This window comes from Colossoma macropomum, unplaced genomic scaffold, assembly GCF_904425465.1.
Source record: "Colossoma macropomum unplaced genomic scaffold, Colossoma_macropomum, whole genome shotgun sequence".
Classification (NCBI taxonomy): Eukaryota; Metazoa; Chordata; class Actinopteri; order Characiformes; family Serrasalmidae; genus Colossoma; species Colossoma macropomum.
This window is the reverse complement of record NW_023494794.1, coordinates 9,259,220-9,321,469: the sequence shown is the minus strand read 5'-3', so window position 1 is coordinate 9,321,469 and position 62,250 is coordinate 9,259,220. Positions and strand designations below refer to the sequence as shown.

At 40.3% G+C, this 62,250-nt stretch overlaps 3 protein-coding genes across 3 annotated transcripts; 1 reads left to right on the top strand and 2 right to left on the bottom strand.

Moving 5' to 3' along the window:
- Positions 1 to 444: 444 nt before the first annotated feature.
- tmprss13b (transmembrane serine protease 13b) lies at positions 445 to 22,520 on the bottom strand. Its single transcript, XM_036580947.1, has 13 exons — positions 22,326 to 22,520; positions 18,937 to 19,126; positions 15,756 to 15,872; positions 15,497 to 15,613; positions 14,207 to 14,333; positions 11,912 to 12,007; positions 11,224 to 11,267; positions 10,968 to 11,130; positions 8,801 to 8,979; positions 6,815 to 6,913; positions 4,524 to 4,666; positions 1,439 to 1,594; positions 445 to 524 (listed from the first exon to the last, which is right to left on the bottom strand). Exons 1-13 carry the CDS (start codon positions 22,350 to 22,352, stop codon positions 510 to 512), a joined length of 1,473 nt encoding a protein of 490 aa, XP_036436840.1. The 5' UTR covers positions 22,353 to 22,520; the 3' UTR covers positions 445 to 509.
- A 4,156-nt stretch (positions 22,521 to 26,676) lies between these two features.
- Positions 26,677 to 37,653, top strand: tmprss4b (transmembrane serine protease 4b). The gene is made up of 11 exons (XM_036580946.1): positions 26,677 to 26,811; positions 27,949 to 28,101; positions 29,057 to 29,183; positions 30,895 to 31,017; positions 31,123 to 31,166; positions 31,981 to 32,143; positions 33,008 to 33,174; positions 33,456 to 33,551; positions 36,356 to 36,498; positions 37,165 to 37,314; positions 37,516 to 37,653. The coding sequence occupies exons 1-11, from the start codon at positions 26,685 to 26,687 to the stop codon at positions 37,525 to 37,527; spliced, it is 1,305 nt and encodes a 434-aa protein (XP_036436839.1). The 5' UTR covers positions 26,677 to 26,684; the 3' UTR covers positions 37,528 to 37,653.
- Positions 37,654 to 46,526: 8,873 nt separating this feature from the next.
- Positions 46,527 to 59,651, bottom strand: scn4bb (sodium channel, voltage-gated, type IV, beta b). The gene is made up of 6 exons (XM_036580107.1): positions 59,404 to 59,651; positions 57,266 to 57,705; positions 49,980 to 50,143; positions 49,399 to 49,621; positions 48,417 to 48,546; positions 46,527 to 46,763 (listed from the first exon to the last, which is right to left on the bottom strand). Exons 2-6 carry the CDS (start codon positions 57,336 to 57,338, stop codon positions 46,667 to 46,669), a joined length of 687 nt encoding a protein of 228 aa, XP_036436000.1. The 5' UTR covers positions 57,339 to 57,705; positions 59,404 to 59,651; the 3' UTR covers positions 46,527 to 46,666.
- Between the last annotated feature and the right edge of the window lie 2,599 nt (positions 59,652 to 62,250).

Sequence of the window (62,250 nt, the reverse complement as noted above, 5' to 3'; positions counted from 1 at the left end):
GGACAATGTTGACCACTGTGAGAGGACACTCTGAGTGACTTCGTTCACATCTGAACGACTCAATTCTGCAGAAATGTTGAGAAATCAGTGGAAATGCCTTATAACTTGAGACTACTTGTCTTAATAGCGCCTTGTTTAACCTGATGGACAAAAACATTTGAGAAGAAGCATAAATTAACACAAACAAATGTGTCTGAAGAGAATATCAGCCATTTGAAAGGTGGTAAACCATTTACTATTGGCAGAGCAAAACAAACAAATAAATAAATCCAAATACATACATAGACATGTTTATTGCATTTAAGTAACAGTGAGAATTAGTGCATCTGTGCAAGTGAACTGCACACGTACACAGACTTCATTTTATTCTTGGCATAAGGAAAATGAACTGACACCGGCCAGTAAAATGGAAACTCATATCATAAAAACGGTGACTGTGTTATTCTGTGTTACTGTCAGGGGCAGTGCCTTCCTCGAACATGTCGTAAAGTGCGTTTAGTGCCGTGTGGTCAGGGCCTCTCTTGCTATTAAAGAGAGAGAGAGAAAGAGAGAGAAAACAAAAGTGAAAGAAGGCAGTTAGTAATAAATGAAACTTTATACAGTAAAAGCTATGTTGTTATGGTCCTGTGCAAAAGCCAGAGACCACCATTCATTTGATTAATTTCCAGTAAAAACAGCCATCAAGTACGAGTTATTCATTATTCAGGAGATATTTATGAGGACATTTGATATAAGATAATCCATTTGCACTAAGAGGGGGAAAGTCAAAGGAAAATATGTGAACAGGGGCTTCCAAAACTGCCCCCATCAGATAAGCAGCACTTAAAGCTTTCATCTCTGAGAGAGAGGAGAAAATCAAGCTGCTTCAGATCTGAAAACATCCACAGGTGTTTCTGTCCATCCTTCCACTGTGAGAAGACGACTCAGCGCTGTGGGTCTGAAAGGATGTGTAGCTGTTCAAGAAGAACCTCACTGAGAAAAGGAGACGGACACATCAAACAAAGAAGCTGAACAATGGACTGACCACCCCAGGGTCCAGACCTCAACACCATTGAATGTGTTTGATTATTTGGATGGTGAGAAGCAGAAAATACTAAACCAACTTCTAAGACTGAACTTTGGAGCTGTGGAAGAATATCCCTGCGGATTTGATTGAGAAACTGAAAGTGAGTCTCCTGAAACGAGTGGACGCCGTAATAAAGAGTGACACACTGAAAAAATGTGACATTATGTTTAGTTGTTGAGTATTTTCTGTTAAATACAATTTTCTGTTTTTTTTCCTGACACTGAAAATGAATTATTTCTACTTAATGGCTAGTTTGACTGGAAGTTAAATAAAGGGTGGTCTCTGATGTAAGAAAGTGAGGGAGTGTGTTTGAGTGTTTGTGCGTTTCATCGTTGCTGAGTTTGTACACAGGTGTGTGTGGTGTGTGTCTACCTCCATCTTGCTGTGTATCCATGTTAGCAGGCTGTGTACGTTGCTGTAAACGCCAGGACTGTTCTTTCGGCCACATCCCACACCCCAGCTGGTCACTCCAGTGAGATACCAGCGCCCATCTGTCTCTTGACACACCAGTGGACCACCACTGTCCCCCTGCAGAACGAGAGAGAGTGTTTATTAAACTGATTCTCATAAAAAGTACAGAAAAAAATCCAGGGCTGATCGATTTGGGCAAAATATCTAATTGCGATTTTTCAGACCAATATTGTCCGCGATTTATTTTCTACAAAGTCGGTCCAGGCCTGATATTTTGGCCAAGAATACCAGAAAACCCACATTTTCTGGCTTGAAGCTTGAACGCTGAAAGTAGTTTACCAGACTGCTGGTTAGTTGTGCGTCCTCTGATCCTGTTTCCTGGCTGTAGATGAGGATGAGGGGAATGTTTTTACTCTGAAAGGTCTCAGAGTCAAGACTAGCTGTTCTGAGGTTATAAGCAATCATTGAAAGCATGCTTTTCACTGAACCGCTGAGCTCCAAAGCACAGCAGCATTTATTAGTGGTTTGAAATTAAACTTAACATAAAATAAGGAGAAGCAGGGGAGCTGTGGGTGGATAAAGCGGAGAGTTTTCTTAACACACTTTTTGCATTTATTCTCTCCTGCTCTTGTTCTCTCTCAACCCTGGACTCTGCACCCCCCCCCCAAACATTACAGCCTCGAACCCAACAATAGTTCACTATTATTGAACATATTTCGGTTCAGTCTGTTCTGGTTGTATTTATCACTGCTTAAAATGAGCTGCTTCTACCCCTGACTGGACGCGTTATCCACCTGGAAGTATAGCCAACGTTCATGTTTACAAACGTTCTGATTTGGTCTATGGAAACTTACTGAGTCAGAACTGTAGAAGCCAGCAGTCCAACCTGTCTACAAACTACCTCCTCGAAAGTTATTAGACAAAAACGGTTATGAATGTGCTCCTGATGTCTGAAAAACTGTTTTACAATAGTTTTGAGGTACAATTTTGGCCTCAAACTTATTTGTAAGGTTTTTAAAAACAACTTAAAATCAATTTATAACAGTTTTTTTTTATATTTACTATTTTACTTTTATCAGCATTACATATAAAAACTCATTTAGGTTCACTGTTGGTTTTGGATAGCAAATAAAATGGCAATATTTATGTTGCAGACATTGCAATCTCTGGTTCCTATCACCAGGGAACAGAGAACGGAACCAGAGTCCACTGTGAGTCAGTAAGTTCTCCACAATGAATCATTTCACATCAAACCACTGTGAATGATTTAACCACCGAATTATGCAGAAATTGTGATAATTCAGTGGAATTCCACTTTAACAATACGGTTGGAGGCAAGTGTTTGATTATTTAGGCATGCAGACTGTATGATGCTAATTGGATGCTAACAATGCCTCCGTTACTTGTTAGCTCTATAAATCTTCTCACTCCATTGCGAAAACTGCACATCAGACATGCTCAGCTGACAGACTACATTTGGTGTAAAGGAGGAAAATTGTGTGAATTTGATGCTTCAGCTGAACCTCAAATTCAACAAGCTTAAACAGTGTATCTGTGCAATAGAACGTAAATACAGTAACTGAATACTGTCGTGTCAATAAAGCTACTTTAGCTGGAGAATAATCAAGATGTCACCAGTGCAAACAGATGTCATGGTATAGTGTGTTACTCCCAGATGTGGTCTGCAGATGTCAGAGTGCAATTCACTTTATGATCCACAAGATGGCAGAAACTGTACAGATGTGTGAGCAGCTTTTTCGCCCAATGCTGTTAACATATGTGCCTTTCTTAGAAGGTCATAGTTTCAAGACAACAAATAACACGAACGTGATGTAAGCTAAAAATATCTGGCCAAGAGTGGCTATATGATCAGAAACTGACCAATAACGAAGGACAAGAGTAGCGGTGCACAACTCTGATCCTGGAGGGCCCGTGTCCAGCACAGTTTAGTAGTTCCCCCATTCAGACACCTGAGAATTAATGATGAGTTGAATCAGGTGTGTTTAAGCCGGTAATTCATCAAACTGTGCTGGACATTTTGTGCTGGACGAGTTGTGCACCCCTGGACTAGGGGGTGGCTAACACAAACAGTGCTTCAACAGATAGACTACAGTCTCTAAGACCCCGTCTACCCCTGAATTTACACTTGGTAATCCAATGCGTCTCTGGTTAGTCTGCTATGTGGCATGTAATATGCAAATCAGCTTATATGCAACAACCAATCGGCTGTGATATTCTTTGTTTTTTTGTTCTATTTCAAAGGCGGTTTTTGTATCGAAAATCAAAATTTTTCTTGCCGTTAATGATGTCCAGCGGCACAGTGGGCAGCACTCACAGCAAGAAGGGCCTGGGTTCTATTCCAGGCTGAGTGACCAGGGTCCTTTCTGCGTGGAGTTTGCATGTTCTCCCCGTGTTGTTTCCTCCCACAGTCCAAAGACATGCAGTCAGGCCAGTTGGAGATGTTAAATTGCCCCTAGGTGTGAGTGAATGTATATGTCTGTCTGTGTACTCTGTGATGGACTGGTGACCTGTCCAGGGTGTTTCCTGCCTTCCATCCAATGAGTGCTGGGATAGGCTCCAGCTCCCCCGTGACCCAGAAGGATAAGCGGCTCAGAAAATGCGTGTGTATGTGTATGATTATTTCCTTACACAGCAATGTTTACTAAAAGATGGATGCTACGTATAATTAACCTTATGTATTAGTCGTTATGATAAAACAACATATTGTAGCAGGACAGTGAATAATGAGGAGATGAAGTAAAGACCAGCTAAACTTTATTTTACGCAGCTCAGGACGCTACTGAATTAAACTCAGAGGGGAAATTCGCGTCAGGAGCTGAACTGAAGGGGCAGCGATGCCTCTGTTTTGTGGTCGCGGTCCAGTGAGCGAGGTCTTCCCCATACGTAGAACAGAGGGGGGAGGAGTCACAGTATTGGGAGGGGTTTTGGTTCTTAAATGTAGCTTGGAGAGACTTTTACACTTGTATAACGTGGCTAAAATATATAACGTATAATATATAACTTGTATAACGTGGCAATGTGTTACCTGGCAGGAGTCACTCCCCCCGTTTAGATCTCCCGCACACAGCATGTTCTGCGTGATCCGCCCGTTATAGACCTCAGCACTGTTACACACTGACGAGTCGATTATATCCACTGCCACCTCCATCAGCTTACTGGAGCCAAAGCCTGGACGCACCCAAACACACACAAATACACACACACGCACACTGAAATCTCCAGCAGGCGTCAGAGGCACGGCTCACACCTGATATTAACAGAATGTGGCAAGGGCACAATACACATTTACTACTGTCAATGTGTTCTCAGACAAAAAAGTGTCCCGCAAGTCCTTGTTTGTTGACATGTACAAACTGTTTAGTAGGGCTGGCCTGAACAGCATCTCACAGGCTTCGAATAGACATTGCCATTTCCAAACATTCTCATAATCACCCTTAAAAAACAATATTCACCTTTTAAGTTTATTTACACACACACACACACACACACACACCGACTGGCCACTCATTAAGTACACCTTCTTGTTTCTACACTCATTGTCCATTTTATCAGCTCCACTTAGGAGCACTTTGTAGTTCTACAGTTACAGACTGTAGTCCATCTGTTTCTCTGCATACTTTGTTAGCCCCCTTTTACCCTGTTCTTCAGTGGTCAGGACCTCCATGGACCCTCACACAGCAAGTACTATTTGGGTGGTGGATCATTCTCAGCACTGCAGTAACACTAATGTGGTGGTGGTGTGTTAGTGTGTGTTGTGCTGGTCTGAGTGGATCAGACACAGCAGTGCTGCTGGAGTTTTTAAACACCTCAGTGTCACTGCTGGACTGAGAACAGCCCACCAACCAAAAATATCCAGCCAACAGCGTCCTGTGGGCAGCGTCCTGTGACCACTGATGAAGGACTAGAGGATGACCAACACAAACTGTGCAGCAGCAGATGAGCTATCGTCTCTGACTTTACATCTACAAGGTGGACTGACAAGGTAGGAGTGTCTAATAGAGTGGACAGTGAGTGGACACAGTGTTTAAAAACCCCAGCAGATTGTAATTGTAGAACTACAAAGTGCACTTAAATGGCAAGTGGAGCTGATAAAAAGGACAATAAGTGTAGAAACAAGGAGGTGGTTTTAACCTCTTATTCTCCAGGGTATATTTTGGTTGTTCCATCTGAATTTATATGACCAAATCGTAAGGCAACTTATTCAGTAACTGCATGAAATAAATGTACATGTTTATTTTATTTATGTAAAAGTTCCCCTCAAATTAACAGGACGTGTTTTTTACTATATGCTTACAATTTACTGCTGAAAGATAAAAATCTTAGATGCTCTTTGTATTATTTTATAAAAATTATTATCACTGAAGAGCAGATCACTGAAGAGACGCCGTCTGTTTATAGTTTATAGCCCAGATTTGTGGAAAAATGGGTCGACTTTCAGTAGACAAAAAATGTGAGTTCAGCTTCTTTTATTATAAGGGTTTAAAATGACATCACCCATCTGACTGGAAAGAAGACAGTTACAGCCTCATATGACACCCACCTTTTGATTGTAGCTTATGAAATATGACAGTCATGAAGAATATGACGAAGTGCGTTTTGGAACCACCGGTGGTCTCAAGGAGTTGAAGAAGTGGATATGGATCATTCTACCGCATTGGTACAGAGTTCAAAACACACTTTGGACTTTTAATTGACTTGGAATTTAGACTAAAATCCTTTTGTATTAAGTGACTCTATTCCTTAATCATGTTTATTATGTTATGAATATGTTTACTACCGAAACTTTACGAAATGTTTTAGTAGTGACTGTTTCTTTGGTGACAATTTTAGCTCATTTTGAGTATAACTCAAAAGCACTAGCCAGTACATGAGTCGCAAACACAGCTGAGAACAGCTGCACACACATAAAATCAGAATATTTTTTAATTAAAACACAAAAACGCCCACTTAATTGTAGAAAATGTGTTTTGGTAGTGACAATTCTTAATGTTCCACACTGATTTTCAGACTTTGGGACACATTTACTTAAACAATGGGATCTAACTGCTCACTATGTGGCCATGAGGGACAGGGACGCAGCCTCACTTCCTGATCTAAAATGAAGGGACACGCCTACAGACTGAAATTGTGTTTCGGTACTGAAATGAAAACATAGGACAGCATTTTTTAGCACATTTTTACCGCATAAAAATCTAAAACTTCACCTTAAAAAGTTTTTAAAAATGTATTGTTTTCACAAGTGTAAATTTAGGGGTTAGTGTTTGCGACAGACGCCTCCCGATAGAAAGTACCCTATAAATGTTGATTTTGACACACCTGCTCCTTCATACGTGGCACCAAAGCCTGACGTCCAGCATTGTGTATCTGCAGAGACGGTCTGGTCAAATGCAGGAAGACACACAGGCTGGACTGTACCTACAACAGCATTGCACACACAGTGAGCATTTTCCTACACATATAAATCACAACCAAAGTTGTTTGTATTATGAGACCATAATCAATGAACAGCAATAACAAATGGACATTAATTTGGGTAACACTTTACTGTAGGACAGTAAGGCTACATGGCACCTACATAAGTCCCTTATGACAACTGACACAGATCTACACTATATTGCCAAAAGTATTCACTCACCCATCCAAATCATTGAATTCAGGTGTTCCAATCACTTCCATGGCCACAGGTTTATAAAACCAAGAACCCAGGCCTGCAGACTGCTTCTACAAACATTAGTGAAAGAATGGGTCACTTTCCAGCGTGGTACCATGATAGGATGCCACCTGTGCAACAAGTCCAGTCATGAAATTTCCTCACTACTAAATATTCCACAGTCAACTATCAGTGGTATTATAACAACGTGGAAGCAATTGGGAACGACAGCAACTCAGCCACGAAGTGGTCGGCCACGTAAAATGACAGCGTGGGGTCAGCAGATGCTGAGGCGCATAGTGCGCAGAGGTCACCAACTTTCTGCAGTCAATCGCTACAGACCTCCAAACTTCATGAGGCCTTCAGATTAGCTCAAGAACAGCGTAGAGAGCTTCATGGAATGCGTTTCCATGGCTGAGCAGCTGCATGTCGAATGCAGTGGTGTAAAGCGCCACCACTGGACTCTAGAGCAGTGGAGACGTGTTCTCTGGAGTGACCAATCACACTTCTCCATCTGGAAATCCGATGGACGAGTCTGGGTTTGGTGGTTGCCAGGAGAACGGTACTTGTCTGACTGCATTGTGCCAAGTGTAAAGTTTGGTGGAGGGGGATTATGGTGTGGGGTTGTTCTTCAGGAGTTGGGCTCGGCCCCTGAGTTCCAGTGAAAGGAACTCTTAATGCTTCTGCAGACCAAGAGAGTTTGGACAATTTCATGCTCCAAACTTTGTGGGAACAGTTTGGGGACGGCCCCTTCCTGTTCCAACATGACTGCGCACCAGCGCACAAAGCAAGATCCATAAAGACATGGATGAGCGAGTTTGATGCAGAAGAACTTGACTGGCCTGCACAGAGTCCTGACCTCAACCCGATAGAACACCTTTGGGATGAATTAGAGCGGAGACTGTGAGCCAGGCCTTCTCATCCAACATCAGTGTCTGACCTCACAAATGCGCTTCTGGAAGAATTGTCAAAAATTCCCATAAACACACTCCTAAACCTTGTGGACAGCCTTCCCAGAAGAGTTGAAGCTGTTATAGCTGCAAAGTGTGGGCCGACATCTTATTAAACCCTATGGATTAAGAATGGGATGTCATGCGTGTGAAGGCAGATGAGCGAATACTTTTGGCAATATTGTGTACATAAACATTTATAAGCACTGATTCCAACAGGTGTCATTTGTCATAAAGGTTGGATTTGCCAGCTTTGTTGTCAAGTTGACAGAACATCTATGTTGTCACACTTTCTAGGGTGAAATGATATAAACTATATAGCTCAGTGTATGTCACACATAGCTTGCTATGCATTTTCAGCATTACGTGACACTGTAGCTTAGTGATATAAATGTCAGTCGTAATAACTTCCGATATCATTTCACCCAAAAAGTGTCATGACAACCCAGTGTCTGAAAGAATTTGTATCACCTGCACAGGTGTTATATCAGCTCGACATCAAAGTTGACAAGAGCAGCGTTTATGACAGACAATGCTGGAACAAGCCTTTTTATATGAGTTGTCATGGTGATCCTATGTAGGCATCATGTAACCTTATAAACATGCCCTACAGAAAAGCTTTACCTCTATGTGTAACGTGTGTAATGGTTAATTCCAGTGGTGTTTAAGCGTGTAAGGGTGTTTGTGTGTGAGTGGACTGACTGGACAGGTTGGCGGGCTGGCTGAGTTTGAGGATGGCGATGTCGTAGTCGTTGGTTTGGGAGTTGTACAGTTCATGCAGTGTGATCTGCTCTACGGAGTACGGCAGGGGCAGCAGGTACTGAGACACCACACCCAAATACACTTGCCAGTTACTAGGCAATTGCCTAGAGGCGGAGTCTCTGAAGAGGCAATAGAATAACAGTGAACATCCGTCTATTTAACCGTCCATTCAACCATGTATAGATCCATTCTTTCAGTCTTGAGACCTGCTAATAAAATTCATTAATGATAATCAAATGAGGTCCTTTATTTTTTAATTAACCATAAGATCAGGGCTACATCACGCCATTCAACTGCTGTAATGAGCTCAGTCTAATCGATGCTCTATACCCTGTGGCTCACCTGTCTTTTCATCTGTCCACTCATCCATCCATCCATCCATCCATCTACTCTCTATACCTTAACATCATCTATTTTCCAACTGTTTATTCATCCTGCCTTATCCATCTACTCATTCATATATCCACCCATTCATCCCTCTATCCATCCACTCATCAATCCACTCCCTATAGCACACTTGTGCATTCATTCATTCATTCATTCATTCATTCATCAGTCCAGTCATCCATCCATCTAGTCATCCCTTTATCCATCCAATCATCCATCCATTCATCAACTCATTATTTCTTCCTTCCATAGATCCATCCATCCATCCATCTACTCTCTATACCTTATCCATCCATTCATGCCGTCATCTATTTTCCAACGGTCTATTCATTTGTGAGTTCACTCTCTGTGCCTTATCCATCTACTCATTCATCTATCCACCCTATTCATCCCTCTATCCATCCACTCATCAATCCACCCCTATAGCTCACCTGTGCATTTATTAATTCATCAGTCCAGTCATCCATCCATCTAGTCATCCTTTTATCCGTCCAATCATCCATCCCTTTATCAACTCATTATTTCTTCCATCCATCCCTCCATCCATCCTCTATCTATCCACAGATCCATCTATCCATTCATCAGTTCACACTTTTGTCCATCAACTCATCCATCCATCCATCTACTCTCTATACCTTATCCATCCACTCATGCACTCATCTATTTTCCAACGTCTATTCATTTGTGAGTTCACTCTCTGTGCCTTATGCATCTACTCATTCATCTATCCACCCTATTCATCCCTCTATCAACACCTATAGCTCAACTGTCCTTCATTCATTCATTCATTCATTCATTCATTCATTCATTCATCAGTCCAATCATCCATCCATCTAGTCATCTCTTTATCCATCCAATCATCCATCCATTTATCAACTCATTATTTCTTCCATCCATCCATCCAGCAATTCATACTTTTGTCCATCCATCCATCTACTCTATATACCTTATACATCTATCCATGCACTCATCTATTTTCCAACTGTCTACTCATTTATCAGTTCACTCTCTGTGCCTTATCCATCCACTCATTCATCTATCCACCCACTCATCTGTCCACCTGACAGGGCAAGTGAGCTCTATAGCTTACCTGTTTATTCATTCATTGATTCATCCATCCATCTAGTCATCCCTTTATCCATCCATCCATCCATCCATCCATCCACTGTTGTGCCTCATCCATCCTCCACCTGCCCATCCACCTATCTGTCCACTCATCTGTTCATTGTTTTCTCCCTTCATCCATAAAATCATTCATCTGTCCAGTCATCCATCCATCTATCTATCCAACCATCCAACAATACATCCCTCTATCCACAGCTGATCCATATATCCATCTTGTTTATTAAGCCGTTCATCCATTCAGACTTCTACCAGTCGATCCATCCATCCATCTGTCTACCCTTTGTGGCTTATCAATCCTCCACCTGTCCATCTATCAATCCCTCACCCATGCAACTCTCCATGCAACTCTGTCCATCTGTTTATCTGTCTGTTTACTCATTCATCTATCCATGCATCTATCTACTGATATCCATCACTTCATTTTATCAATCTATTATTGTGTCCATTCATTAATCTTCCCATCCAAATATCCGTTATCTGTGCATCCATTCATTCATCCATCAGTTCATTCCTCTGTCCAACCACTCATCCTAATACATCCAACTCACTCGTCCATTTCACACATCCAGCCATCCTCTCTTTGTGTGGCTCATACTTGGGGAAACAGTGTGCAGCGGTCAGTATGAAGTCCTGGGCCACCAGAGAGCCTCCGCAGGTGTGAGATCCCAAGAAGTGCAGGCTGGCCTGCCACGGCCACTGACCCAGTCCTGCCACGTTACCCCCTACGATCCTGGAGGAGGTGTGTGGATACCCACAGTCTGAAGCAAGAAGAAGACGGAAAAGACACTTTAGCAAAGCAGTGTTTTTAAGTGCTGCACACACACGGAGGCTGGTGCAGGTGAAGAACTCACCAGTGCACAGGAGAGATGCTGTCCGCTGACCTGGACACGACGAACTGCAAATACACAAACACTATTAAACTGTTAGCCAAAGTTACAGCAGAATGATTTAAACCAGTGGTCTGCCAGTATTTATACGCAGGCATTAGCTAATCATTCCTGATGAAACTGGTTAAAAAATATATATATATTTGTTCAATTACATTTTTTATAAAAATTAAATAAGCATCATTTATTATTTCAAATAAAAATATGGAACCCAAAACTTTTGGCATCACACTGTGACGTCACTTTATGTACTAGTAGCTAGAAATCAGTCACTAAGTTAATGTGGTCTGTTATTGTTGCTAGTTTTAAATATTCTAACAGACAATATTATTATTCATATAAAAATATGCCCACTAACATAACTGAGTCTAATTTGGCTCCTTGAAAAAAATCAGAGTTTAAAATTTTGATACATGGTGACTTTATATAGTTTCCTGCAGAACAATATTAGTATCACATTCACTGTTTAAAGCTCCAACCAGGACCTTCAGGAACAGCGTCACTGCAGCTGCAGGGTCTCTCAGTGAGCTAACAGAGAGTATCACTACAGTTTAAAGAGGTAAAAAGGTAAAAAACTGGTTTGCCAGTTTCACCACTGCCTTATTCGTACTGGTTTGTACTGGTTTCAGCTTTTTATGTGAAAGATTCTTACGTGACTTTAAGTCTTCCCTGTATGTTGTCTGCGGACTGACCGCTCACAGACAGGAACCAAGATGAGGTTGAGGACAAGGATCCATACTGATAACTCCTGTACAACACAAACATCCAGATTAGAGTCACTGCGCTGTTTTTGGAAAACACACTGCTTTCACGGTTAGTCATCTTAAAGGAATACTCTAGTGTTTATTGTTGGAATAAAAGGTTATTTAAGGCTTATTTACTAAGCAAATAGTTCCGGTCCTAAAGTCCATGGTATGGACACCTATGAGTGCCTCACAACAACTGAATTGTACATCACTGCGCCACGACATGAAAAAACCCTTGTGCTGTTAATGGAATAATCTATGACTCTCTTGCTGCTCGCATGGACCACCGAGTGAATGTTCTTAACTAGAACCAGGCTGGTCAGCTAGCTAACAGGCTAAAAGAGCCAACAGCCCAAACAACTCCATCATTAATCTCACAGATTTGAATTAAAGTCCTTCCAGTATGATTAACTGTAAAACGGCAGTATAAAAGTCTGAAAAATATCACTTACACACTTCAAATGTTTCATTTATTATTAAGTAGTGTCAAACCCAGGCTGAGTCCCAAACGGCTCCGTACTCCCTAAACAGTGTGCTAACTATGAAAGTTGTGAAATTCTAGCCTCTACAGCCAAACAGTGCATCATGTATCGAGGTATTTTGCACTGTTGGGCTGCAGGATCCAGTATTCAAACCCCTACATCGTGCACTATGTAGGGAGCAGGGAGCCATTTAAGATTCAGCCCCAGCGTGAGAAGAGGGACGCTGCTGGATTGGTGCTACATAAGACTCGCGGTGGTGATTTGGTGACCAAAAAGCGCTTATAAAGTGAAAGTCTTTGCATTAAACAGTGCTGTGACATCATATGTTCAGAAAATTCACCAAATGACTGCAATATCATTCAATGGTCCATGGTTGCTTGTCAACGAAACCGTACTCTAAAGGAACGACATTTCTTGGCGGAATACTTGTTTATGTAGACTATTATCAATAATAACCTAAATTTTTTTAGGTTATTATTGATGAAAAGTGAAAAGTTGTGTATTGTGTCACATTTATTGTTCTGAAAACCATCACATCTGTATTAATGCTGTCTTTCACATCAAAATCATTAATCAGAGCCAGGTTGATTTTGTTGATTTTGTTGTAGAATGTCATGATGACAGCCCAGTAAAATTGCACCAAGGTGGTGGAGCACAAAATCTTATACGATAAGCAACACAGTGACTATACAAATGCAAAGGTTAAAGAAAATGTACGGCCTTCTATGGCTGAAAGATTGGAGAATAACAACGCAGCAATTATAGCCATGGTGCAAAATACAGGGGTTCCTGGGGGGTGTCCAGGACCTCCTAATTAACCTCTTGGACCCCCTGAACGCCTTAAAATCTAAATTTTATGGAGTCGCTGAAAATAAACTTACAATGACGTTATGCTGTTCATTAGGATAAAATAGACGCCCAGATACAAAATCTTCTGGGTCACAGGTGGTGCTGGAGCCTATCCCAGCGCTCATCGGGCAGAAGGCAGAAAATACCCTGGACAGATCGCCAGTCCATCACAGGGTACAAATTCAGGGAAAGGTCATTGTTTAACTTGCTTAAACCACAAAATGGCAACATAGGCCTATTCTTGGTGGTCTTAACTAAGCAGAGGTGCACCACTGGTCTGCCTCGGGGGGGCGCTGTACTCAGTTGGTTCTTCATAGTCTAAGAAGTGTGGTCAGGATGCCTCTGAAAAACTTTGCAATATGAATCTGAAACTTGCCCAATTTTCCAAAGGATTGGTGGAAATTATTACTCGTTCCTCAGACTGAAAAGGGTAGAACTGAATCTTAATTAATGTGTGGAAGAGCATATTAGCAAACTAGAAACTGCTGAACAAAACTTTTTTGGCCACTGAAGCTTCTATTAGCGCCACTAGGGTGAGTAAGTTAGCAGCCAGCCTATAGAGTAGCCAGCTAACATGGGACCCCCGAATACCAAGGGGGATTTTACACACTGACTATAGCCAAAGCAGTGACTGTTCATAGCTGTTTTTTACGTAGGCATATCCTTGTCTGTCAAACAGAAGTTCGGGAAGAAAAAGAATGGGTAAAAAAATAAAACAAAAATGAATCAGACGTGATGTGAAGGTTCCACTGTGCGTAGGTCACGTGCACGTCCGAAATGTCAGCTCTGCCTTGTGAATCCGCAGTGCTGTGTGTCAAGCAAACTGCTTGGCTATACGTTTGTGTCTGAGTGTAATAATCTTCCACACACCCTCTGAATCCGATCTGCCGACAGGTTTGGTCAGCCAGGCTCTGGTTCCAGCCCGCAGAGCAGACAGGAAGAAACTGGCTGGAGTTTGAAGTCATGACTTGGAGTTCGTTTCCTGCACCGAACCGCACTGCAGAGACAAGAGGAGAACAGAGGTCATTCGGTGCAATACTACACTCCAGCTCACCTTGCGAATGTCCAGGTTAACCACAAGGAACTTGCAGATAAACAGCTGATGAAAGCACTATTTTAAGTGATTCCTATGGACCGCCCGGATGTTCACGTCAAAATTATGCCACAGGACGTTTACAATAACACTAAGAACATGGTGTGTTTTGTTTTTCTATCAGCATGACTAATGGAACAGGACTACTACTGCTGAGGGGGCTCTGGATTCAGCCAGTACAAAAGACAATTCACTCCACAGTTATTACTTCAGACCATAAAAATGACACTGCAGATTCATACTGGATTAAAATCTCTACAATTATTACTGTCAGACTGTAAAACTACACACACTGCAGATTCATACTGGATTAAAATCGCTCCACAGTTATTAACGTCAGACTGTAAAACTACACACTGCAGATTCATACTGGATTAAAATCACTCCACAATTATTACAGTCAGACTGTAAAACTACACACTGCAGATTCATACTGGATTAAAATCACTCCACAATTATTACTGTCAGACTGTAAAACTACACACACTGCAGATTCATACTGGATTAAAATCAGTCCATAATTATTACTGTCAGACTGTAAAACTACACACTGCAGATTCATACTGGATTAAAATCAGTCCATAATTATTACAGTCAGACTGTAAAACTACACACACTGCAGATTCATACTGGATTAAAATCAGTCCATAATTATTACAGTCAGACTGTAAAAACTACACACACTGGAGATTCATACTGGATTCAAATCGCTCCACAATTATTACAGTCAGACTGTAAAACTACACACACTGCAGATTCATACTGGATTCAAATCGCTCCACAATTATTACCGTCAGACTGTAAAACTACACACACTGCAGATTCATACTGGATTAAAATCACTCCACAATTATTACTGTCAGACTGTAAAACTACACACACTGCAGATTCATACTGGATTAAAATCACTCCACAATTATTACTGTCAGAATACACAAAATGCATATTGTGTGTTTCATTTTGGATTAAAATAAAACTTAAATCAAAATGATTGAAGTGATAAACACACATAAATGCATTGCCATTGTGATGGTCTGAATGGTTGTTCTGTTTCCATTGAGACTGACCGCAATGTGTTTCGTCGCTGCCCCGCGTGCAGTCTCTGTGTCCATCGCAGCCGACAGCTGAGGACGGGCAAGTGTCCGCTTCTGAGCCTTTAGACACCAGCGATGCACTGTAATGCACTAAACAGAGGCCAAAAGCCAGAACACAGTCCTTAAATACCACTCATCGTTCACTGTTGGCTGGTTTCATGTGCAATGAGTCAGAAAGTCAACAATGAGAAGTTATATGAAGAGGCATAAAGGTGAAGAGAGCTTCTCGTACCTCCTAACCAGATGGCTATTCCAATGACTACCAAGATGAGGAGGGAGCCTCCAGAGCCTCCATAGCAGCGAGCTTTCTTGCTTCGTGTCACCACTAGCCTGGCCTGGGGCGAGTCTGCTGAAGGGGGAGGAGTTGTGTTGAGACTTGGAATACTGTTATAAAAACACTTTGTATCTCCAAAATGGATATAATAACTTTATAATTGGAGGAAAAAAAACAGTAGGCCTCATTCACGAATATCTTCCTCAGGTTTTCGTTAAATTCGTTCTTGAGCAAGTTAAGAAAGTCTACGTCAGATTCACGACGTGTTCTTAAACCTCTTCTTTATGCTGTTGACTGGGTGTAGATTCTGTTCTTACTTAAGAACAAATCCCAAATGAGAAAACATTGGTGAGCGTCGGAATCTTCGTGAAACCTGCGTAAGTGGGATTTAAGACAAATTTTCTTCTTAAGAATGGTTGGGGAATGAGGCCCAATGCTCTTCACTTTAATGTAGGTTAATGTATATAATATGATGTTTTAACAACAAGTAATTCTGGATCATTTTTATTGGCCTATTCTTAATACACAGTGTAATATAATAATAACAATATAAAGAACAGGAACACTCTGGAGCTCTTCCAATCCGGACCTTGAATCTAGTATCCAGTCCTGGATTTTGCAGCCACTCACAGGTGTGACACTAGGAGACCAATCAGTTACCTCAATAATTCAATGAACTGCCACTGAATACAAAATACAGGACCAGAAACCTGGTTCAGAGGTTGGACTTGAAGACCTCTGCTCTACAGGAAGATGCTATTGCTGGAGGTATTGAACTCTGGACCTTTAATTCGTTTTGTACAGGATATTATAATCACTATTTGTTGTGACACCAGACGGCCAATCAAGAACAAGAACGGCAGATGGAGGATATTTGATGCACATTGGTCTGAATTTTAATATTAATGTGAAAAGTGTGATGTTTGGAATTTTTAACGAGACTTTTTCCAAAAATGTTTTAGAACTTTATTGGTTCATTGTTTGCGTTGGCAATAGAAGACGTGCTACAAACGGTCACTGAACAATGCGTAATACCTGCAGAAACTGTTTTTAAACAAATATTCTGTGAATTTAAAAGGCTGAGCACAACAGACAGACAGTCACAGGAAAAAAAGTTCCCCTGGACTTTTAATCAATGTCAGTAATTAATTAATGTCAGAAATTAACTAAATTGCATAATATTGTGAGCTGTTGATATATTTGTATTCTGTATTTTGAATTTTTGTACTCTGTTTTTGAAGATGTCTCAGGGTTGAAATAATTTTCCTTAATAAAGTTTGTTACAAGAAGCACAAGGCTAATAAGCTTCATCAACAGTTCAATTATCTACCAGCCATTACAAAATCCAGAATCAGAAACACACATGTTCTATACTGATGGATTTGAGACATCCCAGAAAGCTCTTGGTTGAGGCTTTAAAACCAGTCTTCAGAATATCTCCAGGGAGTTGATGCTGATACTTCCTGGAACCTCCTGGAGCATTCAAGCTGAAATTCCAATGTAATCTTACACTTAGGCCCAATCTTTTCATTTAATTTAATTTTATTTTTATTTTTTATTTACTACATGGAAATGTTTGTCAGAGACTGTGAACTGTGAGCTCCTGTAACCAAAACCAAATTCCCTGTATGTGTAAGCATATCTGGCCAATACAGCTTGATTCTGATTCTGATCCCATTACCACCCCTCACCCCACCACTGAGCCCTACCCCTCCGTTTTGGGTGTTCATGCCTAGGTGTAGGGCGTCCTGATCTTTGTTGAGATAGAGGTGTAGGGTGAAGTGTTTGGGCTACATGACCCTCCAAAAGGAGGTTTTTCAGAGTCGCACTCCAAACAGAGCGTTATAAAAGAAGAGGAAAAGCCGGGAAGATGGCTGCGCAAGCAACCAAACAAACCCACATATATGAGAATTTTCTCTGTTAAATTAATACAAGAACCATCGTATTAACTTTAATGTCATTTCGATGTTTTATAATCCTTTTCTTCATAACAAGCATAAAAAAATAGTATGTTAATGTCGGTAGCTTGCTAGCTACATTTCCTGGTCCAACTTAAATCATCCAGCAGTACTGACGCCTGAAGCGGCAGCATGTAACTGCTGCACCATTTAAGGTGGAACGGGAAAATTCAAACGCGAAGGTGGATGCTGGTGAACTGGTGAATAGCTGACTTCAGCTGAATATCAATGAAGAATTAGAGGTGGGTGGTAATAAATAATTATCATCCCCCTCTTTGAAGGATTATGATTCCCTAAATGTAACTAAAGCCCAGCAGTGAGGAGCTGAACTTTACCCTCCTCTGCTGTCACTGGCAGGGTTGCCTGCAGAGCAGCACTAATAGCCTGATAATGAAGTAATGTTATTTTTTTATTTGAGGGTTGTTTCATTTCATAGAGGAAGATTTCAACCACTACGATTTGTTACTCAGTTCCATGGGGCAAGAGAGACACTCGAAAACAAAGAGTAGGGGTAAAAATAAGAAATGAGACTGGGCCTTAATCTCCATCACCCTGCTCTGCTGGGAAACTGAGGAAAGCTGGAAGACCATTAGTATTAGAAGCTAAATTAGTTCAGTTTTACCTGGCTACACCTTAACACATAATAACAATACTACTATTACTACAATAATAATAATAATAATAATAATAATAATAATAATAATAATAATACATTTCTATTTTTAACACTTGTATCAATGGCAGAGAACAACAAATACAGATCAACAGGAAGACATTAATCAACTTTTTGAGCTCACTAACATAATGAGTTCTGGTCTGCCCCCCCCTAAAAATGATCCATTTATCATCATGTGGTAATGAGCATGTTTTACACTAATATTTCTATTTTCAGGTGTGTATGCATGAGCGCTTATCATCACTATCAGAACAAAACCTCCCTTGGATGTCCATTTCTGTCATTTTTGACGTGAATCGAAAAAAAAACAGCTGCTATTTACGTTATGTGAACAACTGATGATGAATTGACCAATAGAAATTGTCCGAAATTGCTTGGAATAAAATCTCTTTACAGTAAAAGTTGTGAACCTTGTTTCCTCCTCCTGTAAAGTTAACACTTTGGAGATAAGAGCTTTGGTTCTCACGGTGACGATATGTTTATATAGTGTGTCTGTGTGTAGTACCTGGTTGAACTCTGGCTGTAGGAGCTATAACAGGTTGAGGTGTTTGTGGTGCAGGTATTTTGGGCAGAGGGTGGTGGATGTAGTAGGGGATGATGGCCGAAGCACTGGGCAGTGGCTGGATGTCCACATATGAAGGAGGGGGTTCATTCGGCTTCACCACAGAGAAATACGGAGGAGGATTTTCTTCACACTAAAAGGAAAACAAACACATTTTTAGCATGCAGTGTATTCTTGCATGCTCTGTGTCCATCAATACTAAACAACATCATTTAAATGTGATTCTACCCCAATTTCAACTTCAGCACTTGAGAGTATCCTAACAACTCAGTGTCAGTGTGTGGAATAGTGGGTATTGCATGTAATGTTGTATGCAGTAGGTTTCCGTTGTGACACAGGCGTGTATCATATTTCATTAATCCATGATGACGTGTTCCTGTCCTGCCGTTACTGACTTTGGCGTGCGTGTCTGTTGTTACAAGTCCAGTCTTGATTTGGAAATAAACAAACCTGTATCACATTCAATGCGCTGCTTCATCCTGACGGTAATGTGTGTTTACAGTAACACTGTAAAAGGAGTGTTCAGAACGTTTTGTGTTCACACACCCCGGCATAATTACTGATAAAGTTCAGTCTGTCAAATCAGTGACAGCAGTCAAACAGACTAACATTAGACTGTTTATTCTTTTGTAGCTGCTACCATATTAATGACATATATGGTCATATATACATATACTGATATGTGGCTATATGAATACACATATGCATAATATATGGATCATCCATGTATGTCTGATAGGTGGGTGATGAGTGTATATATATATATATATATATATACACACATCTAGCTAGAATTTCCTTTTGTAGACTGTAAGGCCTTTGTCTCCTGAGCGGTAATTACAGTAAAATCAAATCTGTCTTGTTTTCATGTTCATCACTGATGTCGCACTGCTGTAGTAGAGCTGGTCTTGCACTTGGTTTCTGCCTGGAGGTGTAGCGTTGCATTGTTTGTGTGTTTAACATTTACACACCATGAAAACTAATTTGGGTGTGTTTGTGCAGTTAATTTTAAACACTTTACACAGCACAGTATGTAATTTAAAAGCCCTCAACAGCTTAGTGTATTGTTTTAAACGTGTTCAGAATTGTGTTTAAATATGAATTCTAATGTTTTTAAATGTTTACAAAGCAATGTGGAAATAAATTTGCAGCAAACATACAGTACTGAGCATTGTTACCCATCATATCAGACCTCGGAAGTTGTAAGCCAATCATATCAGACCTCATAAATTGTAAGCCAATCGTATCAGACCTCATAACTTGTAAGCCAATCATATCAGACCTCATAAGTTGTAAGGCAATCGTATCAGACCTCATAAGTTGTAAGCCAATCGTATCAGACCTCATACATTGTAAGGCAATTATATCAGACCTCATATGTTGTAAGCCAATCATATCAGACCTCGTAAGTTGTAAGCCAATCATATCAGACCTCGTAAGTTGTAAGCTAATCGAATCAGACCATGTAAGCCAATTGTATCAGACCTTGTAATTTGTAAGCCAATCACATCAGACCTCATATGTTGTAAGCCAATCATATCAGACCTCATATTTTGTGAGCCAATCATATCAGACCTCATATGTTGTAAGCCAATCATATCAGACCTCATATGTTGTAAGCCAATCATATCAGACCTCATATGTTGTAGGCCAATCATATCAGACCTCATATGTTGTAAGCCAATCATATCAGACCTCATATGTTGTAAGCCAATCATATCAGACCTCATATGTTGTGAGCCAATCATATCAGACCTCATATGTTGTAAGCCAATCATATCAGACCTCATATGTTGTAAGCCAATCATATCAGACCTCATATGTTGTAAGCCAATCATATCAGAACTCATATGTTGTAAGCCAATCATATCAGACCTCATATGTTGTAAGCCAATCATATCAGACCTCGTAAGTTGTAAGCCAATCGTATCAGACCATGTAAGCCAATCGTATCAGACCGTGTAAGCCAATCATATTAGACCTTGTAATTTGTAAGCCAATCACATCAGACCTCGTAAACTGTAAGCCAATCATATCAAGTCTGCAAGTTATATGGAAATAGATTTGTGAGAAACATACAGTACTGAGCAAAAGTCAGAGACCAACACATCAGACAGTCAGACAGATGCTACAGTCCTGTTGTCTGACACACAAGATCAGACGAGAAGATTTTTACCAGTTAAAAAAATTATGAATGAATTGATCTCATTATTTTCTTGTAAACCTGAGTGTAATAAAATAATGTAGAACTTTTTTTTTTTTTTGGAACAAATCATAAACATATCTGACTGGCCTTTGATGGAGCTGCCGCCTCTCAATTTCCATGTACAGGTTGAAGAATAGAGGGATATAATGTGTTATGATTAACATTATATGACCTTTTCAGTGACAATACTTTACTGTAAACAAGAATATGTCAAGTCAATATGGCAAACACTGGTGTGCTTGGTTTTATACACCTGTGGCCATGGAAGTGATTGGAACACCTGAATTCAATGATTTGGATGGGTGAGTGAATACTGGCAATATAGTGTGTGTGTGTGTGTGTACATTATATATATATATATATATATATATATATATATATATATATACACACACACACGCACATACAATAGATTTCTCATTATTTCTTTGAGTTCTTGTAAATCTGAGTTTAATAAAATGAATGTATTACTAAATACAGGAAGAGAGGGAGAGAAAGCTGACAGGACTGAATGAGCAGATCTGATGGAGGTTAGTGATCAAGAAGAAAGAGAGGGAGAGTTTTACAAGCTTTCAGTTAAAATTACTGAATTTAATTTAACTTACCTGAGAAAATAATTATCACTATGACCGTGAAAGTCTGTCACCCAGCTTATTAAACATGCCCACAGAGCAAAATCACACAGTTTCTGATTGAGACTGAACTGATCAATAATCTGCATATTTGAATAATATATTTAGCACCTTGCAGCTTATCTAAGAGAGAGGAGAGAGCAGTGCTTGACTTCAGTACCTTTGCTCGACCTGTGCCTGTTGTAAGTGGACAGACACAGTGCTTAAGTCATTCTAGCTCTGCACCAAATACAAGCTACAAAGAGATATAATGTGGGCCAATGTGACCATTTTTGACACATTTTCTGGTTGTTGCTACACTAACAGTTCATGATGAACAGACATTTTGGAGCCATTAAAAAATTCTCTGCCCCCCAGATCCCCTCTAATATAGGCTTAGCCCCCCTATGTTATTTGTCAGTGTATAAACCCTCTGAACAATGTAGGCATTTCACCTGTTTCCAAGAGAACAAGCATCACCAAACAGTAATAACACAATGAAGAGTCAGATCTACCTGCACGTTGGTCTGTGTGTCGTCCATCAGAGACTCTGAAGAACAGAAGCTGAAGTTTGAATCTGCCAAAAGTTAACCGTTCTGTCTCTCTCTGTTACTTTGCAATGTCACCCGTCCCTGTTATCACTACAGCCAACCCAAACTTCCTTAATAACCCTGGTCACCTGGCCTCTATCTGTGCGTCCCTAACCAGTGTGTTCCTTCTCGTCCGACTGGTTTGACAGCCACCACTTAGCGACTAAATTTGCTTCATAGTGCAAAAACAAAAGATCATGTGCTCATCTCTGCTCGTATTCAGTGAAAGGTGATATTTTTGGGTGCATTGCCTTCCTTTCAAACACACAAGCAAGCACACCTACCAGTGTGATCTTTTATCCTGAGTAGTTTTTCTGATGTCAGGTCAGTTTTGTGGCATCTACTGGCTAAAAAAGGTCATTCCATACCATCTCACCTAGCCTTCTACATTCTTGTCATGGATCTTCAAAAATTTCTTGTGAAAACTTCTATTAGATCCACGTAACCTTGCAAAATCCTAGTACTTCTTTAGTTATTAATTTTTGAACATTGGCCTTTATCATTTTCATGATTCTTTATATGTGCACTCCAAGCTTTACCAATCAGTTACTGTTTGTTGGATTGGGCTGAAATTTGTTCTGAACACTGAAGAAACCTTAAGGATAATTTGCAACATTCATATAAATAATTATTTCTGAATGTTTCACATTTATCAAATTATAAAAATGAATATTTTGTACCTGAACAACACATTTTTCATTTTCAAAAATTGATATCTCCACTAGTTTTTACTTTCTTGCAACCAGTTTTTGATTTTGTGTCATATTAATATAATTCTATCACCTCCAGAAGTTATTTGGTCCTACGTAGAACATTGAGTCAGAGAGATCTTGCTAAATATAGCTTCAGAGCTAAAAACCCACTTTTTAAGATATTTTGACTGTATTTTCCTAAGGAGTGTTTATGAATTTGCTTGAAACTTTTTTATAGAAAGGCGTTAATATTCATGGCATATATATATATATATATATATATATATATATATATATATATATATATATATATATATAAATAAATTAAAGATGTTGTATCACTCCTATATCATTAAATAATTGATCAAAAGTAGCTAATTTTTCATATTTCTCACTGGCTGTAATATTTCATTCAGCATTTTTATTACACAGGTGGATATTTGTACTATGTTGTCCTAAAGGTTTTCTATCTCTGTGTGGTACTTATTGAGTGTGTGTTTCACTGGGTTGAGAAAATGTAGTTAAAGCTTGTAATGTCTTGATTTGTTGTATACTAGATGATGTCATCTTGCATCTTGTGTGTACAAGGAGAAATGACCCAATGGAAAAACCCAAAAATGACAGCAGTCAGTGCTGCTTTCTTCTTCAGGCCTGATTGAAACCTCCATGTTCCTAAACAGAGTTTACACAACAAAGTGTTAAATGGTTTCATTACTTTCATTATTCTGTGCTCATATTTCCTTTGCTCTTTTTATGGAGAGTCACATTTTTACTTTATTTGTTGGTTCTTTTTACATTTTCTCACACTCACAACAAAACCTTGTTTGCCAAAATTTTACAAAAGAAGGAAAAATAAATGGAACAAGATTTATTTTTATGTAATTTCAGAGCATTTCTATCACTCCATTCATCATGAAATCCTTTAAAAAAAAAAAGAATAAAAAATGAGAAATGAATAAATCAATAACAAAAATGGACATAAGGTTTTGTGCGGACAGCAATGATTTATGCCATGGCTGCTCAACCTTGATACTGTCTGAACAGGAGCATTGGCTGTGTGTGTAATGATCCGGGGCTCAGACCAGCTCATTGTAGGATTGTTTTGGTGTATCCACCACCAGAATTTATTAATTATTAACCTGCAAAATGTGCAATTTTTACTTTTTTATATAATGTGACCAACAAAACTTGCTTGAATTCAGCACTGATCATCGATCAAACCTCCATCTAGGACACATTTTGTGAGTGTCTTGCTTTTTCTTTACTTTTAGATGCTCCTGTGTCTAAAAGTGAATAAGGGAAAAAAAGACAAAAAAATAGTAGCCATCCTGTAGAAAATGAGTCACCTTAATAAACAATCTTATGAAATGTTCACTGAATCAGATTCATTAAAGCTAAACTGAATAAAAGATCAATACACTTAGCTGATCAGTCTGATTCATACAAAACCAAGGGTACTGCCATCTGCTGGTGAGATGTTATACAGAACCTACAGGCAGCTTTTCCAGCCAACCTCTTTTTATCCATGGACAGATTGCTGTATTAACAGTCCTCCTTCTTCATAACATGCCATTTTCTGGTAGCAAAGCACGGCCATAGAGGACGGTTGGGTTGCAAAATGAGGCAAGGATTCAAACAGGGACACATGCATGTTTGGGAAACTGGCTTTCCAGTGGACAACTAATTGGCTGCAATACAATGCCAGTGTGGGCCAGGCTTAAAAGACCTATAACTAGAAAAGTGAACAAAGTTGAAGGGCCAGTGTAGATGCAGTAGTATGTCTATAGTGTAGACATGCAGAAAGCCATTAGATATTTGGCTGATTGCTGCTCTGGGATCACTATTTTTCAAAAATTGTGCATAATTAAATGGTTAAGATGTAAAGAAAGTCATTTAGAATAGTCTGGTGCAAAATGCTTTGTTCTAAAGAAACTTAGGTCAGAATCATTCACAGTGGTAGTGATAGGAACCAGACGTCTGATGAGTTTAAGGCCTCTAAAATCACAGAAAGTTATTATATTAAAAAGTTATGAATACTCAGCCTGATGTCTGAGACATTTTTTACAGTAGTTTTGAGAAGTTTTAGCCTAAAACAATCAACTAATTCTAATCTGTTCATGGTTGAAGGATCATTAAGGGTGTTCTAAGGCAAAATAGTCCCCAAAGATTTTTTTTTTTCCTTTTCAGATTTACCACTATTTTACCATCATTGCATATAAAAACCTCAGATATCTTGTATACATCGGTGGTTTTGGTTATTAAATAAAAAAGGCTAAATTAATGTTGCAGACATCACAACCCCTGGTTCCCATCACCACCACTGTAAAGAAATCAGAGTCAGTAAGTTTCTCCACAAATAAACCAGTTTGCATCAAACCATTCTGAATGAACACCAGTGGCTATCTGAGTGATCAAAAAGGTTTAGGCAGGACGTCTTGCTGACAGACAAGTAATAGAAGCCATTGCAACCAAGTAGATCAGTCAGATCGGGATCCCACTGCTCACACGTTTCTTGAACCAGTTTGACCACCGTGGAGCCTCCCACTGTGCAACGCCGTGCAAACCTCACCTGCATGAACCGACCCTCCTGATGTAAGAAGTGCTACATATAAACTTTGACCTCATTTTACTTCACTAGATGCTTCTAGAAGGCCTCCAGTACTGAAACTGATGTAGGAAAAACACCAAACTAGCCTCATCAGTCTTAAGAAAAGCTGAACAGAACATTTGCCATTATCCAAACTTCTTAAAAACAGCCTAAATCTTCATAATTGGAGCATAACAGGCAGAGAAACGCTGGTCATACTCAGACATACTTACACTACTGCTTTACTATAGAGTGTAACAACAGGCTGAGGCTTTTGTTTAAACCACCTCGAGCAATCAGGGCTCATTCAGCTCAGCTGGGGAAGGTGATGTCATAGGCCATCTGAGTCTGCTCATTGGTCAGGAACGACGTTCAGGTCAGGAAAATTGATCCAGGTAAATCTGTGATTCCAATATTCTCCACCAACTAACACACAGGCTCAGCTACAGAAGGTGAGTGCGCTCTAGTTCAGTGTTTCTCTTCTGATAATCGGCTTTTCTTGCCTTAAACTCAGCTACTTTAACTCTACAATGAGCTGATTGGTTGGATCAGGTGTGCTGGGAGCTGAGAAGACACTGAAAAGTACTGAGCCTCCAGGACCAGGGCTGAGACACTATATATATACTAACACACAGAAATGTATCAGTGGATCAACTTTTGAATGTTGAATATAGGACACGTAGTTTATAGTTCTCAAGCTTTTCTGAAGTGTATAAATTCAAATTATTATTTTTTTTAGATTATACTAAATAGTTCCTCCAGTCGTGTTTCTATATTCAGTGTGTTTAATGTTTCTGAACTGTAGCAAAATAATCATATGAAATGGTGAAATTTGAAAATTGATGTTCACTGATGTTTTTAAATAATCTAGTTAATCCAGAGTTAAGTGTGAGGCCAGAGCTCAAAAGATTTACTCTCCTTGTATGGACACTATTACAGATCTGACCTTCTGAGCTCCACAGCATTGACCAGTGTGACCTCCCTCCCACAGACTGAGGAGCAGCCATGCCCCTGAACTCGAGGAGGCTGTCGAAGTTACAGACGGAGAGGAGGGAGAGGCGGAAGCTGGCCCTGGTCGCTGTGTGCTGTGTGCTGCTAACACTAGCATTACTGGCAGTGGGTCTCTACTACAGTAAGCATGCTAACAGCTAATGCTAAGCAGTGTGTGAGCTGTAATAAGTCAATCCAACAATTAGTTTGAGATGTGTGAGTTTGTAATGTTTTGTGTCGGACGTTTGCTTCTTCGGTTGGAATGGAAGCTTAATGGAAACATTGTCCAGACTGCACAGGCATGGGCAGTGTGATGAGCCTCGTCATTATTGTGATGAATTACATCACGATAGGCTTTTCTGATAATTGTAGATTTTGATATTAGTACTTAAAAACACAAACTTTGTTTCATTCAAAAACAAAGCATAATTTGTCCTGTTTAATTGGATTTAGTACAGTCTGTGAAAGGTTGAATAAAAAGTTGAATTAGCAGTTGTTTTTAAAATGATCTTTTTAAAATGTGGCAATACTGGGGCTTTTTTTTTGTCTGTTCCAACTTCTCGACCCTAGAAAACGAAATATTGTGATGCATATTGGGTATCGAAGTCTTGAAGTATTGAACATGTATATTTTTGCTGTAACACCAATCCCAAGACTCCAAATGCCATATTGTTATCTAAGAAATGATACAGAAGTGTGCATTACTTATATAGTAGCAGTCAGTCATCTCAGCCTGAATGTTGTCTGTACATCTGTCCATTTTTATAGGTAAGTCAAAGGAATGTCATAGAAACCACAACTCAACATAACTTGAGGCAAGTGCGTGATGTCGTAAGCAAGCAGTCAGCACAATGGGCCTCATTCACCATCCGTTCTTAAGAAGAATTTTTTTCTTTTTTCTTTCTTCACTAACGCAGTTTTCACAAAGATTTTGACATTCACTAATTTGTTCTTGGGTAAGAACCCAATCTACACACTTAAGAACACAAAGGTGTCAACAATTCTGCGGTTTAAAACACGTCATGAATCTGATGACTTTTTTAGGATGTTTCTCAAGAACAAAATTAAGAAAAAACGTAGGAAGATAATGGTGAATGAGACTCATCAATGATTGGTGTACATAAGGTTCCATTACTTGCTGGCTACACAAGCCTCATAGCTGCAGTGCAGATGCTAACTTCAGACTCCAAGTCTTGACTGACTGTTTCAGCAAAAAGATTCAACCGTGTGTGTATATTAGTGGAAAATGTTGATCTTTCTTTCTTTCTTTCTTTCTCAGTAATCGGGCTGATAAACTCGAGGTTTTATTTCTGTGCTGGGTCTCTGAGGTTTGTTCCAGTAGCTAAAGCGTGTGATGGGGAGGCTGATTGTGCTGATGGAGAGGATGAGCTCACCTGTGTGTCCAACCTGAGCATTAATGCCACCTATCCAGGTGAACACACACACACACACACACACACACACACAAAGTGAAATAAAAAAAAGAAACCGACCACCAGGCTGTGCACCTACAACCCTTAGAAATGTACTCAGGTTTTCATTTCCCTGTGTAAGGCTGAACGATTTGAGGGGAAAATATCTGATTTGTGATTTGTTTTTTTTTGTTTTTTTTTTCTCTGATAGTTATGGTTATGTCATCATGTACATGGTACAGGGGGGCGGGTTTGGTTGCTTCTGAGTGGGCTAACGTCATATACAGGTAGTCCACAAGATCAGTGTTATTTCCCAATTAAAATTTGCTAAGGCAATGTTTATAATGTACTCTTTAAAAAGATGGTTCTTCACGGGTTCTTTAGTAAATACAATGGGCCTCATTCACCAACTGTTCCTAAAAATTTCTTCTTAAAACCCACTTACTTTCACATAGTTTCTGACATTCAACATTTTCTTGTTTGGGATTTGTTCTTTGGTAAGAACAGTTCTGTGGTTTAAGAACACGTCATGAATCTGACATGGACTTTTTCTTAACTTTCTCAAGAACAAATGTAAGAAAACTATACAGCACCAAAAATGGATCTTCTATTCTTATAAGCTTGACATTGTAACAATAGCAGAACCCTTTTTGGTGCTATATAGAACCATATACAGCACATTCATCAATCTAAAGGACCATTTCACTATGCAAAGAACCACTTAAGCATGACTTAAGTTTTCATGGTTCTATATAGAACCATTGTGTTAAAGTACCTTTGAAGAACCATCTTTTTAAAGAATGTAGGCTGTAAAAAAAAAAAATGCAGCTCTTGCAATTTGAAAATTACGCTCTTTTAAATTGTAATTTCAGTATAAAAACAATTCATATGTCACTCCCATCCAACATGTATGTATGGTGTGTGTGTGTGTGTGTGTGTGTGTGTGTGTATGGATGGATGGATGGATGTATGTAGTGCGATTGGTAGGTGAGAGTTTAATCTTGCAGGTTTTTGTTGACAACCAAAAGTGGATAACTGTGTGTGCGGACAACTGGAGAAGCCAGTACACTCGGGCAGCATGCCAGCAGCTGGGATACACACAGTAAGTACACACACACACACATGCACACCCATGTGTGCTAAACATTGTGTCCATCCAGCGCACTTACTTGGCTATACAATGCAATATCACCGTCCATCTTGTAAACGAGAGTGTTATGCCCTTAGAGCAGGCATGTCAAACTGGGGACCTTCTGGGCCAAAGTGCTGTGGAGGTTAGTGTTAACCCTCATCCAACGCCAGGACTGGACCTTGACACGTGCCTTACAGAGAGAGTTCTTTAAAAAGTCACATTTATGGAATTTTCCTTTTATCCCAAATAAAATTGATCAGCCAAAGACATGCTTGCTTCTTCAGTTTTACACTGTAGCTAACCGATAATGGAAACTGGTGCAGCAGTACACTAAAAGACTAGCTTATCTTTCTTAAGTTTCTGACACTGTGACAGACTTGTTGTCCACAAACTTGGACAAAAGTACCTCCCATAGCATAGCTAAGAGCAGAAGCAGCAAAATTTTGTTCATACTTTTTTAATCCATGTTTGTAGATAATAAATACACCGATCAGGCATAACATTCTGACCACCTCCTTGTTTCTACGCTCATTGTCCATTTTATCAGCTCCACTTACTATATAGGTGCACTTTGTAGTTCTACAGTTACAGACTGTAGTCCATCTGTTTCTCTGCATACTTTGTTAGCCCCCTTTTACCCTGTTCTTCGGTGGTCAGGACCCCCATGGACCCTCACAGAGCAGGTACTATTTGGGTGGTGGATCATTCTCAGCACTGCAGTAACACTGACGTGGTGGTGGTGTGTTAGTGTGTGTTGTGCTGGTACGAGTGGATCAGACACAGCAGTGCTGCTGGAGTTTTTAAACACTGTGTCCACTCACTGTCCACTCTATTAGACACTCCTACCTTGTCAGTCCACCTTGTAGATGTAAAGTCAGAGACGATAGCTCATCTGCTGCTGCACAGTTTGTTTTGGTCATCCTCTAGTCCTTCATCAGTGGTCACAGGACGCTGCCCACAGGACGCTGTCGGCTGGATGTTTTTGATTAGTGGACTATTCTCAGTCCAGCAGTGACACTGAGATATTTAAAAACTCCAGCAGCACTGCTGTGTCTGATCCACTCAGACCAGTGCAGCACACACGAACACACCACCACCACGTCAGTGTTACTGCAGTGCTGAGAATGACCCACCACCCAAATAGTACCTGCTCTGTGAGGGTCCATGGGGGTCCTGACCACCGAAGAACAGGGTAAAAGGGGGCTAACAAAGTATGCAGAGAAACAGATGGACTACAGTCTGTAACTGTAGAACTACAAAGTGCTCCTATATAGTAAGTGGAGCTGATAAAGTGGACAAAGAGTGTAGAAACAAGGAGGTGGTCAGAATGTTATGCCTGATCTGTGTAGAGTGTCTAACACCACATAAGCAAGTCTACTTGCATTTGGAATAACTGAACAGCTCCACACAGTTTGAGGCAAGTGTGTGATGAGTTAGGCTTGAAGTTGGCACCATGCTAACTGCTGAGTTATAAGCTTCCATTACTTGTTAGCCTTGTTGTTCCAGTGCAAAACTCAAGAAGCAAACATTTCCCACCATCCTACCATGAATTTTTGGCCTAATCCTGTTGTAGTGTTTCTGGAATGCTCTGCTAAATAATCCTTTCTCTGGTAGTGATCTAAAATTTAGCACGTTCGATGGTGCACTTAGTGGAGATGATGTGTGTCCTGTTCACTTGTAGCAGCCCACGGAGTGTTCAAGTCCCTGTGAAGAGTCTACAGTCTGTTGTAGGGACGACTTTCGCCGTTATCAATACTGAAACTCCAGAAGCAAGTACAGCCATTCAGAACGTACTCAGTGTGAGGTAATACAAATGTGCACAAATACATTAATGTACCTTATCATAAATTATATATGCATGTTCAGAATGTGGTCACAGTCTTTCTTTCAAAATGTGGTGTTCTTTCAGAGATCAGTGCTCGTCCGGCTCAGTAATATCACTGTCTTGTTCAGGTAAATGAGCGGCCATTTTTCAATTTACAGAGTGGACAAAAGATGAGAACAACATGCACGAAACACAAAACTGTTACTTTGAATAAATGAATGTTTGCCTTGGATAAATAAGATCTAGTGCTGAAGATTTATCTACTATTATTTGGCTACCCAAGCTCGCCCATTAGCTTAGCATGAACACTAGCTTACATTAGCTACGTTAGTTGGGTGACTAGTGCAACATACTCTATTGTGTAAAAGTCTGAGACCACTCTTTATTCATTTAATGCAGTTTAAACAGCCATTAAGTCGAAGTTCTTTAAGTTTTCAGGAGATTTTTCTGAAAATATTGGATATAAGACAATCTACTACATTACTTTGATCATGAGCAGCAGGAAATGCAACCAACTTCTAAGACTGAACTTTGGATGTGTGGAAAAAATACCTCTACAGATTTCTTTTGAAAAACTGAAAGTGAGTCACCTTAAAGAATGGAAGCTGTAAATAAGGTAAAGTTTGGACACAATAAATACTGAAAGAATATTATAATCAGTTGTTTTTGAAGGATCTGTGTAAATTTAGGTTAAATATGATTTCTGCTTTTCTTAATGCTGAAAAGCAAACGTGTACTTAACGGCTGTTTTTACTTGATATTAAGTAAATGAAGGGTGGTGCTGTACAGGCAACAACTTATTCTAAACTGACAAAAAGAAAATATAAAATGTAAGGAGTCATTATTTAGCCATGGTCAGATTTGAAGCCATGAAAAGCTTCTTTTTAACTTTTATGTTCTTAAAAAACTTAAAAACCTGATAATGTGTTTGTGCATGTGTAGACTGCGGGGAGGTGGTTGGCTTGAATCGTATTGCAGGCGGAGTGGACACAGTAGCAGAGTTGTGGCCATGGCAGGTCAGTGTGCAGTGGGATGGACACCACGTCTGTGGCGGAGCACTGATCTCCACACGATGGGTCATCAGCGCTGCTCACTGCTTTACTGGGTGAGTCTGTACACATGTTTGTGCTCATAGATGTGCAAAAATGCACCAAGTACAGTCCCATAAGTTTGAACATCTCTGCCATTTTCCACATTTTATAAAAAATACTGAGAACAAAAACTAGGAAATTACCAAAAGAATGTTGAATAAATCTGAGCCACATTTCTATTTTATAGTTTTGAAAGGAATTTTAAAAATGCTTTGATGTCTTGCGATGCAATCTCAACTTGATTGGTCACCTGTTCACAAGTCGTTTGGTGCTTGTTACTAATCATTCCACAAATCATTCCACTGGCCACTTTTCGCTCTGTCAACTGCTAATGCAAACATACAGTTATGCTGCTCTCATGGACCACCCAACGTATCAACATATGAGCCCGGTTTTGTTTAAACTGAGGGGCTGACAACCTATTGTTTTAACAACTGGGCCTAAAGGTAGCAGGCTAATCAGGCTAAGCCAACAGGATAAAGTTCTGCTTCATTAATAATAAGATCTGCAATATAAAGAATCTTATTTTAATGCCTGACATAATTCAAATGTCTGATTTAGGTTAAGTCTGCACTGAGTAGAATTAAACCCAGTAAGAGAAAACAAATGTGAGGCACTGTTAGTTTGGTGCTAATGCAACATAAGAAACCACATAGAGGCGCTAGCAGAAATGAGCATTATCGTTAGGGTGGGAATTGGGTGAGAACTACTGTGTTCAATACGGAAACCTTCATGTTGTCATTTGATATTTCTATTATTATAAGGTAACAAATTAAAAAGTACTTAAACTGACTGTGATAGAAAATTTGTGTCCTTCAGTTGCATTGAAATATTTCCTAAAGAACCATTGTCAAATCAAGAATTGCTGCTTCTTTCAGACGGACACGGGAAATCGGTGCATGGCGTGTAGTTCTCGGCCACACCTACCTGACATCATCAGGAGGCGTATCCTTGGAAACCATCATCCTTCATGAAGACTACAGCCACGTACGCCACGACTACGACATCGCCATGCTCCGACTGGCTTGGGCCGTGACACTTGGAGGTGCTCCAAACAAGTCATCCATTTATTTGTAGTAGAGCGAAGATGTTCATGACCTTGTCCGTCAAGTCAGTCCATTGTTTTGTTTAATTCCAGCTCCCTTTTTTACCTGAGTAGGTAATCGGTCATCTTAAACCATTGATTATATGATCTAAAGCTGTTGGGAGGAGCAAATGATAACCGGCTGGATGGTCCTCAAGGACGTTCTTCAACTGAGTAGTCTGATGATTTTTGATGTAACCTTTACTCCAGTCTTCTCACCAAGTTCCTGTTTCTACCTCCAGACTCCATTCACCCGGTCTGTCTGCCCCCGCACCAGCTATCAATCAAGGAAGGGGAGGAGCTTGTGGTAACTGGGTGGGGTGTGCTGAAGGAGAATGGTGAGTAGGCGTGGCTAAATTGAAGGGTATTTGTGATGTTGAAGTCAAGACCCAGTGTTAAAGCATGTACTTAGCTGGCTAGTGTTAAGGTTAAGTTAGTCTCACAAACCAGACTTGTTTGGTGTGTTGTGTCACTTACTGTGGGAAAATAACCTACTTTGACAGCAAAGGGTCGTGTGATTGACATGCAAAATAAGCAACCACGGACTATTGTCTTTGTGTGACTTGTATCAAACTGGGGCTACAACAAAAACACACCCATGGGAAACAGATTTGCCAAGGACATCTCAGCCTACTCGCTTCTGAATGCTTTAGAGAAACGATTGACTCATGTTTACAGATGCAGTGCTGTGACTTTGAACATGTTTTTCAATCCAGTGACCACATCTCGCTCCAAAAGATTTGTCACAGTAAACCAAGGGTGCACCACTCTGGTCCTGGAGGGCTGGTGTCCAGCACAGTTTGGAGGTTTCTCTGCTCAAACGCACCCACTTAACCTGGCAATTAACAGACAAGTGTAAATCACCAAACTGTGCTGGACATTGGCGCTCCAGGACTGGAGTTGTGCACCCCTGCAGTAAACAGAGCAGTTCACTTTAGTTTTGCAAAACTGTTTCCCATCTGAGAGATTAGAACTGGTGCGTGGAAGTGCGTACACAAATGGGTGTACCACCAAAATGCAACTGACAAAATTCAGGTAGTTGTGGCCAGTTTAACGTGCCTTAGATTTCAGAACGTCTGCGTCTATTTTAGGCTGAGACTAAGCTTAATGTGACTCTTAGTACATTAATGTTAGTAACGATACAAAAACTGACACCATGTGTATGAAAAGCAATATGGTTGCAGTGTGAATAAGGCTAATTGCTGATATTCACAACCGTAGGCCCACACTTTAAGAGCAGATTGAAAGACAGTTTACTTAGACACCATACACACATTATAACAATCAGCAGGACCTTAGCCGAGAGCAGTTGTGTTTTAATACTGACTGGAGCATCTGCATTACAATAGCTTCAGCTTAGAGTGAAAAATGAATAATAATAAAAAATAATAATAAATGATCTCAAACAAATTCAGTATTCAGATTCAGGTATTACACACAGCTGTTTAGTAAATATCCAGGTGAATTTGAGTACTAAATGGCTGGCTATGAGAGTTCACTCAGTATGGATCCAAGAGGACAGAAAATCAATAACAATATGGCCACTGTATGCTAATGTATTTATTTTTTACTTAATAATAAGAAATAGAATAAACCATCATCAAATTGTTGCATTATTGGCTCACAGACACTTTAGTGTTACCATTTCTGAAACAAAGTCTGATTGGACAACTTTTTTTTAAAAGTTGGTATAAGCAAATATTTTATTTAAAAAATCTGTTGGCATTAAAAATAGTGCTGATGATGATGATGACATATCTGAACAGCCTGTACTGAAAATAACAACATATGACATGAGACTGTCTCATGTAAATATATTGTATTGATTACATGCTTTAATTGTAATTGACCAAAGTACAAAAACATTTATCAAAATTAGCCCAGGGTTCACTGGGGTCGAGTAACCAGTATTAATTTAGTGTTAGCTCTATGCAATGATATGCTAACTGTTCTCCCCCAATCATTAGTCACAGGTGTTTTTTGAAAGTGTTTCTTTGAGTGGAGCAGTAAGAGTTTTGCACATGCAGTAGGAGGCTGGGTCTGTGGTCAGGACATGCATTGTTTTGGAATATGTATTGCATTTCTTATTTCAGTTAAAGGGGAACTCCACCGATTTTGCAAAATTGCTTAATCATTCAAGCGTTTAGATATAAACTAAATCACTCAGAGTGGTTTTGTTTGAAATGTGCCTTTCTAGAGAAATTTAGAGTCAAAATTGTTCACCACTGAAGTAATAGAAACCGGACTTCCATATGTCTACACTACAAAATCACCATTTTATCTACTATCCAAAATGACCAGTGAACTATGCGTCCTATAAGGTTTTATATGTCACGCTGATAATAGAAAATAATGCTTAATTCGAAAAAATGTTTTTTGGGTACTATTTTTTTTTTATTTTTATTTTTTTTTAAATGTATTTATTTATTTTTTTCCTCACAATGTCCTGCATGTTCCTCTCCACCCTGCACATTTGTGCCATTCGGGTTGGCGGCGTTGCGTTACACGGTCAGCACACGGAGCTTATGTGAGTTACGATATTAATCAGAGGAGCTGCGATAGACCACAGTTCACCTTGCTGTCCTGCCCCATAAAGTGGTGAGCAGAGCAGCAAGTAGTTTGTTAATACCGTCAATTTCCATTCACCCATTCAGTTTTTTCTCTCTCACGCATTCACTGAACAGAAAACAACGCCAAGCAACACTAGATCTACGGAAAGCAAAAGAGTTCGAAAAAACTCACCCCATCTCCAATATAAATGCACCCAAGATGATGAGGAATAATTAAAATTCCATGATAAATATTGTTTTTAATTCGAGTGAACAATCATACTGATAAACACTTTTTGTACTGTATGTCACCGATTGGGTGAATGCAGCTGCTGTACAAACCTTTTTTGAACCTGTTCGCTCTCCGTAGTTCCAGTGTTGATTGGTGTTGTTTCTGCTCAGTGAATGCGCCGCCCGAGGACCTGATTTGTCAAAGGGAATGTGAATTTGAGGGGGAACTGAATCGGACACAACACCAGCATTATCCGTGTTGAACAGCTGCAGCTACAGGCTAGTAACTACAAAAGCATGTCAGCTGACACGCATTGACCTGTTCTTTAATCTTCTTTAATTTCACCCCCTCATGCTCTCAGGTCAGTTATCATCTGTGCTAGACAAAGCCACAGTACCTCTGATTGACCAGTCTGTGTGTTCAAATAAATCTGTCTACGGCTCTGCTATCACTCCCAGAATGCTATGCGCTGGCTACCTCCAAGGTGGAGTAGATTCTTGCCAGGTGAGAATAGTTAAATTGACACTGGTTCTTGTTTAACCTTCTTTTATGCCTTTGTCAGATGCTCTTATCTTGAGTAACTTGCAGAGCATTTTGAGTCTAACATGGGGGTGGATCTAGTGATTCTGGAGCTCTTGAAGGTAGGAACGGGGCCTCCTTGATGCATTTTTCAACTAGTTGAGGCTCAGGACCCCTGAGTGGTCCAGCCACCTACACTGCAAAAAATGATATTGCAGTTCATACCCTCACTAGCCAAGTCCCCCCCCGCCTACCTTTTCCTAGTGCAAAGGCCGCCCCTGTCTAGCTCAAGGGCTCTGGTGTACCATGGTGTGTTTGCTCAGGCAGAGAATTGAACCCCTATGTGAAGGGCAGCAGACTTGGAGCCTCCCCGATTGCCCACAATTTTCCTTCATCTCTGTGTTGCGAGTTGGCTTGGAGCAAAATTGTGGACTGTCTGGGGTGCTGAGGACCGGGTCAGGAACCACTGATCTCTTATTTGCATATATTCAATCTGGAGTGACCAAATGGTTGTTTAAGATGATTTACCCCCCAACCCCCCCAACCCAAGGTGTCCTCATACATGAAGGGCTATGAAGATATGTACAAAACACATTTCCTAGCGAGCTTTTTGTGCTAGCATACTAATTGTATTCCTTGCTCTGTCTGTAGGGGGATAGTGGGGGTCCGCTGGTCTACCTGTCATCTCGATGGCAGTTGGTGGGCGTGGTGAGCTGGGGGGCAGGCTGTGCCCGTAAAGGAAAACCTGGAGTTTACACTGACATCAGGCAGCTACTCGACTGGATTTATACAGTCCTGGAGGTGTGTGTGTGTGTGTGTGTGTGTGTGTGTGTTTTAAAATAATCATATGTTTAGACAGACTTATAACCGCTGAATCCACTACGTCTGTACATGAATATGCTTCAGTTAAAAGCTGAAAAGACTGTGGTCATTGCTAGCTGGTTTAAAGTGATTTAAACTGATCAGGCACATTAAATATGCTGACCATTTCTCACTTTTCAGAAATACCCCTGAGAATGTGTACAGTGACTCATGGGAAGTTGCATCTATCAACAGCCAATCACCACTGTGTGACACAAGCATGATCTCACGTTTGTTGTGAGACGGTAGAAATGAAGAAAACTCAGTTAACATAATGTATTTTGAGTATTTGTTTACATGTTTAATGCATTTTTTTTTATTTCAAAATGCTCGAATGTTTAAATGTTCTCGTTTTTAAGTGTCAGTGTTGTGGTGTTTTGTAATAAAGGGCTAAAAAGTTGCCTTTTCTACCAGATTTTAACATAAATAAACAAAGAAAATAAAGAATTAATGTATATTTTCTAATTGGAGGTTCTTGGTTTATATCTTTTTCTGAAGAAAGTCAACAAAAGACACAACGCAGCAACTTGGTATCCAAAATGTTTTACTTCTACTTTTTTTTAACAGTAAATAACAAATCAAATTCATATGCATGACAGTACAGTATAATAGCCAGTACCGAATGGCTGCACATTCGCTTAAGGCAACAGAAGGGAACAAACTGTGTCTAACGCAAACAGACTACCTTGTCTTTTACATTCGTTTATATAGATAGAATAGAAGCCAAGATGGGTGAGGAGTCTAACTGTGCTACAAAGTACTTCACCTAAAGATGCTAACATGGCTAATATATGTTAGCATGAGCTAATGCAGCATTCAACTGAAGCTTGTAAGTGGATTTTTCAGATCTCCAGTGTTAGCTTGCTGGCTTTTAACGATACCTGCTGTCAATGAGGCGCCCATAGTATCTACTAGCTTTCATTCTTGGTTAGCAATGTTAGCATACTTGATGATATACTCCTAAGAAGAGCACAGCATTACTGAAATGAAGCTGTGCTACATCTCTGAAATCAGTGCATTTCAGGCAGTCGTCTTTGTGTGGGCCGCTTTCCAGAATCCTCAACTTAGCTTCGCACGCATACATACATATGTACCATCTCTACGGCAGTCCAGCAGAAATCAAATATTTTAATATTAATAACTTTTTACATACAATTCAACACAAATACAATAATTCAGAGGCAAATAATCAAAAGATTGACTTGAAGGCAGAAGCTCTTCCTTGTAGGTTCAAATCCAGATGTAAATTCTCACCGACAATGTGAACAAGACAGCAAGGAAAACATCTGCCTGATGTATCTTCATTCTTCTTTATGTAGCCATAAATTGCACATTAACTTCAGGAACAGAAGAGCAGTGGTCTTATTGACCTAAAGCCAAGAAGCTTTGCATAGTTCTGAACCAGAACAAAGGTATTTAACCCAGGCCTTGAAGGCCGTTAACTGGTCCACACTTCTGATCTCTTCCATCACATACAATCCAGATATTTGGTGGTCTGCATTGTAATGGTAGAAGATAAGCATGGACACCATAACAGTCTTCACTGCATGGACTGAAAACCTCCATTCTAGAACATTCTTATTCTGATAAGTGCCAGGATGTCGAGCCCTTGACTCTGCCTAATGGACAGCCAATCAGCACACAACTCAGGTCAATTACTCAAAACAGCAATCAGTTTCTTACACAACCTCACCAAGCCGATCAGACACAGCTGAAATAACCGAAAAGCAAACACACGATTATATTTCGCACTCAACTATTCATCTCATCCAGCAATACAATCAAGAAATGTACAGATTTTCCAGCAATTTCATCAGATAATGCAATCAAATGACAGTTTTATTTACAATGTGCACTCATATATAGCTTATCAAGTAAGCTTGGAGGTCTTATGGGTGTATCGCTTCCATTATCTCAGGTGATAGATGTGTTTGAAATAATGTAAACTGCTTTCAAGTGTCTCTTGGAGTCTTAGGCCCAATCCCATTTCAGCTTCATATCACTGAAGAATTAGGGGTGGGTGATAATAAATAATTGCCCCTCTTTGAAGCCATATGATGCCCTAAATGTAACTAAAGCCCAGCAGTGATGTTACTGAACTTCCCTCTGCTACCCTCCTCTGCTATCACTGCAGACCGGCAGGGTCGCCTACAGAGCACTGCTAGTAGCCTGTTAATGAAGTGAAGTTCTTTATTTGAGGGTTTTCCCATTTCGTAGGGGGAGATTTCAACCATTACCCCTTGTAACTCGGTTCCAAGGGGCAAGATGACACTCAAAAACAAGGGCTAGGGGTAAAAATAAGAAATGGGAGTGGGCCTACGATTTCTACTTGTCAAGATTTACATTTATGCATTTGGTAGACGTTCTTATACAGGGTGGCTTACAATTTAATCATGACCTTAGCATTCTCAGACTGTTAGTTTACACATACAATACGATCTCATCACTCTTCATTCACACAGATAAAATCACAGGCCTACACAGTTTTCCTAGAGGTATGTTCAACTACCCTTTCTATTTAGCATTTGGTTCAAAGCTACAGTACTATAAGTTTATTGCTAAAATGTTGTCACAGTAACATGATCTCATTCTGGGGGCCAGACCTGCTCATGTTTGCCCTGTTTAGCAGCCCCCCTCAGTAACCAGTCCGGACAAAAGTGCTAGTTCTAAAACTGTCAGTCCATTCAAATGTGGAGGAAACTAAAATGCTTAAGTAGAATTAGCATTTTATTTGAATTAGTCTACAAAATAAACCAGAAGGCATGAGCAAAATGGTTTCCAACAAGCATAGAAGGATGTAAAAATAAATCGAAGTAATAGTGCACATATATGCGGTCGAATGCAAAAGTTTTGGCGCCCCTGGTCGAATGACATGTTTAGTTGATTTTGATAAAAAGTGAACACGTCCTCCACAGAGAGCACACTTCTGCACATTTTAATACACAATCACTGTTCATTTGCTGAATTTAACATATTGGGGGAAAAAATGAAACATAAAATGTTGCCTGTGTAAAAGTTATGGCACACTTTCTTTCCCTAATATGTTAAATTTGCAGAAAAAATGCCATATTTAAGTTTGTTCCATGTTGACGATGTGTTGACTTATATTCTCGTAGAAAATCAACAAAACATGTAACTTGACCATGGGCGTTCAAACTTTTGCATTTGACTATGTATATAGACATAATCCCTGAAATGATTTAAGGTTATAACAGATTTAATGTTCTAAATGTAAAGTATTACAATACAACACACCTTTCCACAAACTGTAATTCTAACTAGCCTCAATTAGAAATTCAACTGGGTTTCAGACGGGGGTGCAGTAATGAAAATCCTTATTGTATGTACAGTCAGAATACCAACTTGCTACACTCCTTTTGTTCATAGTTCTTTGCTTTATTTGTTACTTTACAGGCACAATATGCATTAATCAGCATCGTTATTTCATAACGTAAATGTGCCAGACTGCCAAAGCTTTGGCACTCTACGCTTGGCTTTGTTTCCTTAAGACTGAACGACTGCAATGCTCTCTTCAAAGGAAAACCCTGCCAAAGCCTACAGAAAGTGCAATAAGTCGAGACAGACCTGTCACAATCCTGCTGAGAGTGCAAAGACAGGATTACATCAGCCCTCAGCCTCCATCACTGCACCAGAATCCATCAACCACACAATTTAAAAGCAAAAATTGATTTTAAAATCCTGGTGTTAGCAGTATTATGAGGCCCCATTGTCCCAGGAAAGCCTTGCATATATGCTGACCAGCACTGGCAGTCCAGCAATCTCATTTAACCAAGTGCCCAGGACCAACCATGACAAAAGGATCTATAGTAATACTCTTAAAACACTAAAGCATCCTGTACAAATTCCTGTAGTGCTGATTTATTCATTATACATTAGATTTGAATACTTTGATTCTCTTAGGAATCCTGTACAAATTCCTCTGGTGTTAATATGAATCTTTTTCTTTAGAGAAGAATTTCACAAGTTGTACTTTCCCAGCCAAGACTACATGAGTGCCCAACTGAAGACGAGGTACGTGGCTTTCCTATTGGTTGAGCCTCCAGTGGAACAGTTTGCAGATTTGTTCAGTACATCTATGAAGTATGAGCTTAATCCACTTTGGGCATCAAGAGTTGTAGCCAACTTCTGGATTATACGCAATAATATTAGCCAAAATGCAAAAAATTCTCAGAATAAAAGAAAAACAGATGTAGTTCTAGAATTCAGTCAAATTCAAATGTAGACTAAATTAAAATTCTGGGTAAAATTGCCATTGAATTTTATTTGAAATAAGACCTCAGTACTGTATACAGTTGTACGCAAAAGTTTGAACACCCCAGTCATTTAAATGTAGCATTTTCTGCTAATTTTAGTGCCCAATTTCTGTTGAAAAAATATACAATATAAAATGTGCTACAACTTTTCCACATTTTATGTTTTATTTTTTCCAACGTGTTAAATTCAGCAAATAAACAGTAATTGTTTTTTTGTTTTTTTTGTTCTTTTTTTCAAATGTACAGTCAAGTTAATGGAGTTATGGAATAAGTGAAACTTGGTGGGGAGACCAAGCCTGAAACCTCTCCTGCTTCCAGTCTTCCAATGTAACACCCTATAAATTCCCATCTCACCATCTGTTTCCCAAGATGAAGTGGGCACAATTCCCGCCACCAACCCCATCTCCTCCCTGTTCCTCAGTCCTGTATTCATTCTACCACAGTTAAAAGGGTGTGGCTTGGGGGGGTCTGACCTGTTTCTCAGAGTTCTCAGAGGTTTCTCCCCTCCTTCAATCATACTACCTCCATATTTTAAAGGCACAGTCCAAACTAGCAAACTTTCACTTAGAAAATCAACAAAAAAGTAATTGACCAGGGGTGCCCAAACTTCTGCACATGACTATAGTGGACTGTTTTGTTTTTTTTTTCTTTTTTTACATGCACCCACTCAGACCTGTGGAGGGTCTGCCAGCTAAACATCCAAAAACAAGGCACCTGACTTTTTCCTCGAACATATTTAAGTAATACATCTAAATGAATAGAAACTGAATGGTAGTACAGGAATAATAGTTTTGGCTACACTGCCTGCTCTTATATTTCTGTTTGATGATATAAGTCCAAAACATGCAGTCAGGCCAATTGGACGTGCTAAATTGCCCCAAGGTGTGAGTGTGTGTGTGAATGTGTATGTCTGTCTGTCTGCCCTGCGATGGACTGGCGACCTGTCCAGGGTGTATCCTGCCTCCCGCCCAATGACAGCTGGGATAGGCTCCAGCACCCCACCGCGACCCAGAAGGATAAGCGGTTTAGATGATTGATGGATGGATATAAGTTTGAATTTCTCACTAGGCCTCATTTCGATGTCACCTAAAAGGTTTACCTCTGTCCTCATTTTAGCAGTACAGCATCTTTGCTAACTTTAACTACTTATTTATTTAACTGATAAATCAATTAAAACAACCGATTCAACATTAAAAAGACGTCTGAACTGGCCCTGACCTTGACCTGACATCAAACCGACCCTAAGCCAATCAAAGAGAGGTTTGAAAATGCCGTTCCATTCATATACGATACATATTTCCAAGTGTTTCTCATTCACACTGGACAAAACATGTAAGTCACAGCCACTCGTTTGTTTGTTAGTAAGCCTGTATTGACGTCATGCTTGTCAGATTAACGTGTGCTTATTGCCTGAATATATTGCATTTGCATGTTTGCATCCAGTGTTTAATTATACATTCAATGAGATGAGGACCAAAATTCTTCGCTACCCTAAAGCTGATGCTGCTGATTAAAGAGGTGTACAGTTTCTCATAATAAAAAACAGTATATTTCCTCGTCTTATAGTAAGCATTTCTAAAAACGTTGGCTGTTAACATGCTAGAATGCATCGCTTAATAGTTTGAAGCAGCATTTTCAGTGTTTCATTCAGGATTTTTGTTTATTTCTACGGGAATCTGGGTTCTAGGGATTGTCAAGTATTCATTCATCAGCTTATCTCATCTATTAGGTGTTTCATTTTTGCAGACTTTTTTGATTTGCATTATATTGTTTTGCATTTAGTCTTGTCCACCAGTAGGTGGCGACAGAAGCGTTTACAGGCACCTGTGTTTCATCTCAAGCAAAAATAAATAAGTAACTGTAATATATTCATTAAAAAAGTTGATGCTGAGCTGAACTCAAACTTGCTTCACCCTGCAAATTCAACTGCGTCTAAAAATAAAAACACATTCATTTTACTTGCTGAGTTCAGTAGGTTCATTATGAGCTTTGGAATAATAACCCCAGAGCACATCGACCCATAATCCTCCAACAAAGCAAACAAGCTCAGTGTAATTGCTTAGAGTATTTTTCCTCATTCACGTCCACTTTTTGGAGCCAGGAGCCAACACAGGACAATGTTTGAGTCCAGCTCAGTTAAAAGATCGAACTAAAAATGAAAACATCTTACAGCACATTTATCCCTGTCACAAGCATCGTGTGAATAGAATAAATATAGATTATTTTTCTGCATATCTAATAAAAACAGTCCAGTTTTGGGATTGACCTATACCTTTTTTAAATGTAGGGAGATGAAAGTGTGCAGTAATTGGAAGCATATGTTAATATATGCATAAAATCAATAAGGCCCGCCCATCTCTTTCACATCTCTGCTTATAAATAGAGTGAACAGAAAATAATGTAAAAGCTACAAATGTATTATTTCAGTCAAATCTACGTTCAATTAGCACAAACAAATTAAAAGTAAACACAGGAGCAGGAGAGATCAGTCGCTGAGGCATGTAAACCATAATGCAAGAATTACTCACCACCCTGCTGGAAAATCAATGAAAAAGTGTTTCTATTGGTTCCTTATGGTTTTGGGTCGTTCTACAGAAACGTCCACTTTTTATCTGTCCATCATTCATCTGATCATCATTGGTGTTACACATCAGAAATGTAACACCAGAGACATTTTTAATGAAAACTGCATTTTTTTTCACAAAAATGGCTGCAACAGAGCATCAAACCACATGTCGTCAATCATGGAATCTCCACTAAAATATGTAATTTAATCCATTTGTGTTCTATTTTTTCACAATTACCTCAGAATAAAGTCGGTCACACCAGTGACGTCAACTAAAAGCTTCATATGAAATCATGAGCTAAATGAGAAAATCTCTGATAACTGAAAGACACAGTGGACTCACCATGTGCTTTTCTTCATAGATCCTCAGAAAATAGGTAAAAGGAGGTCGAGTGATGTCATCAGTGGGATTTTATTTCAAAATAAGAGTTTTTGTTACGCAGTAACACCAGTGACACCAAGACTCCTGGGGACAACAACTTGCATTATATATTTTAGAAAATGCATTTGTTTTCTTTATGTCATTTAAATTTACATATTTCATAGTCATGTATGGATTGGCAGAAAAATATGTTTTTACCTCAAAATATGGAACTCACCCCTTACACATGACTGTGAGGATGAGCTCTTCTGTGGTGCTTGGAGTTCTAGATAATTGATTTAACACAACAAATATTGCTAAATTGAGGCTCAAGAAGGTGTAATTGTTGAAATAATGTATTGTTTTGTTTTAAAATATAAATAAATAGTAACCCTAACATGTTTTTCTAAGTGTAATATATCTGTAAAGACGAGGGACACAAAAATGGACGTTTCTGTAAAATGACCCATTTGCGATTTGTTTTGGCTCTTTTATTGGGTTGATATTACAATGTAATCCTAATAGTTTCACAGGTGACCAGTGGCTGATTCTAAATGCGTTTGATGGCTTCCTAATGGGATTTAAAGGTGTTCTACAGGAAACTAGTGGTCTCTGTTGGAAACCATTGAGATAATTCCAATTAGAAAGCAAATCCTAATGGTTTCTAATGGTCCAAATTCAACCCTGGAGCATTGCTTTGAGACTCAGATTTGTAGTAAAGGTTTTGTCAGCAAAGTATTTTCAGAAAAATTATGTTTAAGCAGTTTTGAATTCACTACAGCTAATGGTTTCGTGTCCTGAGCAAATAAAATACACACAAAACTTCACTTTGAGTTCAACGTTGGTGAAATTTAACATGCGAATCCACATAGTTGTCCAATAGTACAGCTCTTTTGGCTGCACTGACCTCTAAATGGGTGGGAACACTGAAAATTCAACATGGAGGAGGCGCTAATTTCAGCTGTGTCTCAGAGCCCCCCATACATTCCTATCAGACTGCGTTTAAATGTTTCTGTTCACTAAAGTACTTTTTCCCCTCACTGAGATGCCGTTGAGTAACATGACTGAACATGATTTGGCCTAATTAAAAAGTCAGTCGTCCTCAGAGGACAGTTTGTGTTTTCTGTAATGAAAAAGAAGAAATGTTTGCTTTAAATGCTGCAACGTAAGATTCTGCTTGAGGGTAGGCAAAGTCAGCTAATGTTGCTAACTAGCTAACTAACAACTAGCCTTATCAATGACACTGACGATGTTTATTATTGACCAGAAGTCTTAGCTAGCTAGCTAACTGATGACACTCCAGTCAGATTAGCCTAAGCTATGAGGTGAAGTGTGAAATCTTAGCTAGTGTTAGCTAAACATTAGCTATTGAGGTAGCTAAGGGTTTGAAGAGCAGCCAGCTGAAATCTACTGTTTTATTTGCTTTTATTATTTATATTTTTCCAGATAAAGCACATGTTTTCATATTTAGTGTTTCTAGAGATGAGTTTTAGTACTTTTTTTTATTTTGCCTGATTCCATGATGTACATTTTTTGGTAATTATTCTTGGTACTCGAATACCTCTGAAAGTAGATCTTCTTTTGAGTGAGAGTACTATTTGATCTATTTCTACTTTATTTTACACCACAGAGCCTTTTATGAGTGAAATAAGGTCAGAGAAACGGAAATGCTAACCTGTACCAATACTTGAGGCCAAGACCGCTACAATAAACAGCCCACAAGCTCCCACAGCTAATCTCCATTTAGCTCTACTGCACCTCTCAGCACACTGCAGATAATGAACACTTGATTATTTGGCTCAAATGTACTGGAGCTGAAGTAGAACTGGCTAGAAAGTTCTGGCTTGAATACTGGAAACTGAACAGTTCGAACTGATCCTGGATCAGGGTAACTAATCAACCAGTAAATCAGTCATTCACCTCTGTGGCTAACACTGTTTCATCAGTGCCTTAAGGAAAAGAGTGGTGAGTCATGTAAAAGAATACGAAGTAAATATGGAGAATGACTAAGTAGATTTTGTAAACAGAGATGTGAACTGACAGGACGGGCCCAGCATGGTGGCTGATGAGTGTGTGCATATTATATCAGTCTCATGCTTTCTTTGGTGTGGGCTTGGGTGTGGTTTTGGAGCCTGACAGACCATTTTCCGTGTTGTCGATCCCTGAGGAGGAGACAAGGCACTCCTTACTGCAGAACAGAGAGAGAAAGAGAGATTTAATTAGTGCTGTGATTTGGCCCCTGTGTATATCAGCGATATGCAGAACAGCTTCAACGTGCCTAAGCATAGTCTCTGAAACTGTACTAGAGGGGTGGAACACTATTCATCCTCAATTGATGATGGTGGTGGAGAGCATTGCCTAACACGTCAGTCCAAATTCTGGTTTTAAAATCTGATCGATTGGGTTGAGATCATGAGATCAATGATTTACATCATTGTCATACTCATTAAATTATTCAGTGACCCCTTTGTGCCCTGTGGAGGGTCCTGGAGGAGTCCACTTCCCTCAGTATGTTTTATCATAGGGTGATCAGTCAGAATAACTTCAGTATTGCTTGGCAGTGACGCTTCCCTTTGGTGCCTTTCTTAAGGCCCCCTAGTGGCCATTCCACCGTTAGAATGGAAAATGACATAGATTTTTGAATTAACATAATCCACTAAATATTAATCCATATTTATCAAACGATTCTGTAAGATTACCACAATAAAAACAGCATTGAAACAGAATAAAACACTTTTTTAAAATGTTGACTTACCTGCACACCAGTGAAGATGGAAGTCATACAGATTTCCATTGAAATATTTTCCATCAATTTTATCAAAGAAAAAAAAAACGTATAGTTTAACTGAGGGACTTCCAGAAAGAAAAAGGGTTGAAAGTTGAGGTCAAATGAAGCCTGGCAGGATGTTAACTGTTTAACCTTTTTGTCTGGAACTCTGCACTCATTATGTTTCTCCATCCATTTATTCAGGATTTTTCTTTGTCATTTTGTCATCTGCCTCGATCAGGCATAACATTATGACCACCTCCTTGTTTCTGCGCTCATTGTCCATTTTATCAGCTCCACTTACTGTATAGGTGCACTTTGTAGTTCTACAGTTACAGACTGTAGTCCATCTGTTTCTCTGCATACTTTGTTTGTTGTTGCGCTGGTACGAGTGGATCAGACACAGCAGTGCTGCTGGAGTTTTTAAACACCTCAGTGTCACTGCTGGACTGAGAATAGTCCACCAACCAAAAATATCCAGCCGACAGCGTCCTGTGGGCAGCGTCCTGTGACCACTGATGAAGGACTAGAGGATGACCAACACAAACTGTGCAGCAGCAGATGAGCTATCGCTCTGACTTTACATCTACAAGGTGGACTGACAAGGTAGGAGTGTCTAATAGAGTGGACAGTGAGTGGACACAGTGTTTAAAAACTCCAGCAACACTGCTGTGTCTGATCCACTCGTACCAGCGCAACACACACTAACACACCACCACCACATCAGTGTTACTGCATTGCTGAGAATGATCCACCACCCAAATAGTACCTGCTCTGTGAGGGTCCATGGGGGTCCTGACCACTGAAGAACAGGGTAAAAGGGGGCTAACAAAGTATGCAGAGAAACAGATGGACTACAGTCTGTAACTGTAGAACTACAAAGTGCTCCTATATAGTAAGTGGAGCTGATAAAATGGACAATGAGCTTAGAAACAAGGAGGTGGTCATAATGTTATAAACGTGATCGGTGTATATTGTTATCAACATATTTGAAATGTTAAATACATCATGTAAAATCGCTTTTGTGTTTAAATTATATGTCATTATTGCACATAAATGAACAAACCAACTCACTTTTTCTCTTCAATCTTAGCGAGGACGAAGAGTGTGAAGTTCTTGAGCAGCATGAAGATCACCAGCAGGGCTATACAGCCTCCCACACAGGAGACGATGATGATGGTCAGAGTGTTATCCACGACCCTCACTGAGAAGGAGAGAATACTGACGATGAAAACACTGACAATGTACTGAGAACGTCTATAAGCACAGCCTGACCACTGAGTGTCCTCACAGCACACATAGCACTGTTCATGCTCTACCTTCTAATAATGTGTTATATTAGTAGTGATGGCTGAATACACTGTCCTTAATGTATCCATTAACATATTCAGATTATAGTTAGAGCTTAACTTTTTTATTTTAGCTCTCATCTCTTGCTTTAGTCCATTGTTGCTCCCATAATCCGACTGCAATCTCACAATCTAAACAAACAATTCAGCATATGTCAATAACAAAATCTTGCAAATTTGACTAAAATGTGGGTAAATATGTGATGTCCAGTTAAGTTTAGTTCAGGTAGGTGTTTCTGATAAAGTGGCCAGTGAGTGGAAATACAAGGTAAGTGTTTCTAATAAAGTGGCCAGTGAGTGGAAGGTATAAGGTAGGTGTTTCTAATAAAGTGGCCAGTGAGTGGAAGTACTAGGTGTTTCTAATAAAGTGGCCAGTGAGTGGAAGTACAAGGTAGGTGTTTCTAATAAAGTGGCCAGTGAGTGGAAGTACAAGGTAGGTGTTTCTAATAAAGAGGCCAGTGAGTGGAAGTACAAGTTAAGTGTTTCTAATAAAGTGGCCAGTGTGTGGAAATATAAGGTGTTTCTAATAAAGTGGCCAGTGAGTGTAAGTACAAAGTAGGGGTTTCTAATTAAGAGGCCAGTGAAGTGGAAGGACCAGGTAAATGTGTCAAATGAAGTGGACAGTGAGTGTATGTTTAATTACAGAAATAGCTGATGTAGTGTACGGCAAAATCTCTTTTTTTAATATACAGTTCTTTCTCACTCACATTCGTCCACCACGTATAGGGTGAAGATGGCGCTGTGGTTCTTATCCTTCTCTTTAGGGTTCTTGCCGAAGCACGTGTACTCCCCTGCATCCTCAAACGTCACGTTCCAGAGCACCATGGACAGGTTATTACTTTTGCTGGATCCCACAAATTCCACCCTTTCCCGGTAAATATTGACAGTTGATGGTTCCACATGGTCAGTTGGGATCACTGCGTCGATCACCTGATCAGACAACAAAACAGTCAGTGGTAGACGCTGTCATCTGATTGGATGGAAAAGCTATCAAGTACACTATTGGTCAAAAGACTGGAATCAAGCTGTATAGCATAAAGAATTAAGTTATAGTAAAAATTAATGTTCAGAATGCTGCAAAGATTACAATGTATTACCCTTGAAGAAGTTCTCCTAAACGCTGGAAATGTTGAATAAAACATCTCAGATACCTTCAGTGTACACTTTATTGGTCACAAAGGCCAATCTTCAGAAGCAATGTTATTGATTTACAGGATTCTGAACTATCAGCAGCAGCAAAAAGCTCGAGAAAGCATGTTAAATAGAGAAAAATTTGCACGAGACTGACCTTCAGCATGGTGCCATTGTCGTTAAACTCCCATTTGAAGTAAAGGTCTTTGATGCCGATGCAGCTGGCGTAGGTGCAGGGCAGCAGGACATCACTTCCATTCACTGCTTCCAGAAAGGGGATCTTACCTGTGGACATCTCTAGTGCTTGAACGCCACACATACCTAAGAGGGAGAGTGAGAAACTGTTATAAACCTCCTCCAGCGAATCGTTATTGTACTGTATTTATTTTTGGGACTCAACTTGGACTCGTGTTTCTGAGACTCGAGACTCGACTCAGACTCTCAACTCAGAGACTTGGGGCTCAACTCAGACTCACACCCCAGAGATTTGGGACTCGATTTGGACTCACACACCAGAGACTCAAAACTTGACTGGCACCCCAGAGACTTGAAACTCGACTAAGACTCGCTTCTCAGAGACTTCAGACTCAACTCGGACTCACACACCAGACACTTGAAACTCGACTAAGACTCGCATCCCAGAGCCTTGAGACTCCACTCGGACTCACACACCAGACACTTGAGACTTGACTAAGACTCGCATCCCAGAACCTTGAGACTCCTCTCGGACCCACACACCAGACACTTGAGACTTGACAAAGACTCGCATCCCAGAGATTTGAGACTTGACTCAGACCCACACACCAGGGATTTGAGACTTGACTTGGAGTCGCACCCCAAAGACTAAAGATCATTTTCAGACTCACGAACCAGTGTCTCGAGACCTGACTCAGACTTTGTACCTCAGAGATTCGAAACTAGACTCAAGCACACACCTCAGAGACTTGAGTTGGACTCGCAACCCAGAGACTCAAGATTTGACTTGCACTTACACATCAGTTATTTCAAGACTCAACTTGGACTGTAGACTTGATTCAGACTCACATCCCAGAGACTTGAGACTTGATATAGACTCCCCAGCGACTTGACTCACACCCCAGAGACTCGAGACTCAACTCAGTCTGGCTCCCCAGAGATTTGAAACTTAACTTGCAGTCCAGAGACTCTAGACTCTACTAGCACTTGCACCCTGAAGACTTGATTTGGACTCACACCCCGGAGGCACAACTCAGACTCACACCCTGGAGACTTGAGACTTGACTAGCACCTGCACCTTGGAGACCTGAGACTTACACAAAGCAACTTGTGAACATCTCTGTGTTAAAGCCAGGGCTGTTTCTTGCAATAAGCAGTTGCTTCAAACCCCCTGCCACCAGGGGGCCCCAAAAGCATGGCAAATATACACTGATCAGGCATCATGTCCACCTCCTTGTTTCTACTCTCACTGTCCATTTTATCAGCTCCACTTACTATATAGGTGCACTTTGTAGTTCTACAGTTACAGACTGTAGTCCATCTGTTTCTCTGTGTACTTTGTTAGCCCCCTTTTACCCTGTTCTTCAGTGGTCAGGACCCCCATGGACCCTTACAGAGCAGGTACTATTTGGGTGGTGGATCATTCTCAGCACTGCAGTAACACTGACGTTATGGTGGTGTGTTAGTGTGTGTTGTGCTGGTACGAGTGGATCAGACACCTCAGTGTCACTGCTGGACTGAGAATAGTGCACCAACCAAAAATATCCAGCCGACAGCGTCCTGTGGGCAGCGTCCTGTGACCACTGATGAAGGACTAGAGGATGACCAACACAAACTGTGCAGCAGCAGATGAGCTATCGTCTCTGACTTTACATCTACAAGGTGGACTGACAAGGTAGGAGTGTCTAATAGAGTGGACAGTGAGAGGACACAGTGTTTAAAAACTCCAGTGGCACTGCTGTGTCTGATCCACTCAGACCAGCGCAACACATATTAACACACCACCACCACATCAGTTTCACTGCAGTGCTGAGAATGATCCACCACCCAAATAGTACCTGCTCTGTGAGGGTCCACGGGGGTCCTGACCACTGAAGAACAGGGTAAAAGGGAGCTAACAAAGTACACAGAGAAACAGATGGACTACAGTCTGTAACTGTAGAACTACAAAGTGCTCCTATATAGTAAGTGGAGCTGATAAAATGGACAATGAGCGTAGAAACAAGGAGGTGGTCATAATGTTATGCCTGATCGGTGTATAGTGGCTGAAAAATGAGATGGGGTACTCCAGCATGTATGAGGCTGTTTTTTTTAAATAGACAGGTACTGTCACAGGAGCACATACTTGCGCAAACACATACCGACTGATAGTAGCTAGCAATACCAAATGCTATCAGTGTTTTATCTACCATCAATCCCACTTAATGCAGCTTAGTGTTACCTCAGTATATCCTTTACTTATTTATATTCCTTTTCTCTCGCTCTTTGTTTCTCTCCCTTTCATTCAGTCTCTCTTTCTCCCCCTCCCTCACTTTCTTGCAGCAATGATGCTGCAAAAACTCATTCACAAAAAGAGCTGCTGCATCTCTCTCTCTCTCTCTCTCTCTCTCTCTCTCTCTCTCTCTCTCTCTCTGCAGTCAGGGCATGAGTCTGGGAGGACATTGATTACTTCCAGCTCTATCCGCAAGGCTGTAAGTCCATTAGAGTTATGGAGTGAAGCTCTAAAAGTGCAGCATAATGGTAAAGCCACACAAAAGCATTTTCGAAGCTATTAAAACTCTGTGATTGAGAGTGATAATGAATGACAAACCAGAATGAAGCAGTTCAGCGGTTCAGAACCACTAAACTGCCGCAGGCTTTGATCACAAGATGGACGCTAGTGGGGTCAACCCAGTACACCAGGCCTGCAGGTTCACTACTGAACATCCGATAGGTCAGGAAGAGCGAAGGAGTCATTTCTTTGATGAAAATGTACTGAAGAGGCTGTAACAGAATACAGCAGGTCAGGAAGATGGATATTTTAATACGTAATTGAAGCATTTTTGCCTGCATAAGCATAGTTGATGTAAATTTCTTGATGGATTTAGAATGAAAGATGGACACAAAAGTGCTGGAGTGCCTCACTCCTTAAGGAAGCTGTGTTTTTACCATACTGTCTTGTTTTCCCTTATTATGAAGGCTCATCAGACAAAACGAACACCAATCCCAAATCTTACTCAAGAACAGCCAGCGGCAGTTTCCGACAGTTCTCTAAATAAATGCTCTCAAAATTGTTCCTGTTGTCAACAGAAGGCAGCAACTGATAGCCTGAAAGTAAGACGAGTAAGATGAAATTTCCAACATAGTCATTTCCATCCACCAAATGAGCTTCCAAGTGGCACAAACATCTAAGCGTTGGCCGCAACATCAGGAGATCATATTTCAGTGCCGCAGCCATCCATGACAGCATCATTCATATCTGCCTCAAAGTCAAGTGTCAAGTATGTCAAGTACGGGAGGCGTAAGGGAAAGAGAGCAGGACAGCACAGCCTGCTGGGTTGAATGTCATGGATGCATCAAGTGCATTAGCTCCACTGTGGAACAGGAGGTGGGACCCAGCAAGAGGCCTCACACCACCTCTCGCGGCTCTCGTTGGCATCCAGGGATCGGGCACCTGGCACACACGCCTTGCGTCAAAATCAGAAAACAACATAACTGATTGTCTTTTATTGAATCTATGAAATCATTTTGACCGGTGGTGCAGTACAGTCTGCAATAGTTGTTACACTGTGACTAGCTGTAGTGGTCAGTTTTCACTTCAAATTTAACCCTGTAGTCCTTTGATTATGACCTGGACGGCTTGTTGTAACTATTAGTTCTGAATATTAACCTCTCTAAATCCCTGGCTTATTACATACTAAGGTTTCAGTAACCACAGGGACTTCAATGCGACCTGGCTGAGCTATTCTTAAATTATAGAAGTGTGTAATAAAACTTTGGGCCTGCTGACGGGCCCTGTCCATTTAAGGGGTTAAAGGGGGACTGCAATGATTTCCCAGAAATTCTGCATGATGAAATAGCTAAGATGAAACCAGAGGTGACTCCTAGAGTGAAATTCTAAAGAAACTTACTCAGAATTGTTTACAGTGGTGGTGATAGGAACCAGACGTCTGAAGAATATATTGCCTCTAGAAGTTCACTCAAACAAAAATAATTACATGAAAGTTTTGAGAGGGTTCATTTAAAATACTGGGACACTCACCACTATTAAAGAGGCACTGCTTTTGCAAGTCATGGTGCTTTATTTACCAGCTGCTTGTTGGCCACAGCCACGCGGTACATAAGAGGGTCTTTTTTCTCTCTAACGGCTCGTTATCTAACCCAGCTCATCTGTCTCTCTCTCTCTGTCTCAACAAACACCCACACACACCCCTGGGGTGGTACTTAGTCCTCCCTCTCCAATCAGAGGTCAAAATGAAAAAGTGCAACAAATACTGGAGAACACTAACGTGCCAGAACATTTCTTGAACATGCTACAATGCATTTGCGGAGAAGAGATACATGCAGAGTGTTGTGAGGTAAAATCGTCCCATAGGAAAACTTTTTTTTACCACTATTTTACCATCAACAATGTTCCATTTAAAAACTCAGAATACGTGTGTAAGTTCACTGGTGGTTTTGTACAGTCAATAAAATGAATTGAATTCAGAACCATTAGCCAACTGTGTTTGCTCACAGAGGAATTAACCCTCCACATCCATGCAGTGAAACACCCACATACGTGCACACTAGTGAACGCACACACTAGGGGCTGTGAGCACACTTGCCCAGAGCAGTGGGCAGCCCTATCCATGGCGCCCAGGGAGCAGTTGAGGGTTAGGTGTCTTGCTCAAGAGCACTTTAGTCACATACTGTCAGCCAAGGGGATTGAACTGGCAACCTTCCAGTCACAAGGCTGACTCCCTAACCTTCAGCCCACAACTGCCCCCAGCTATATTTGTGTTGCAGTCATGGTGACTCCTGGTTCCTATCACCACCACTGTAAAGAAGTCTGAGTCTGTAAGTTTCTCTACAATGAACCATTTCATTTTTCATGTTTACATCTCAACCACTAAACTATGCAGAAATCTTGGTTGCAGCTCACTAAGATCTGTGATGAACTTTGCCGCAGGACTCTCTTAGAGACCTTTTCACTGCTGCTTTTACATTATTTTCTGCCCAACTTTAATATCATTATGGACATTCTTTTGCTGTATAAAGAAGCTGAAACAGGGTCTGTTGCCCCAAACACCTGGTGATTACGTGCACCTGGCAGGACTGACATCAGGTGTCTAGCCGCTCCTGTCTGGCTGCGCTTGGCAGCGAGCGTGAGAGTAGGAGAAGCGGAGCTGGTGTGAAAGTGCTGCGTTTACACAGCTGCTGGACTCATCAGGACACACTGGCAGTGATGATGACCGTCCCGATGACCTGGACCCCACTATCCGCTTCCTTCTCACCGCTGAAATTTTAGACTCAGAGTTCCGTGTGAACATGGTGTACCCAGCATAAATCAGACCCAAGCTCAGATTACCCAACACTTCCGCACAGGAGAGACTGCAAAAGGCCCACCGAGCCAACGGCGCTCAGATCCAGCATATACAGTCTCTGAACAGCCCTGGTCAATGACATGTTCTGTTGATTTTCTAAGCCAAAGTAAGGGAACAAACACTTAGAGAACACACTTAGGTTTGAGAAGTTTTAGTGCAAGATTTCTATTTATTTGCCTTTATATGAATCTAATGTATTAGAAAAAAACACAGACACAGGCCAAGTGTTATATTTCGTTCCCCCATTGTGTTTAATTCAGCAGATAAACAGTAAATGTGCATTAAAATGCGCAGAAATGTGTTCTCTGTAAGGGATGTGTTCACTTAATTTCTCTTAGAAATCCAACATAATGTGGACTTTAGTTTGGTTTCGCTTACTTTGATACCTGATCTAATCTAATATGCACTGACATTCATATTCACCTAAAACCCACAGATATACACATCGCAACAAATGCACATGAATAAACTCTCCAGCAGCTCATCTCTTTTATTTAATTATAAGTCACCTGTCTGAACCCCAATACCCAATGAAACATGAGCTCACTGCACAGCTGAACCTGCCCTGCTGGAATGCAGCTCATCATCCAGCACTGAGGCTGAGCGTGTGTGTGTGTGTGTGTGTGTGTGTGTGTGTGTATGTGTATATGTGTGTGTGTGTGTGTGTGTGTGTCTGTGTGTGTGTGTGTGTGTGTGTATGTGTGTGTCTGTGTGTGTGTGTGTGTGTGTGTGTGTGTCTGTATGTATGTGTGTGTGTGTGTGTGTGTGTATGTGTGTGTCTGTGTGTGTGTGTGTGTGTGTGTCTGTATGTGTGTGTGCAAAAAAGCCAGAGCTGCACTGCAATTTAAATGCCTGTTTTAGGGGGCTGCAGATAATGCCCCACTTACTGCATCTCAGCAGTGCTCACTGTACTTCTCCCAGCATAAACTCTAACACTGGGCGTAGTAGCCATGGTACCAAAGTAGTAACATTTAATAATAATAATTAATTATAGTTATTATAGTTCATTATATAATAATAATAATAATGATATTAATGTTTAAAGTATATATCAACTATTTAATAATGACAAGCCAACTTAAGTTGATCAACTTAAATATAAAACTGACACTGACAATTTATTCAGTTATTATGAATTGTTTTTATGCAGCTGAGTAAATGCTTAATATTTTATATCATATATGAGATATGAGTATCAAACGCCAACATTTATTAACGTATACGTAACAATTATAGCATTAATAACAGTCACTGATAAACTGCTAATGATAAGTTGCCTTTTATAAGGCCTGATATAAATTATTATCATTATTATTAGTAGTAGTAGTATTAGTAGTATTATATCATGTCATCTTTTATTATTTTTAAAGGGTTTGGTGTAGTTTTTAATGTAAACATTGTTATATTTTACACTCATTTGAGCTCGATGTTTTTGTCATAACACAAAACAAACAACACATTTACATACAGCTCATTAATTCAACCTTTAGCTCTGCCTGTTCACTGTGAACTTATAAGGAGCGTTTTAGCCTGGACTGCCTATTAGACGATGCAACAATATAGAGCAATGAGAACAGAGCTCATTTACATATCAGTCCTAAAGGCGCCATAACAAAAACAGCCTGTTTAGACTGATAAAGACAAAAAAGGGTCATGTGAGAATGAATTATGACTGTTTTTGTCTGTAAAGCTACATGTTGTAAGCAGACTTCAGGAAAAATGTAGGAAATTTGTCCTTTAAATATAAAATATATGTTCTAAGTATAATAAATACTTTAAACACAGCTGGAAACATCCCTGTCTGTTGCTTCCACTGATTCCTTTAGTGGGCTGATTCAAAAAGGAGCAACTGACCCCAATAAAGTGAGAAAAAGCGAGTGAACGCCTATAAAAATAGACTTACCCAAGGTGAGGATCAGCAGAAGGCAGGTGGAGCTTCTTTCCAAGAGAAAGCTTCTTCCTCTTTGCGTCTCCATCTCTCCGTCTCTGTGCTGAGGCTCCAGGCTACAAAGATCTGCTCCGTCTGCAGCTCCTGATCTTTCTTTGCCCCGGTATTCCCTCCGTCAGCTGCAGTCCACTCTCACTTCCCCTTTGGCACTTTGGCTGAGGTCAGTTTTCCAAGACTTCCATGTACTTACTTCAGAGTTTGTCTATCAGACGTTCTGTTTTCCTTGGAAGAACTCCAGGCCAGTGCGTGTGGGCTTGGTTTAGTACCAGATTGATAATTTCTCTTTCAGCTGACTCAGCTGGCTCTGTTTGGCTAAGAACACTGTCTGGCCCAAAATTCTGTCTGGTCCAGAGTTCTGCCCAGCTCAGACTTCCATTTGGCTCAATTCTGTCTGGCTAAATGCAAGCAGTAAAAATTAAGAGATAAAATAATGCAGAGAAAGTTAGTTTACACTAAAAAAGTGAGATGTCACATGACCAATGATGACAGAATAATGAGAAATAAAGGAATACTTAACCTAATCTCAGCCTAATCTCCCAGTCTAATCTCCATCTAGCTGTATCTGTAGCTTACATTAACCACAAACACAATGTTTTTCTTGTACTTCAGCAGCTGCCCATTGGATTCTGTTGTAAGTTTGTATCGTGTCAACTGTTTTCCAGATCTTCTCCAAGTGCAGGGAAACTGTCCTCAGTAATCAACACTATACTACAGATGCAATGAATAGAGATTAGGTTGAAACAATATTGGAGGATTCCTTTAACCTGAGCTCACAGGGCCAATTTCCCAGCCCTGGATTATTATTAAATAATTAGTATAATTTATTGTATATCCTTATATGTATGACAGTGAAGAAACGTGTGCAGACCTATAAGCCTTAAAGCCCAGTTCTAGAATCAATAGTGATTCACTTTGGAAAAAACAAGTCCAGTCTTAGTTTATTAGTCTATTTTGTGGTGCCCCCTAGTGGCCATTCCACCAGAATGGAAATTAACTCAGAATTTTTTCCCCCAATTTTCTCGCCAATTTAGTTGTGTCCAATTCCACCCACTAGTTAAGACTTCCCCAGTTACGTGATGCTACCAGCGCTAAGAGGGTGAAGGCTAGCACGGGCTTCCTTCAAGACTTGTTAAGAAAGCCATCGCATCTTTTTGAACTGTCGATAACGAAATTTTAAAAGAATAAAATCAGATCAAATATTTTCCACATAACTCTGCAGTCGCATTAACTAGGACACTGTTGTCTTTCTGAATGTGAATTTTGTGACTCTGTGTTAAGCTGCTAGCAAGCAATGAGGGGTGAAAGGTGGAGGGGCTGTGAAAACAATCCACACCACCAGATAAAATGAACAGCAACTGCAGCTTCCTTGATATAGCAAGAAATCGAAATATAATAAAAAATATAGGCCTATAAATTAAACACAATAAAACTGCTTCTATATATGTTGACTTGCTTGCTCATCTAGAAGAAAATCATTCACATCTCAAACAAGTAAAAGCAACAAGCTGAAACAAGCTAAAGCTAAAACTGTGACTGTGATAAATAAAAAGATATTGCTAATTTGTTATGACTTTATGGCCTCATAAAAACTGTATTTGTATGACAGGGGTGCAATCCTGGCTGCTATAGCAACATATGTACGCAGATGGGCTTTAACCTGATCACACTGTTGTTGTGGACATATTTTGAACTGCATTAATGAACATTAATGAAGAATTGTGAAATCTAAGCATTACTGTGTATGAGTGTGATGTTGATGTGTCTTCGAGTACTTGTTCCAAAATGAGTATTCAAAGCCTGTATGCTATATTGTACCAGCACTACACATTTCCATCTAAATATATTCCATCAAAAACACAAATGCACAGAAAAAATGCCTGGTTCAACTGAAGGACCTCTAATAGAGGCTGAAACAGCATTTTATGGCTACTGTTAAAAAGGTTCAATCTTAAGATTAATAGCTAAACCAAAAGCCTCCAGTTTAAAGGGTTAACTAACTTTAGAAGATGAAGATGAGTGCATGAAACACTTTGTGGAGGTAAGTTACAGTGTGTATGTGTGTGGGAGCAGAGAGACTGCCGAGTGTGTCCTACCTCCTCTGCTGCGCAGGTAACTCTGCGTGTGTCCTATAGAGAGAATTCCAGAGGGCAGTACCATCCAGTGTGTCCGCAGGATACAAATACACAGATTCACAGTCTCTCTACGCTGTTCTGGTCCTGATGCTGCTCCAGTACCTTCACTCACGCACGGAACATGCTGTTCATCCCGGGACAGCAGAACAGTTCTCTTTTACTGCAGCCTTAAGACCAGAGTCTCTCTCTCTCTCTCTCTCTCTCTCTCTCTCTCTCTCTCTCTCTCTGCTGAAAAGAATCTGGCTCTCGCTCAACTTTTCTTGGGCTGCTGACTTTGTCCCCCCTCTCTTTCCCACACCCTCCCTCCATCCCTCCCACTCTCTCTCACCCCCTCTCTCCCACCCTCCCCCTCTTCTTCCTTCGTCCTCGCTCTCTTCCTGTGCGATTTAGAGTTGTGCTAAGTCTTCTTCAGGCTAGTTTTTGTAACCTAAATCACCACACATAGAATCTGATCTGGGAGCAGTCCACTGCACTTCATAGAGAGCTTCAATAAAAATACAGACCATTTTTTCAACTGGTAGAGAAAATTATAGGGGTCCAAGCACTGCTTTCTTAATTATTTTATTTAATTTATTTTTTTGTCCAAAAAAAAAATTTGATCAGTCTCGCCACACACAAAGGTTTTAATTTTCTATTAATATTACCCCATTTCACAATGTGCTGCACTACAGTCCCCAGCATGCACTGCAACATAACGTGCGCCAACTCTCCTACCCCAACAACAATCTATAGGCAGCAGTTACACCTCAATTCTACACAATTCTGGGCAATTCCACACCGGTCATATCACCAAAATGCACTGCAGGTGCAGTTAAACCAATATAAACACCTGACGTGAGCTCAGCAGCTCAGAAATTGAGCCCAAGTCTTAATGAACTGAGTATCTGGGGACATTTTTTGTGGACATCTGGGGACATGTGTCCATGTAATTTTTCAAGATCTGCTACAAGTATCTGCATTTTACTGTTGAAGTGTTTGCATAATTTGAATAAACCGTGGCCAGTTGGAGTTATAGCACAACATTAATTAAAAATGAAATAAAAAAAAAATTCCCAGGCCTACAGATTTGATGAGATTTGATGAGATGGCCCTTTTACTGGTTGAGTTTAACACCCCTGGTCTAAGTCTAGGCCAGCTCTGCTATTCTAGTCAAACTCTGCTAACGCAGTGAGAAGCGTCCCAGCACTAACCTATTCAAATTCTGCTACTGTGACAAGAAGTGTCCCAGCTCATGGCCTAGTCAGACTATGCTATGACAGTTTAAAGTGTCTTAGGAGGCGGCCTAGTCAAACTCCACCAAAGCAGGAGAAGTGTCATGGCTGACAGCCTAGTCAAACACTGCTAATACAGTGAGAAGTATTCCGGCTCGTGATTTAGTCAAACTCCACTACCACGGTTAGGCGTTTTCTGGCTTGTGATCTAGTCAAACTCCACTACCACTGCGAGAAGTATTCCAGCTAGTGGCCTAGTCAAACTCCACTACCACTGCGAGAAGTATTCCAGCTAGTGGCCTAGTCAAATTCCACTACCACTGTGAGAAGTATTCCGGCACGTGGCCTAGTCAAACTCCACTACCACTGTGAGAAGTATTCCAGCTCATGGCCCAGTCAAACTCCACTACCACTGTGAGAAGTATTCAGGCACGTGGCCTAGTCAAACCTCACTACCACTGTGAGAAGTGTTCCAGCTCGTGGCCTAGTCAAACTCTACTACCACTGTGAGAAGTATTCCAGCTTGTGGCCTAGTCAAACTCTACTACCACTGTGAGAAGTATTCCAGCTCGTGGCCTAGTCAAGGTGAGAAGTGTCCTGGCTCGTGGCCCAGTCAAACTCCACTACTACTGTGAGTAGTATTCCGGCTCGTGGCCCAGTCAAACTCCACTACTGAGGTGAGAAGTGTCCTGGCTCGTGGCCCAGTCAAACTCCACTACCACAGTGAGAAGTGTCCCAGCTCGAGGTCTAGTCAAACTACAAGTAAAAATATGAACATGTAGTTGTTACTGGTACATAAGTAACAGAGGGCAAAGCTGATCCTTTGGTTGAAAAAGAAAAAACACCCCACAAAGACAGGAATTCACACCAGTGTGTGTGCATGTGCTGTAATGGGACAGCGACTATGAACGTGTTTACTCAGATTGACAGATTTTAATTTCTCATGACTGCGTTTCTCTCGTCCACTCCTGTCCCTCACCCCCTCCTCCAGCAGTGTCAGGTTCCCCTATCCGGATGGTCATCTGAGTCTCAGGGAGTTCTCGGTGTGTGTATAGGTCATACACTGAAATCCTGTACATATGACTTCTGTGTGCCATTTCTCAGGTCTTTCCCACCACCTAGCATCACATGATACTTTCATAAGTGTGTGTGTGTTACATACCTTTTCAGGACTAAACTGGTCCTGACTTACTTACTTAGGTTAAAATTAGAGTTAGGTGTACAATTTCCTCACATATAGATACATATAGAGTATCTACAGAGTATATATAGAGTAATCCCAAACCCATTCAGTGGTGTTGAGGTCTGGACTCTGGGGTGGTCAGTCCATTGTTCAGCTTCTTTGTTTGATGTGTCCGTCTCCTTTTCTCAGTGAGGTTCTTCTTGAACAGCTACACATCCTTTCAGACCCACAGCGCTGAGTCGTCTTCTCACAGTGGAAGGATGGACAGAAACACCTGTGGATGTAAACAGGCTTTTCCATTAAATGATTAATTTTAATATATTCATACTGGATGATGTAAACATTTAACAACACTTAAACATTTCAGAAAGATAAAATTTTATGAAAATGGAAATATTATTAGCACCATTGTGA

Bases quoted from the DNA above. Each gene is read 5' to 3' on its own strand.
- tmprss4b (XM_036580946.1), top strand. From the start codon at position 26,685: ATGCCCCTGAACTCGAGGAGGCTGTCGAAGTTACAGACGGAGAGGAGG. The intron at 28,102-29,056 runs GTGAACACACAC...GGATGTATGTAG, and splicing joins CATTAATGCCACCTATCCAG to TGCGATTGGTAGGTGAGAGT. The intron at 31,167-31,980 runs GTAAATGAGCGG...GTGCATGTGTAG, and splicing joins AATATCACTGTCTTGTTCAG to ACTGCGGGGAGGTGGTTGGC.
- tmprss13b (XM_036580947.1), bottom strand. From the start codon at position 22,352: ATGGACGACACACAGACCAACGTGCAG. The intron at 14,334-15,496 runs GTCAGTCTCAAT...TTGTCTCTGCAG, and splicing joins CAGCGACGAAACACATTGCG to TGCGGTTCGGTGCAGGAAAC. The intron at 8,980-10,967 runs GTATGAGCCACA...TTGCCTCTTCAG, and splicing joins GCTGCACACTGTTTCCCCAA to AGACTCCGCCTCTAGGCAAT.
- scn4bb (XM_036580107.1), bottom strand. From the start codon at position 57,338: ATGGAGACGCAAAGAGGAAGAAGCTTTCTCTTGGAAAGAAGCTCCACC. The intron at 49,622-49,979 runs GTCAGTCTCGTG...TTGTCTGATCAG, and splicing joins ACAATGGCACCATGCTGAAG to GTGATCGACGCAGTGATCCC. The intron at 48,547-49,398 runs GTGAGTGAGAAA...TCTCCTTCTCAG, and splicing joins CCTATACGTGGTGGACGAAT to TGAGGGTCGTGGATAACACT.